The 63,909-nt window shown below is 36.7% G+C and overlaps 6 protein-coding genes, 1 long non-coding RNA gene and 1 pseudogene across 21 annotated transcripts in view; 4 read left to right on the forward strand and 4 right to left on the reverse strand.

The window, feature by feature from the left end:
- LOC137722622 (protein CANDIDATE G PROTEIN-COUPLED RECEPTOR 7) overlaps positions 1-501 on the reverse strand; it is a 1,793-nt gene extending 1,292 nt beyond the window's left edge. The window contains exon 1 of the mRNA XM_068461665.2: positions 1-501. This exon is cut by the window's left edge and continues 1,292 nt beyond it. Within this exon, the coding sequence (XP_068317766.1) occupies positions 1-356 (356 nt within the window). The 5' untranslated portion in view covers positions 357-501.
- Positions 502-8,006: 7,505 nt separating this feature from the next.
- On the forward strand, positions 8,007-14,415 carry LOC137722369 (phosphatidate phosphatase PAH1). Its single transcript, XM_068461355.2, has 11 exons — positions 8,007-8,503; positions 8,917-10,588; positions 10,674-11,254; positions 11,356-11,429; positions 11,698-11,782; positions 11,967-12,053; positions 12,230-12,302; positions 13,516-13,559; positions 13,668-13,796; positions 13,893-13,994; positions 14,102-14,415. Exons 2-11 carry the CDS (start codon positions 9,052-9,054, stop codon positions 14,153-14,155), a joined length of 2,766 nt encoding a protein of 921 aa, XP_068317456.2. The 5' UTR covers positions 8,007-8,503; positions 8,917-9,051; the 3' UTR covers positions 14,156-14,415.
- A 908-nt stretch (positions 14,416-15,323) lies between these two features.
- LOC137722017 (uncharacterized) lies at positions 15,324-23,621 on the forward strand. Its single transcript, XM_068461024.2, has 18 exons — positions 15,324-15,678; positions 16,192-16,413; positions 16,499-16,594; positions 17,113-17,165; positions 17,402-17,498; positions 18,099-18,172; positions 18,759-18,876; positions 19,140-19,250; positions 19,457-19,533; positions 20,037-20,103; positions 20,539-20,604; positions 20,898-21,005; positions 21,144-21,274; positions 21,466-21,532; positions 21,640-21,704; positions 21,790-21,880; positions 22,017-22,087; positions 22,193-23,621. The coding sequence occupies exons 1-18, from the start codon at positions 15,526-15,528 to the stop codon at positions 23,247-23,249; spliced, it is 2,724 nt and encodes a 907-aa protein (XP_068317125.2). The 5' UTR covers positions 15,324-15,525; the 3' UTR covers positions 23,250-23,621.
- Positions 23,622-28,036: 4,415 nt separating this feature from the next.
- LOC137722370 (putative membrane-associated kinase regulator 4 pseudogene) lies at positions 28,037-29,463 on the forward strand (annotated as a pseudogene). Its single transcript, XR_015961637.1, has one exon. The product of XR_015961637.1 is annotated as a putative membrane-associated kinase regulator 4 pseudogene (transcript).
- Positions 29,464-33,548: 4,085 nt separating this feature from the next.
- On the reverse strand, positions 33,549-41,999 carry LOC137722371 (uncharacterized). Of its 13 annotated transcripts, none has more exons than XR_015961648.1 (7): positions 41,395-41,827; positions 40,304-41,062; positions 36,282-36,360; positions 35,305-35,389; positions 34,949-35,062; positions 34,359-34,426; positions 33,549-33,753 (listed from the first exon to the last, which is right to left on the reverse strand). It is a non-coding gene; the product is annotated as an uncharacterized LOC137722371 (long non-coding RNA). The 13 variants fall into 13 exon arrangements; XR_015961649.1 differs by having other exon boundaries at positions 33,549-34,026; positions 34,949-35,068; XR_015961644.1 differs by having other exon boundaries at positions 34,949-35,068; positions 41,395-41,826.
- A 1,355-nt stretch (positions 42,000-43,354) lies between these two features.
- Positions 43,355-46,382, reverse strand: LOC137723518 (ankyrin repeat-containing protein At5g02620). 2 transcript variants are annotated; one of them, XM_068462718.2, is made up of 4 exons: positions 46,260-46,382; positions 45,426-45,923; positions 44,765-45,174; positions 43,355-44,551 (listed from the first exon to the last, which is right to left on the reverse strand). In XM_068462718.2, exons 2-4 carry the CDS (start codon positions 45,772-45,774, stop codon positions 43,640-43,642), a joined length of 1,671 nt encoding a protein of 556 aa, XP_068318819.2. In that variant the 5' UTR covers positions 45,775-45,923; positions 46,260-46,382; the 3' UTR covers positions 43,355-43,639. The 2 variants fall into 2 exon arrangements, with proteins under 2 accessions (XP_068318819.2, XP_068318822.2); XM_068462721.2 differs by lacking the exon at positions 46,260-46,382 and having other exon boundaries at positions 45,426-46,080.
- Positions 46,383-49,317: 2,935 nt separating this feature from the next.
- LOC137722018 (ankyrin repeat-containing protein ITN1) lies at positions 49,318-53,388 on the reverse strand. The gene is made up of 4 exons (XM_068461025.2): positions 52,623-53,388; positions 51,727-52,308; positions 50,920-51,329; positions 49,318-50,708 (listed from the first exon to the last, which is right to left on the reverse strand). Exons 1-4 carry the CDS (start codon positions 52,654-52,656, stop codon positions 49,881-49,883), a joined length of 1,854 nt encoding a protein of 617 aa, XP_068317126.2. The 5' UTR covers positions 52,657-53,388; the 3' UTR covers positions 49,318-49,880.
- A 4,809-nt stretch (positions 53,389-58,197) lies between these two features.
- On the forward strand, positions 58,198-61,205 carry LOC137723410 (putative pectate lyase 4). The gene is made up of 5 exons (XM_068462603.2): positions 58,198-58,664; positions 59,108-59,459; positions 59,543-59,753; positions 59,871-59,939; positions 60,772-61,205. The coding sequence occupies exons 1-5, from the start codon at positions 58,388-58,390 to the stop codon at positions 61,006-61,008; spliced, it is 1,146 nt and encodes a 381-aa protein (XP_068318704.2). The 5' UTR covers positions 58,198-58,387; the 3' UTR covers positions 61,009-61,205.
- Positions 61,206-63,909: the final 2,704 nt, after the last annotated feature.

A 63,909-nucleotide genomic window follows, 5' to 3' on the forward strand; every position in this document is an offset into this window, starting at 1 on the left:
GCTTGCGGCGGCGGCGAGAGCTCCTTGAAATTGAAGAGGTGGGTGATGTAGCGGGAGTCCAAGACGCAGAGCTGAGGGTTCTGCTGGATCTCGACGAGGACCTGGAGGAGGGACTCCTCGGAGAGGAGGAAGAAGCCGAAGCGGGAGGGATCGTTATCGGGGTGCTTGGAGGTGACGGACACGTGCGAGACCTGGATGCTCACGTGACCGGTGTGGGTGAACCCGAACTTCTCGAAGAGAATCATGGGGCGGTTGTCGGAGGAGATCGTGAGGGTCCTAATCTCCGCGGAGGACGGGGAAACCAGGGCCGCCACCAGGACGGCGATGACGAGAGGGACGAGGGGTAGATTCCTCATTTTGCTCTCGGCGAAGGTCAGGGTTTGGCCTCTGGTGGGGAATTGGGGGAGATCGGGGCAAAGCTTGGGATTTTGGGGACGAAGGATTTGAAGATGGAATGGCGTGGATTTTAAGATTTCTATCGGTTTGACCGTAATGCCCCTTTTTATGGGCCGAAATGAAGTCCAGTTGGCCGGCAGGCCCATTTCTTGTTCTTGTGTATCGGAGGAATATAGGAAACTATCGTTTTGGTTCTTGTATTTATAGCCTCGTGTCAAATTAGATCAAATTTTCCGTATACTAAAAAAACAGCGTTATATCAGTTTTACGGTCCAATGCTATTTTTTTTACTTAAAAATGAGAGCTCTTAAGTTCGAATCTCGTGAACGGCGAATTCGATATCAAATTAGGTTATCCATTATGTGCCTTAGCCAAACTCTCATCCTCTTAGTGTAATAAAAGTATATCAATGTACTCAAAAAAAAAAAAAAAATTAACAATGCCTCGTCATATTATAATTCAACTCAATTTATAATAAGTGTACTTATTTTTTTAATGGTGGTCAAAGAGAAGCTGAAATGCCTCTATGAGTCTTTCTGACTCCCAGAATGATGAACTGCAGTGATGAAATCTAGGGGTGGGTTCAAAAAATCGAAAACCGAACTGAAACTGAAAAAACCAAACCGAACCAAATTAATTAAATTAATGTTTTTTTTATTTAATTATCTGTTTTGGGTATTATTTTCTAAACCCAATTTGTAAGTCCAAATGTGTTGTGAGTTGTTAAGATACAAAGCTTCCAACAGGCGGAAATAGATGTATGGGACATTTACGATATAGTATGCATCCGTCTTCTCTGGATAGTTTAAGTCATCAATTGTAGAGATAACAATCAAAAGCTGCATCAACAGATCATACAAAGTGTCAATCTCTCGGGTCCTTACAAAAAGAATTAAAAAGAAAAACAAATGGCAAACAAATAAAGGCTCATGCTATAGCAAGAGATACCTTTTATCTGGTTAAATGCCAAGAGCCTTAAACCAGTCATATCCAAAACCTTCACACACGTTCCAATATATTGTCCATAATTCTTCGTTGCGGAAGGCTACAACAAAAGAGGGGGAGGGGGGGTGGGAAATTAGGCTCCTAAAAGAATTCCATGTTAGAAAGATAAAACTAAACATTCTCAAGTACTGACCAATACAACACAATCTTTGTACCAAGGTTCTAAAAGACGCTAGGCGCTAGTCGGGCAGCGAACTTGGGTCTAGCACCTAGGCGACTAGGCGGGGTCTAGGCGGGGGACTAGGTAGATTTAACTAAATCCATTATATTTCATGTAAATAAGTGTATGTTTATACTTAATATATATATAATTTCATCATAAACTACAAAATAGAATGACACATATATTATGAAGTATTGGAACATAATGAAAACATGGGGAACAAGCATATAATGTGTGCTCATTTAAGTATTCGACAAGTCTCTAACAATTTATTAAAAAAAAAATGCAAAATGAAAGTTATCTATTTTTTGTCTAAGTGAGTCCATGCCTAGACGGGTCTAGGCGGGCGCCTTAGTAGGTTTATGGGCCCTTTCTTAATTTTCAAACGCCTAAACATTAATTGGGGCGGTAACCAACTGCCTAGGGCCTAGGCGGCACTAGGCGGGGATTTTTAGAACAGTGCTCTATACTCATTCATTTGGATGTTAGACTGGACATAGTAATTTACCTACAATGACAACGAATCAAACAAGTAAGCATCATCACCACAAGAATAATAATATCGCATAATAGCATACAAAGATGCACCAAACTACAATTTAACAGAAACATAGGTACATAAAGCTCCTTATTTTAGAAAATTTACATATCTGCATGTTAATACATGACCAATGCTATAATATCTTGAAACTCCATGGTATACGTAATGACTCATTTTCTTAGCATTGGAAGTCTCAGTAACACCAAAATATAGAACATTATGCACATAAATTCTACTGCCTTCTCTCATATCAGATTTTTTTTTTTCATTTTTTGAAAAAATAAAAAATAAAAAACAGAAACCAAACAAAAAAAACCGAAAAAAAATTGAACCGAACTGAAATTTCGGTTCGGTTTTGGTTTTGGCAAAAAACCGAACCCTGCCCTAATGAAATCACCAGCTGATCCTCATTTTTTTTTTCTTTTTTTAATACAAGCACAATATAACAACTATGTTGCTCATACATATTATAGCACATAAAATATACATTGAGTAGCAAGTGTTTTAAATAAACACAACCTATTTGAGTCATATTAGGTCATAACCTTTCAATTTTCAACCAATTTGAGTTACAAAATTTTTAAAATAGGTCAAAATTAAGCATTCAATCCCAATGGACATCAAAATTGTCAAGTGTTAGGCACATGAATGCATTTTTTGGGCTATCCATTTTATGTGCAGTCTCTCTGTGATCTTTATTATTGATTGACACATGTTCATAAACTTATTCATATGTCTACAAACTTATTTATTTATTTAAGGGGATTAAGTTTATGGGCACATATCAATTATTGGTAGAAGCTATACACAAATGAATCCACGAAATTTTTACTCGCCAAGGCATCCACCAAGGTGATGAAGATGAGAGTAACAAGGAGCAATTTCATCATTTTTCTCTCGCCTCTCGATGAGGGTCGAGATAGATGGTTTGGGTTTTAGGGACAAATGAAGGGGGATGGGGATGGTGCGGATTTATTATTGGGAGCATTTGGGTCAGTTATATTCATTTACACTTATAGTGAGAGACCTCAAGTTCAACTATATTGATGACGAGTTCAATATTGTTGTAGACCTATTTAACTGAAGAATTATAGGGAGGAGAGAGGTGCAATGGCAAGGAGATAGAGAGAGTTTGGTGTAATAAGAGGTGTGTGTTAACTTACTCTATTATGCCTTTATTTATATTAGTAAGAAGGTAAGTTTCTTACCCTTTAGGTATTACAACTAAATTAGGACACTATCTAAAAGATATTGTAGAATTCTAGTAAGATTTACACAACCACATTCCTAACCTAACTAGGACTGCAGTAGATATTTAATTATTACAGTTTTACAATTATTTTCCACTCCATCGGGCTGAAATGAGGCCTAATGGTTTAGAGCACTTCCACCCCTTTCTAGTCTCTTAAGGGATAGTTGATTTAATCCCCCCTCCCCAACCAAAAAGAAAACAACTCCAACCCATTTCAATCGACTGGGCTCTGGGGTAGCCCAATTGCTCACCTAGTGAGTAATCGAATGGCCCAACCCCCAAGGGTAGTGATGCAAGGCTGACGTTACAGTGATGTCAGCCACTATTAAAAATTAAAAATTAAATATAATAAAAAAATAAATTAAAAATATAAAAAATTATAATTCTTTTCTATAAATATATAATTGTGTTCTTTCACCTTACACCACGTTTTAATATTTTCAAATACTTTTAACAAATCTTTCATTATTATCCAAAATTAAAATTAAAAATATTTTTATTATTTTATTAAAAGAAAATAATAATATTTTAATATGAAAGTCTTGCATTATTCAGTTCAGGGTGGCGATGCACTTGAATAATTACTATTTAGTGAAAGTAGTTACTATTTATTGAAGGATTATATTACTTATTGCCCAGGGAGCTTTTTAAAGGTGGAAGTGCTCTTATGGGTTTAGCCTTAGTTTGATACTGAGGTGATTTTGAAAAAAAATGGCTATTAAAAAAAGCTGGGAGTTTTTTTATGTTTGGTAAACATTCAACTTCAGTTTTTTTTCACAGTTTTGGGTGAAAAAAAAAAACCAAAAACACAAAGCTGCAAAACCCAGCTTTGAAAAACCAATTTTTTTTCACATCTGTTTTACATAAAAGTTTATCAAACACTATAATACTGTTTTTTTTTTCAAAAGCACTTTTACAAAAAAGTTTACCAAACACTCAATTGCTTTATTTCACAGCTGCTTATTCTCACAGCACAGCAAAAGTAATTTTTTTTCAAAACACAACAATACCAAACTAGTCCTTAATGTGCCTCAAACCTATTTATGGTCTTGTCTAGTGGACTTGTGGAGAAATATTGACTTGCGCATGTGCAACACGTGGACGCATATTCGGATGTCCCAACTCCAAGTCATACCTCATAAATCATTACGACGGACTGACCCTGTCCGGTCCAGCGTTCCCAACCGGCAGTTTTTTCATGTCTCGGAAATGCCCTTGTTCCACCATGAAACACCCACATTGCCATCGTGGACTTGCAATTTCATATTTTACTAAATTATTTTTCTTTTTCCAACAAAAAAAATATTGGCAACATGATTATTACTAATAGTATTTTCTTAATCAATGATGGATGTGATTATCGTAATTAATCGAATCTGGCCCCATCCCTTCAATGCAATTAAGATGGATGTTGACATGGTATTTAAACTATAAACTTGACTAGTGTTGTGTGAATTAATAGATAAAATGTTTCATATTTTTTTTTGAACTACATTATTGTTGATTCATTGTAAAACTTAGCATATCACTCCCCCTTAATGTAGATAATATTGTTTATTATAAAAAAAAAAGATGAATAATTGTCACATACTATTGACTATTGACCATTAAGCTAAAAATTTATAAATGACAGACTTAGGCCATCTGTAAAGAAGATGTCAAATTTTAAACATAAATATAAATTTGAAGGCTTCTGTGGCACTTTAATTTTTTTTTTTTTTTAAATTGTGTTCTACACCTAATATACTAAATTTAAACTATTATTTATTGCATTTTTTTTTTATAATTGTAATAAGTATTATTAGAACAAATAATAATAATAATAATGGTAAAAAGCATTTATTTATTTTTTTCTTTTTCTACGTTCTTGCTAGTTTTTCTCATCAAACATTTTGATGCTTTGATAAAATTCCATTTATGGGGTTACTTTATTAAGATCATTTCTCTAAAAAAAATCAACCAATTTGAAAATCGTATAGCATTGCCATTATATTGTCGTGATTGTTTGAGTGTTTAGCTAAAAAAAAAACAAATTTGAAAATGTTGTGATATTAATTACATGTGTTGATGTGTAAATTATTAGTAGATTGTATTTACAATACTTGAAGATCTTATTCCTTTGTGATTGTATTATTTGCAAGGGAAGGAATACTCATCAGTTTACTATAAATAAAGGCACAAATGATGGAAAATAAGCATCACATAAATTCCTCATCTCTCTCCTTCGGATGTCGCACCCTCTTTCTCATAGGCCACAACATGTTATCAAGCACGCTCCTGACGTTGTGTTAAGAAACTGAAGGTTATATGCTATAAACTCGTTCACAAGATACATCATCGCAATCTAAATTCTTCTAAAATACTGTCTAAATGTCGATATTTTTTCAGCCTAATTGCTTCAAGCATTCATGTAAGATCCCAAATCGCCCAGGGGTGAGGATCCTGCAAGCCTTATATGTATATTTTTATCTTTACTTAGCATGAAGTCTTTTGGGAGCTCATTGGCTTCGGAGTTTATCGGAACTCCAAAGTTAAGCGAGTTTGCGTGAGAGCAATCCTAAGATGGGTGACCCACTGGGAAGTTCTCGTATGAGTTCCCAGAAACAAAACCGTGAGGGCGTGGTCGGGGCCCAAAGCGGACAATATCGTGCTACGATGAAGTCGAGCCCGGTATGTGGTGGGGGCCAGGGCCGGGATGTGACAATTCACCATTGAACATGCACTCTAATTTCGTTTTAGAATTATATATTCTACTTAAATTATGGTTAGTAATTATATTATATTATGTTACTACTGTTTAATTGTAGTGAACTGAATCCAGTGTGAATAAGCAAAGAAAAAAAGAAGAAAAAATGGGATTTTTTTTAACTCTAAAATGATTAGTTGCAATGTCATACAATTGTTAAAAATATGTTAAGTTAGCCTTTAAATGGTGACATGACAAATATAAAGCCCACATTTTCTATGGCGTGGCAAATAAAAAAAATTAATTATTGAAGAAAAATAATTTAAAAAGGAAAAAGATGCGCCTACCTTCTTCTCTAGGGACCTTTAGAACCGGAACCGGATCCCTTCCGGGGCCAAAAAATCTAAACCTAAGGATAAAAAATCTGAGCCTAAGGATAAAAAATCTGAGCCTAAGGATCAAATGATCTGGGCCATTGAAATTTGATCCAATTGCTTCAAACAGAGGGCCCCTCTAAAAGTTATAATAATTGTAGCCATTGGATCAAATTTCAATGCCCCAAATCATTTGATCTCTGGGCTCAATTCCTTTGGATCCGGAGGGATCCAGTTCCTTTAGAACCTGTAGTGCTTCACCAATGCCACCTCCACTCACTATCTTTGACCATGACGTCACCTCCACCTACGATGTCAAGGCTGACTCCGACCACGTCCTCTCCAACGTCACCTCCACTAGTGACCTCGCCAACCAACGCCAAGGTCAGTAAGCCTAACCTTGCCCAATGTCTCAAGTCCACGCTTTATCGCCTTGACGCCATTGTCAAGTGCATCAACTGAATCGATGATGTCAAGTAGTTCCTCGAAGCCCAAGACTACAAGTCTGCCACTAATTACGTCTAGCGCTTCCTTATATCAACTCTTAATACATGAAGTCCAGCATCGACCAGATGAAGCATTCTAATGTGTTGAGATTCATCACCATGGTGTTCTTGCCTTTCGAACCAATTATCAAAACTAGTCGTTGATGTTGCCATTTGGCCTCTCATTTGGAAATATGAGAATTTATGACCAAAACCGGTTGGGAGAGTTGTTGGAAAACCAGACAACAACAAAGGGTGGAAGAGATGGTGCTTTGGACGGGGAAGATGAGTTTTTGGTTTATTTATTTTTTACTTAGGTTTATTTTTTAATTTAATTTAATTTTCATTTATTTGAAATAATCAAATATTTAAAATATAATTTATTTTTATCTACATGGCGCAATTGATTGCCACGTTAGCAAAAATATCGGCCTGCATTTGTCAGGTCATCATTTAGCTGTTAACTTAACAGATTTTCTAACTATTGTATGACATTGTACCTAAATCATAACTCTGTGTTTAAATTTAAAATGGTTTAAAATGACGATTGAGGTTGTTATTGCATTCAAACTTCAAAAGAGGCAAAATATAATTTATCAAGTAACACCTCAATGCAAACACGTTGTTATTGCTTTCAAACTTAAAAAGAGGCAAAATATAATTTATCAAGTAACACCTCAACCCAAACACAATAAGACATAAATTGAATAAAAAATTGAGGTTTAGAGGGCACGATAGACAATCTAATAAGAAACGTATTAAAATTTTGTTAACTTGGAGACAAAGACTTATATGACTCTAAGAAGGGATTTTTTTAGTGCATCGAAAATATGGAACGGTATATCAAGTTTGATAATACAATTGATTGAAAATTTGAAAAAGAAATTTCAACTAATTGTACTATGAATTTTTATATACCCCTAATTCCGACACAATGAAATATTTCTCTACCTTGAGGGAGTGGTTTGACCGAGATTAAATATTTTGCACTCAAAATGAGTTAAGCTTCTTTGTGACATGAATTATTGATCAACACATATTTAAAAATTTAATTTTATTAACTTTGTTATCCTATACTTAACGAGTGTCAAATAATAACGGGTCAAGCCACACCAAATATAAAGATTTGCTCTCGGTCCGACCCCCTCTTTCTCTCTCTCTCTCCCTGTTCAAACCTGGCGAGTGGCAAGTCTGGCGACACGACATCTGATCTCAGTGAAACCAAGCCAAAATTACCAAACTACCCTTATGCAAAGCCTGATATTTACACGTCACAGCCGGCAACTCCACACGAAATTTCCTTGACCACACAGGACTCGTTCGGTATTTTACTCCCAGGAGTACCTATTTAATGCTTCGCCGCGGAGATTTCTACCTCTGGCTTTTTTCTGTTCATCCAGACGAATCCTCCCGACGGAAATCCAGACTTCCAAGCCGATAAGTGTTCAAACTACAGAGGTTGGATTTCCCAATTCGCCGTCGGGACAGAAACCCAGAAGGAAAAATTCAAAATTGAAGGAGAACGGTGCCATAGAGAATTGTTTCGAGTGTTTGAGCTATCTGATTGCTCTAATTTTTCATGAATTTTGCAATACGAACCCGTAAGTTTGATTTAATCACAATGTTCTTGTTATTTTGCTGATTTTATACACTTTATGATTTTTCAATGTGGGTTTTTTAAGTTTCTCAATTTTGGGTATTTGATTGAATTGTTTAATTTTTGTATGCATTGGGGTATTGGTTTGTTTGGTTGCCGAGAAAATTAGAAATCGCAGGGAATCAAATTTGAGACTTATGAGCATCTTAGAGCTCAATTTGTACGGATTGTATCGAAAGGTTTCGAATTTTCTGATGGGGACTGTAGAATTAATTTTCCCACGGATTTTCTTGGCAACCAAACGGGGTGTTAGGGTTTCCAATGACTTTTAGATGACATTGGTTATTTCTTTTTATGTGGATTCTTCCAATTAGGAAACCACTTTGTTTGAGTTTCATTCCGTTGCATGTTATGCAGATACCGGACAAGGATCGGAATCGTGATCACGGAACCAGAGTTTTCGATGCATGTATTAAAGAATTTAGAGATTTGAGGTTAGATGATAATTAGGGTTTCACAAAAATTTGAGTGGTTGATAGTAGGTTTGAACCAATGAATGTGGTTGGCAAAGTTGGGAGCCTAATTTCCCAAGGTGTTTACTCTGTTGCCACCCCTTTTCATCCGTTTGGCGGGGCTGTTGATGTCATTGTGGTTCAGCAGCAGGATGGGACGTTTAGGAGCACGCCTTGGTATGTCCGGTTTGGTAAATTTCAGGGTGTTCTCAAAGGTGCGGAGAAGATGGTCCGCATCAATGTAAATGGCACAGATGCCAATTTCCATATGTATCTTGATAACTCGGGTGAGGCTTATTTTATAAAGGAGGTTGAATCGGGTAAAGTAAGTGAGATAAATGGGGTTGTCAAGGATTCTGAAAATTCAGAAGCTACACAAGGGGATAATACTTTCGATGGTGATGGCGAAAGTCATGAAATTCGTAGACTTGAGCACAGTTTCTCTGATTCTGTGGTGGTTGAAATGAGAGAGGAACACAATTCGTTTGGCGCAAAACGGATGGAGAAGGCTGAATCTGATGTTGATCGGAGGTTCTATGAATTTCAAGATGAGCAATCTTCTCTAGAGGGTTCTGTTGAGTTATCGGGGTATGGGTCTAGTCGATACGATAATCTAGACAGTGAGCGTATTGTGGAATCACAGAATTTAAACTCGGAAGTTATATTGGTGAGTGTAGATGGTCATGTATTGACAGCTCCCATCTCAGCATCAGAACAGACCGCAGAGAATGTGGAATTAGACACACCTCGATTCAATCTGGGTCCAGGTGAAGAGACGGACTTCTGTGAAGGCACTGAGGAGTTTAGTTCAGGTGAAACTGCTTGGGCTGCTGATTATATCAGTAAGCTGAATGCATCTACAGCTAGTGTTGCTTCTGGGAATGTCAGCAGCGTCCAGAAGGATAATAATGTTATTGGACATCAGTTGGAAGTTGATGAAAGAGAAGGGGAATGTGCATGTCAAGCTCAAGAAACACAAAAGACTTCAACACAGGAAAGAGATCTTCAGGTGCATAGCAATTCAGAAGACACATCTGCTAACAAGGAAGATGTTTTCAAGTGCTGTTTGGAGCTAGAAGAAAAGGCCAAACATGAAGTGAAAGATGTTGTTGAAAATATGGGGTCCTCATTGGAGGTTCAAAGTTCACCAGAAACATCTCATGAGACTCTTCCGGTGGTTGATAGAACTGAAGATGCTACTGTTGACTTGAGAAATAACGATGAGGTATCTGCATCTTCTGGTTCTGTTTCACCCGACAACAATATGCCTCCACATTTGGAAGTTGAAAATGAATCAAATGAGAAGATTGTGTGTTCTGCAGAACAAATGAGTATTGACAGCATTTCTGTACATTCTGTCAGTAATGATCCAGACTGGAAGGATGGACAGTGTGTTACATCAGCAGTGGTTGATGGGACAGAAATTAATCAACAAAGACCTGAAAGTGTAGATGAATGCAGTAAAAGTGAGCTAATAGAACCCCCAACAGAATCTTCAAGCGAAGAAACACAAAATGAGCTAATAGAACCCCCACCAGAATCGTCAAGTGAAGAAATACAAGTCCATTCAAGCATAAGTAAGCACCTCTTACCGGCTCCAATTGTTATTTAAATCTCCCTATTTTGCCATAGTCTAATTTCTGTTTATTGTACAATTTCCAGGGTTTGAGATTTCTCTCTGTGCGAATGAACTTCGTCCGGGTATGGGGGTGAAAGCTGCTGCTGAAACCTTTGCTGTGCATCGTGTATCTGCAGAGGATTTTATAACTTCTGCAACATCAATTTTGAAAAATGAAAATCTGATTGTCAGATATAGGGAAAGATACTTTTCGTGGGAAAAAGCAGCTCCTGCTGTTCTTGGAATGGCTGCTTTTAATCTCGATTTATCTGTTGAGCCCGAGGATGCAATTCCTGTTGAACAAGATGGCTCAGAAAAACCAAGGAATGAGGATCCTGGAACGCCCTCCACTCCTTCTGGACGCAGATGGAGGCTCTGGCCCATTCCATTTAGGAGGGTGAAAACACTTGAGCACACCGACAGTAATTCATCAAATGAGGATGAATTTGTTGATTCTGAATCTGGTCTGCAGAACTCACAAGTTGAAAAGGTTCCTGAGTCCCCTCAGAAGCAATTTGTAAGGACAAATGTTCCCACCACGGAGCAGATAGCATCTTTAAATCTCAAAGAAGGTCAAAATATGATAACTTTCAGTTTCTCTACAAGGGTTTGGGGGACACAACAGGTTTGCCAATCATCTGGTGTTTCAACTATATTTTGAGCTATAGCCGGATAGAGTTATATATTTCTACCATTTAGCTGCTAACCCATGTTTATCTTTACCAGGTTGATGCACATATATACTTGTGGAAATGGAATGCCAGAATTGTAATTTCTGATGTTGATGGAACTATTACCAAGTAAGGCTACTGTCATGTAATATGGTTTGGATTGCTAAATAGGATTGCTTCTGCAACTTTCCATTGCCATAGGAGATGTAGTTTAGTGCTGGACAATCATACAAATTAGTCCTTTGGACTATTGACAGCACATGAAATCTGCAAAGCTATAAAAAAAAAAAAAAAAAAAACATTTCAAAGATACAAAAAAGACAAGATATTTTACCATCATGATAATATTAATGCTTAGTTGAATGATAAAATTTTTCACCTTGATGCATTTTACCAGGTCGGATGTGTTAGGTCAGTTCATGCCATTAGTTGGAAAGGATTGGACGCATACTGGTGTGTCTAGACTTTTCTCTGCGATTAAGGTACATCTCTTGATTGCATAACTTATCAATTAAGGTTATCGGCCTGATTCTCAGTCAAGGTTCATTAAGGTCATTGTAGGAACATTGCAATTAATTTTTATAATTTTATTTTTACATTGTCATGGACTGATTTGCTTTTCTTTTGTGGACGGGTATCTAATATTGATTCCTGCTTTTAATACAGGAAAATGGATATCAGCTACTGTTTTTGAGTGCACGTGCAATCGTACAGGCATATCTAACGAGAAGCTTTTTACTCAACCTAAAACAGGTAATCTAATAATAGCCTGGTTTTTGGTCTCCCTTTCCTTCTAATCCAACACCAAAATTTTGTTCTTTACCTCCTTTATGTGATTAAAGGCAGATATTAGACTTGTAAGATTGAGATTGTCGAGGCTTTGTCGATAGAATTGCATAACCAATTTGGTTACTCTCCTGTACTTGCAGGATGGAAAAGCTTTACCCAATGGACCTGTTGTTATCTCACCTGATGGATTATTTCCTTCATTGTTTCGTGAAGGTGAGGTCATCTCTGTAATGTATGTTCTGCTTGCATAACTAACTTTGTTATAATGTTGTTTATGCCCACTCTGTAACTGTAGACGTTACTGCTTTTCTCATGAAGTAAATCTCTGTGAAAATTAAACCCAAATGGAAACTAACAATGCAGAAAGGCAAACACTGGAAGTTTTTGTAGTGTTTATGACAAAATAGATTTTTTAGATGGTGGTAGGTTGATTTGGATCAAATCAGCGTATTTTGGCCATGACATTGTTATGTGTGGTGCTGTTGTTAAACAAGCAACTATTCTTGCTTTCCAGTTCACTATTGATATCCGATGAGACCAATGTTTCAAATATCCTGGATATGCTCGATATTTCCACGGAAATATCCAAAAATTCAGGGAATGATATGGAAAGAGGGGGTGAAGTCTAAACTTCACCCCATATCCGCGATATTTCTGGAAATCAGTCAATTTCCTCGATATTTTCGATATTTTCAAGAAATATCCAGTGTTTGCAGACAATTTGCAAAAAGTTTGCAGGAAATATCCATGAGCCTATGTATTCTTTATTTTTTAAATTCTTTCTTTATGGTATTAGTTTACTTCAATAAAACTTGTACTGCTTTCATGACGAAAATTTCAACTAATTTATATGTAATTTATTCTTTCTAGCGAAATGCTTTATCTTATTACTTGTCATTAGAAGGAAGTTTTTCTTCTCACATATCACATACCTATTGTTTACACAATATCTAATCATTAATTCTTGATTCGTACTTGTGTTGTGGCTTCATATGACATTCCCTAAAAAAATAATTTTAAATTTCCACGTTTTTGAGCAAATTTCTATCATTTCCATCGAAGGCAATTGATATCAATATCGATATACGATCGATATTTCCACAAATTTGTCTATCGATATTTCCACCGATACCGATATTTTAAACACTGGATGAGACTCACATTCTCTATGGATTTGGATATGCAATCATGAGAACCTTTTGATGTGTCATTCACTTGGCTTTGACGGTACCGACTTCATCATTTGTTAGTTCATTGACCTTTGACAAATAAGATATTAGTTTGTCCCCGTTATACATCATACCACCACTACCATATACTAAATAGCTCATTTAGTTGCTTACGATTTTGAATTCTGCCTGCTTTAAGTTTTGAGATTATATAGTTGGTGCTGATCAGTTTGTTTTTTCCTATTTGCTGATGGCAGTTGTAAGAAGAGCACCACATGAATTCAAAATTGCCTGTTTAGAGGTAAGTAGCAGATAAAGATTAGCTCGAGTTCAAATTCGAACACTTTGGGTTGTATCCCTTTCTTCTAACAGTTGCGATGCGTGCTAATTGCTAAATCATATATTGCAGGACATTAAAAAACTCTTCCCCGCCGATTACAATCCATTCTATGCAGGATTTGGAAATAGAGACACGGATGAGCTCAGCTACAGGAAAATTGGGATTCCAAAGGGCAAAATATTCATAATCAATCCCAAGGTATATTTCATATTTATCTTCCGGTGATGGTTTTTACAAACGAAAGAGAGCAATGCATCTCTCTTGTGTGGCTAAACCGTGGTGATTAACTGGCAGGGTGAGGTGGCCATCAGCCATCATCCCGTTGATGTGAAGACGTACACATCTTTGCACACTCTTGTCAACGACATGTTTCCTCCAACTTCACTGGTTGAGCAGGTAAATACTCTTTTGCATCCTTTCCTCCGAACATAATCCATAGTATCTAACTCAATTTTGTCTTCATCGCTGATGATGGACGAACCTGGTTTTCGACATATGTGCAGGAAGACTTCAACTCGTGGAACTACTGGAAAGTGCCATTGCCGGAAATTGACTGATGGATGTCACTTGCAGAAAAGCAACTCCCCTTTGGCCAAACACGGCGGTGTTGGTGGCTTCGAGGACTAGCTATAGATGAAGTAGAGAGAACAATACTCCACATTGTTGCTGATCATCTCCATTCTATGCACATAATAGAACTGGTGATTACTCTTTTTTGGTCAGTTGTATTATCAGTGTAATATCCAAGCCATTGACATTGTACTAGAATTTCCGAATTTTGATAGGAAAGAAAATAAAGCTCTCTTAAAGAATAAAAGTTCTTGTCACACATGCCCCTCCCATTTTGCCCTTCTCCTTTTGTATTAGTGAATTACTTTTTCTTAGGCCACTAAGCTAGCATGGATTGTCCCTTCCTTGTACTTAAGTTGAAACCTCTCTTGCCTGCGGATCTTGCTAAAACCAAATTTGAAACAAATAATTATGGCTAATCTATTGTGAGGTTTAGTACATTTTTTTATCCTTTAGCGTAGATAATATCTAATGTATTAAAAAAAAAAAAAAAGAAGTTGAAACCTCTCTTTTTGTAGTTTAAAGTAATTTGGAATATTGTCTTGTCGGAAAAATCCTCACGGAACTCCCACAAATTGAAGCAAAGATAGGAAAGCCGCAAATCACTATTACTGGTAAAGCGAAAATTGGAGCATTGGTACTTTGGCTTTGGGATTTTGGTCCTTGGATTAGAAATCCCTGAATATTAATTCATCAACTAAAAAACATGAGAATTACAAGTGATGGATTTGCCCTAGTAATTTGAGTCTTCCTCTCGTCCGGGTTCATACCCTTCTATCCCTCCTCCCTCTCCCTAGACCGCTTGTATTAAAAAAAATATATATATTTGATCCCTAAACTAAATATCTGCATATAAATTTTGAATTTCTCGTAAGTATGTTTCTTATTATCAAGTACAAATTGAAATTATTAATGAATAAAAAGTGACTTAAAAAAGAAAGAATTAAAGTTTAAGCCTGGAACGACGTCGTGAAGGCTTAAAAAATTTACGCGTTTTCTTCCGAGAATTCCTCCAGGTCCCCCATGCAACAGGGAAGAAGGAGGGCAGTTTGGTAAATTCGTAGTCCAAAAAGGCCAAAAAGGAATCGGAACAAAAGGGAAAAGAAAACCGCGCAAACAAAGCAGTCCCAACTAAAACCAGAAAAAACCGTTGATTTCGTTTTGCAGTTGCACCCAAAAGAAATCGCTCGACTCGTTCCTCTTCGTCTTCCTCTTCCGGCGTTCATCAACCCAAAATCAGCCCAATTTCACCATTAAATCTGTAATTTATTCTTTTAATTTCTCAATATTTATTTCATTATTTGTTTGGAGGGCGGGAAATTGCGAGACAAAAAGGAGAGAGCGTGCGTCGGATGACATGTCGTGGATTAGAAATGCGGTGAACCTGGCAGTGGAAGCAGGGGCCGCCAACAGCCTCACCCGCACCGTACGAAACTACACCGACACCGTCGTCCTCCACGCTGGCAATGCCGTCGCCGGCGGAGCTAGACTCCTCCTCCCTGACCGCATTGTACTATTTTCCTCACTTGTTTTCCGTTTGACAAAAAAATCATATTTTGATTCAAGTCCCTTTATTAATGTCTTATTTTCTGTTTAATTGGATGGCCTGTTTGGAAGTTTTTCAGAATGGCCAAAACCATTTTTGGTTGTTACACATACACTTGTAATTGCTTTTTCAGAAAGCAATTGAATTTTGGCTGGGAAATTGATTGTTGCACTCCCCTTTACTCCTTTCCACTCGCCCCTCTTGTTTCTAATTGTAAAATTGAATAAATAAGGGGAGAATAAGGGACAAAATGAGAGTGCGAAAATCAGTTCAACAAGCTTCTATCGAAAGTGCTTTTAGTAAAAATGCTTTCGAAAAGAAGTGCATTTTAGAGAAACATGTCCAAACGGACCCAATTTATTTCGAGAAAAATGAATGCCCTTTTCATATTTGCTTTATTTATTTGTTTGGTTGGTGTTGGTTTGAGCTTTTGTATTTTAACTTTTAAGTTTTGTTTGCATGGTTTTTGCTTCTCAGCGTCCCAGGAATTTACAGAGTTTTAAGCAGACTGTGAAAAGATTGGAAGAAGTTTCTGTTTCTTGTAGAGGTGTAGAAAGGGTTCAGCTGCTGAGGAGGTGGCTGGTTTCACTCAAAGAAATCGAGAGATTGTCCACCCTTTACAACGCGAGAAACGGAAAGGGTTCTGAAGACCACCTTAAATCCGATGAGTCAGCAGACTCCCCGAGGAAACCTACCCTGGTGAGTAAGTCCTACACTTCGTGTTCGCTGCTGCTGTTGTTTTTTAGTTGCTCTTCTGTAATTCTTGCTTTGATGTTCGTGACAGGTTTATTACGTAGACTCTGATGCTGGAGATGAACCGAAAACTTTTCGTGATGTCTTTCTTCATAGCCAAGCTCTGGAGGGCATGACATTATCCACGGTAAGTTGAACAAGTACAAATGTTCGCTTTCGATAGGCTTGATAACATTCTCCTTGTAATATAATATATGATGAGTGAGATTTCTCTATTCATACTTGGTTGACATAGAATTAGAAGGAAGTGTTTATTTTCTGCTACCAACTACAAAGCTGATCCCTAGTGTATATATGACGAGTGAATAGAGCACCGGTAAAGCGAGATTTCTCTATTCATACTTTTTTCATAGCCAAGCTCTGGTGGGCATGACAGTATCCACGGTGTGCATAATAATTCCATTATAAGTAGAGAGAACCTTTTTTTGAATTATACACGGAAAATTTGAATGAAATGTTTCTGATGGATTAAGATTTCTTTCTTCTCCTTCTAACCTGTGTGAAAAGTTTTAGAAGTATGATATCTAGAATCTTCATCCTTTCGGCATTCCCTTGAGTTTTAGTGACTTCTGTATGCAATGGCTGGGCTTTGTATTTGCTGATCCATGGAGTTTAACCGCAGGTTAACTCTTTTGTATGACTCAGATTCTTGAAGAGCCAAATGAGGAAGAAGTTTCGCTACTTTTGGAGATATATGGGTGATTTTTCTCACTCTTCGAATCTTCTTATTATGGCCGATTGTTATCGTCATTACTTGTTTGGGACAACTTAGGTCCTTAAAATTACAGTTTGAGCAGGTGACAGTTAAAAAAAATTCTATTCGGTTGACTAAAAAATATATTTAAGATTTATCTAAACTCTAAAGATAGCTTTTGCATATAATATTTTTTGAATATTAAATATTACGTGAATTTTCTTGTATGGTTATATACAGGCTCTGTCTTACAGGAGGAAAGGAAGTACATAATGCAGTAATGAGCAGCGTACAGAATTTGGCAATTGCACTTTCGTACTATCAAGATGAAGTACTGGTAAGGACGGGGTATGCATGTCTTCAGCATGACAGCATGCGCATTTACATGGGGTTTAGATTGTATGCCTCTAAATAATATTGAGATCAGACACCTAAAAGGGTCCCTATATTCAGCTTTTGCAAGGGGCCATATAAATCTCAGAACCCGAGCCTGTACTCTAAATGGTACTAGGAAGCTCATTTAGCTGATGGAACCATTAAGTATGCTACAATTTGATGCAAGTTTCCCGTCCTTTGATTTATGATCTAACAAATTGATGTTGTGCTTGAGATTTTCAGTCTCAATCCAATCTAAATTTTAAAGATATAAGGTGTTTCTTTTTAGAATTGATATGTTATTGTCATCTGAAGGCTCAAGTTCCCAACAAATTGTTCCCTTTTTTCTCATGTTCTCAAACCGCCATCTTCTGTATGGCAGAGCATGGTTTTCTTGCTACATGATGCACCATGTTTTTAATTTTCCAGATTATACCATAGCTTAAGTAAAAAGCAGCAGCATTTTTAACATCACACAATCATGTTGCAAACTAAATTTTTTTATTTTAGCACCTGCATCCCTTCCTCTCTTCTCTGTTTTACTTTCTACTTCTCTTTACAGATAAAGCGAGAGGAATTGCTGCAATTTGCTCAAAGTGCAATTGCAGGGCTGAAAATAAATGCAGATCTTGCAAGGTGGTCGTTGAGGAACACAGTTTTTCCATTTTTATTGCTGCATGTTTGGGCATTGACATAAGCACTAAGAGATATTTGGAATGTAAATGATTGTTTTATTATTGGTCTTTGATGTATTGTGTTGTGCTGGTTTTTTCTTTGATATATCATAACTCCACTTCATGCCTTGAAATGTTAAGTTTGTTCTCTATATGCTGCAGTAGGCATTGCATATCAAAGTTACAATTACATGTTTGAATGTTGATAGTCAGTACGCTTTCTCAATATGTATAATGTATATGCACTATATATGTATATATATGATCTGTGTGTGTGCGAGGCTGCGAGCGCGTGTGTGTGTTCTTTGTGTGCATTTGATTTATGAAACGTCATACCAGTTAAGCATGATTATTTTTGTAACTCTGTTTCTATACCATTTCAGTATGAGCTCTTATAGTTTGGTTGTCTTTGGTAGTTGATTTTGTATAGGAAAGTAATAACAGTATTTATTTTTGGTTTGCTTACCCTCTATTGATTTCCTTTAATGAATGTTGATTTACCTAATCTTGTTCTCCACATCTTCCGGTGACTTGTTCCGTGCTCTCAGAATAGATGCTGAAGCCTGCAGTATAAGGGAAGAACTTGATAAATTGATGGCACACCAGAAGCCTCTTAGTGAAGGTTGTGAAAAATCATCTAAGAAGACAAGAGATGCAACAATAGAGGTAAGCTTGATGTTCTTATTTATTAGAGCTGTGCACTGCGCTTCAGTTAATTTAGTCCAAAGATTGTGCTCAACTAATTTTAGAAGAAGGATAAAAGAATGTGAATAGGGTCTTTTGGGTTCAGATTTAGTGCAGTTGTGCCGAGCATGGTTCAGGCAGCTAACTGGTCATTCATTTTTAGATGCAGTTGTATTTGCGATGATTTTTTATAAGGAGTTTTGGTAGTTAAGTGCAAATGACTGAAAGTTTTGATTTCCTTGCAGAATTTAAAAGACGCGCTTGTAGAAATTCAACTATGTTCCAGGTTGGAGGCTCTGTTACTAAAGAAGAAATCATTGAGCAATGGGGACTCACCCGAGATGCATTATGAAAAGGTCAAGGAAACCAATTGTCAAGTAGTCATCTTACAGAAGTTCTAAAATTCTTCTAGATTTCATTTTTTCTTTTGTTACTGAACAAGAAGCTTAACTGTGCCGCTAGAGGGGCACCGCACCTGTTCAGGATATTAGGCCCCATATTCTTAGTCTTGGGTCAAGACTTCTCTTATTAGTATTTAACTGCCGTGTTCTATGTCTTGCAGGTTGAGAAATTGAAAATATTATCAGAATCTCTTGCTAACTCCACCTCACAAGCTGAAAAGCGCATTTCAGACCACAGGTTTCAAATATTATCTTAAAAGATTTTTTCTTGTGTCTATGGGTGCGAGCGTATGCATGCAGGTTTCCATTCTCTATTTTTCTGTCCCTGTATCACTACATATGTGTCAAGAAAATAGATGCTTGACTTATCACATCCGTTGTGAAGATTTCTGTCATGACCAAGTATACCAATAATTTAAAGAGTTAGCATATATTTATTTCTTTCTTTTCCATTGTGAAGATAGTGTTCACCATGACTGCGTTTGACCGATGATTTGAGTTTAAAGAGTTATCACATCCTGTGTGAAGATAGTTTTGTGTGGAATTGTAAGGGGATAGTGCACTTTGTGATCAATTCTTGTTTGGTGCATGTCAGGGCATGCATCTCCAGTATGATATTTGATTAATCGCTATTTGACATGGAAAATGTGTAAATTTTGACCATATGCGTTTTCTTAATCTGGTTGGCTTTGATTTTGGTAAAATGCTTTTCTTTGTTTTGTCCTTCAATACTTCAAGCAGGTTTCAGGAAGAAGAAGCACTCAGCTTTCGTGTAGCTAAAGCTAACGAAGTAAGCCAAGTTGAGAAGGTATATTGCCTCAAAGGACTTATTTGCGTCCAACTATGTAACTCTTTTGCACAGATATGTCTTGATTCAATTAATAAGTTATATTTCTTGAAGCCTCTCTATTATGTTAATTTCTAAAATGAGTTTTAGTCACTCAGGATTTTTGGTATCCAACACAATGGTATGTGCCAATTTAGTTTGATGATTAAATAAAAACTGCAGAGTTCACCCTCAGTTTTCATACCCATGGCTAGTACGTGTAGAAACTGTTATGTTAGAAAGGCCTGTTATGATTTAGTCATCTGTAACAATATTTTACAGAACAGATAAATGACATCTTTTTATTGGTGCACCGTTAAATTTTAATTTGGATATAGTGGACTGTTTATTCGGGATAAATTTGTTTGGTTGTGATCATTTTGTTGTTGAGGTACAGAAATTTTAGTAAATTTTCAGGAACTGGTGGCAGAGATCGGAAAACTTGAGAGGCAAAGAGAAGAACTCCAAAATGAACTGAAAAAGGTTCCTCCTGTGTTTCTTATGTCACTCTTTTTATGCTTTCAAAGAAAATATGCACTTTAGGAGATCGCAGTCATTCCCAAATCTGTTTATTTGATTGTTAGTTCTAGGCATTTAGGTAACATGTAATCTGACGGTAAATCGTCCATGTGAATGGAGCCTATCAAATGTCAAATGTCACTCCTGCCAATTCTATAGTCTACAAAATGAATCCTGTTGAGTGTTTTTTTTTGTTTTTTTTTGTTTTCATAATCTTTGGCTGGAGAATGCATATACAACTAAACATTCTTTTATAGGTGATTATCGCGTTGAAGGCCGTTCGTGCACGCCTTCACAATGCAAGGGAAGAAAGAGAACAATTTGATGAAGCAAGCAATCAGATTCTTGTACACATAAAAGCAAAGGTACAATAGGTTTTTGATTATGCCCTGGTTCGTGTTCAGAATGCATACATTAAGTATGGTTTTTACTGCTCTAAATTGGATGAAAATTTGATAGCTCGCTACGGAGTATCTTTTTATATTTGTTTTCTTTAATGATAGGAAGATGAGCTATCAAAATCTATTGATTCATGTAAAGCAGAAGTTGATGTTGTAAATACGTGGGTTAGTTTTTTGGAAGATACCTGGGTTCTGCAGTCTTCGTACACAGAGCAAAAAGAGAAGCAGGTCAAGTATGTAGTTCTTATGTACACTGATCACCAAATTAATCTGATCCCAAAATTCCCAACGTACTATGTCGGATAAATTTATATTTAAAACTGGAAATGGAACAAGTACTTGATACGATATACTTAATGAAATGTGTACTTGCATTGTTGTGTCGTATTCAATGATTATGATATTTGGTTCTTTCATGTTTAAGTGGTGAACTGGAGAGATATGGAGACTATTTTGTGAATTTGGTAATCCAACTTCTCTCTACTTACAAGGTAATAATACTTTTCTTCATTGATGGTTGTTTTTAAATACTGCATCGTATTCGTCTGTTATCTATTACGTTGTGTTTTTTTCCACTTCATTCTCGTATCACAATTAGGCAAACTTGGGATCGTCAATCACTCGCATCAGGACTCTCGTGGAGTGCTTGAACTCAAGTAAAGGGTAATTCTCTGTCTCTTTTAGCAGTTTTTACACCGTTAGATCGAGCCTCTGATTATTCATTTACCTGATTATTCATTTACATCAGAGCAAATATACCGGGCATAGACGATGGAAGTTCAGAAGAAAGCAACCCGAGGAAAAATCTTGAAGAGGATTATGTGGACATGGAAGCCAAGGTATGCATAAATCTTCCGCCTCTTCTTCTGCAGATATTATTGTTTGTTAAGCAGTATGGAATGGAATTCATTGTTCTGTGTTTTTCGTTAATAAGGAAAATATTTGTTAATCTATACTTCTTTGGCCATTTTCCAGTTTCTGACCACCTTAAGTGTAGTGGATACCATGAAAAAGCAGTTCTATGTTCAAAGCGAAGGCATTTTCAGGTAGTCGAATGTGCTGTCATTTTCCCATCTGCCATTAGGTGCACTTTTATCCTCGTAACCTCACTCCTCTGATATCGATGGATACACGGTGTTTTCTTGAATCAGGAGAGATGATGAGAAGGTCAAAGAACTCTTTGATGCCATCAAAAATTTAAATGATGAATTTGAATCCATTGACAGACCAATATTGGAAACTGAAGCTTCACCGCGAAGACCAGAGACGCCCTCTAGTGATAGGGCCATTACAAGTCCATCTCCTACCGCTACCCCTCCTTTGACAACCGGGACTCCAGAACTCAAACATGATGCCAATTCTTCCTTGACTAAGGGAGAGAAGACACTGGACCCAAAGGAAGATACAAAACTAGGGCAGGAACTTGGTAAGACTGCCCCATTGTCCACCGGGACTCCAGAACTCAAACAGGATACCAATTCTTCCTTGACTAAGGGGGAGAAGGCACTGGACCCAAAGGAAGATACAAAACTAGGGCCGGAACTTGGTAAAACTGCCCCATTGACCACTGGGAGTCCAGAACTCAAGCAGGAGACCAATTCTTCCTTGACTAAGGGGGAGAAGACACTGGACCCTAAGGAAGATACAAAACTAGGACCGGAACTTGGTAAGACTGCCCCATTGACCACCGGGACTCCAGAGCTCAAACAGGGTACCAATGCTTCCTTGACTAAGGGGGAGAAGACACTGGACATAAAGGAAGACACAAAACTAGGGCCGCAACTTGGTAAGACTGCCCCATCGCCCACCAGGACTCCAGAACTCAAACAGGATACCAATTCTTCCTTGACTAAGGGGGAGAAGACATTGGACCCAAAGGAAATTACAAAACAAGGGCTGGAACTTGGTAAGGCTGCCCCGTTGACCACTGGGACTCCAGAACTCAAACAGGATGAAGTTTCCAATTCTTTCTTCATTAAGGGGTCAAATCCACTAGACCTGCAGGAAGAGTTGCCGAAACTAGACCCTGATCTTGGGAAGACCAGTCCAATGACCACTGAGACTCCAGAACTTAAAAAGCATGAAGCAAAGGAAGAACCGGCGAAACTACAGCCAGAACTTGGGAAGTTTGTCAAAGAAATCTCAGTGGATGAGATTTGCGATATGGTGTTTGATGAACTTGAAAAGGAAGTGAAAAGAGCTAGCTGACCGGCAAGAAATGCAGGCCAAATTCATATGGTGGAATATGCATTACGAGTGCATATTGATCTTATTAACATTGCAGGCTTATGACATGTCTTGTTGAAGAAGCAAATAAGTAGGTCTCTTTCGACGCAAGATGTAACGCTATGTACCTACAGTTGACACTCCTTATAGGTTGTAAAACAAAAGTTGACAAACACTGGAGTTGCTTAGGTCTATTGATGCTGTGTAAATTCTCTGATCCATTTGAAGATGTAGATAATACCTTGAAGAAAGTGGACTATATTCTCGTGTGGATACTGTAACTGTAAAATTATTCCAATATTGTGCTTTCAACAGTGTGGATGTAGTTTAGAAACTGATTTTCACCTTTTCAAAGACAACAGTTTTGACGGGCACGTATATTTATTTCACAATAACTGATCATGTGTCTGGCAAGCGATTACGATAAAACAACAAATTTCTAAAATGTAGTGTCAACTATTCCGAAAAATTGAAAATCGTACCATATACCCTTTTGCAAATTAGAAGGAACTTACACCAAGTGGTAGGTTCATTGGCTCAAAGAAGCTAACATATCACTGCGGTGATACTCGAAGCCAATAACATAAAATCACATTCTTTAAAAATTTTATTATGTAAAATGACAGTGCATCATTAGTTTGGAATACTACCACATCAAATTCTGAATGTAAGTAAGTCCTCGCTTATTGGAGTTAAACCTACTCTTCAGCACCCAAAGTATATGATACGACTTGAGCTTTGGCCTTGACTTGAAATGGAAAAAAATACATCACAACGCATCGAAATTATAAGAGCAAGTCCACCCGTTTTGTCATTACAAGGAGCCGGAGAAGGCTAAAGCAGTTACTATGGAGTTGCATAGTCTTGCAATCACATTAGCTACAAATGTGATTAATCATGTGCTCAGGAGCAGTAATCAAGCGTCACGTGACCTCTTAATCAAGTGTTAGTGAGATAATATGGTCTGTCTCTGGTGTAGGCACCGGGTGGCTACCATTACTGGCTGGCAGGGAGCCTTCACCTTTCCGTACCTTTCAATGGCCATGGCATGCGGAACCCCATCAGGGGAAGGTTATGGGAGGTTAGATTCGACTCTCCCATTGCATGTGTGTCAGGCGAAAACAACAAAACTAATACATGTGTGATTTAATCAACACAAATTCCTCAAGATGATTTATTGTTTCTAACGTAACCCAAATTCAAAAACTTAAAATCTAGGAGGAGCTAAGAGTATTAATCTCACATCGGAAAAATAAGAAACTTTGTATATGTGCTCATAAGAAATCCATTTACCTACAACTTTCGTTGTATGAAAAATGTTGCTTATTATTATCTAATAAGCGATTAAACCATTCAAGGCTACAAAACTCAATTCAAGTCTTAGCAATGATTATACACCATAAACGGTTATTTGTGACGTAAATAAGATCAAAGATAAAGAAAATTTAGGAAAAAAAAATATAATTTTCTCAACTAGATGAGCGCCGTGTTTTGAAAATAACTATTATTATCAACTCAGAAAATATTGTAATGCTAAAAAGTAGAGAGGTCAAGACCAAATAAAGAAGATAGGACAATCTGGCATCCATGCAAAGACGTGTTTGAAGAAGTTTTGTTCATCAAAAATTTCACTTAATTACGTGTTAGTTGATACTTACAAAGATGACGACGAGGTTAAAATCTCCAACATTTTGACTAGGTCAGATAACGACATACACGTATAATTATTAATGAAAAACTGGGTTTGTCCAGACACAAATAAAACGAATAAAATTAATGAAAAACCTGTTTTCAAATTCAAATATAGGTTTTGCAGAGGTGTTAATGGTTGTTGCAGAAAAATAACATAATTAATTGGCATATAAACATGAGATGCATTATTTATGAAACAAGTTTGTTCCTTAAAATCCAAACCAAAGCATGTTTCTCAATTAAAAAAAAAGGAAGAAAAACAATAGTTAGCAAACTAAATCAAATTAATGTTTAAAAAAGTTATTATTTTCCTTAGATCTCATATTCCACATGGTCATTGTCATAGAACATAAACATGTATAAAAAAAGGAAGCACAACTAATATGAGAAAAAGAAAGAACAAATTTAAGAGTTAAAGCATCTTCAACAGAATATATAAATATGACTATTTAAATACGTATCTGTTACTAAAAAGGTAATTTTCAAGCTACTTTTACGTTTCAACAGATTTTACAAATTTTAATTTTATTTCACTAAAAAAATAAAATTCAAATATTTTATTAATTCAATAGAGAGAGAGAGAGAGAGAGAGAGAGAGAGAGAGAGAGAGAGAGAGAGATTTTAATAATAAAGTAAAAATAACGTTTGAAGAGTATAGATTTAGAGAGTGAAATGAGGGTCCCCAAATTTGAAAACTAGGTTGGTTAACTCTGTTGGGCCAGTGAAATCCCACCTTAAAAATAATGTTTGTTGACTTTCTCGGATATCAATATCTCATGCTAATAGTTATTTGTTAGAGATTAGATTTTGGCATTAGAGCTTGTATTTTCATTTGAGAAATAGTGAGAAGATTTTCTCAAAAGTAGAATTATCTACCGTTTCATATTTTTAGCATAATGTTTTACAATATTGGTATGAGAATTGTATTAAATACATAACGTGAAGTAGAGTTTACAGAGAATTTCACTTTCGAAAAAATCTATTTCTCCTTTCATTTTCTTAACACTGTTTCAAAAGATGGGGGGATATTCCTTTCATTGAAACTGCCAAATGAAATCTCAATAAAAGCAGGAGGCTTTCTTGTGTTCTGATCTGTCAACATCTTCGTCTTGTACTACTTATGGTGGTGGGAAACTAGTCTAAGAAAACGTTTGAAGATCCAAATTCAAGGTATTTTCAAGGGTGGAGTGGATGTAGACCAAGAAAACGCACAGTCATGGGGTTTTGTTTGTATAAGCATTGTCATCCACCAATCACGCTCTACAGTCATTGCATTATATATGTCTTGATTGCAAGTCTTGGAGCGCATTATAAACAAGCTATCTAGGGCATGTTTGAGAGTGTTTAGCACTTCTTTAATCTAGAATCACTTTTAATTTTCGTTGTAAAATGTAATTAGAAGTGTTTTTAATTGTTAAAAAGCATTTAGCCGTTCGAGAAGCAATCTCGAACAAGCCCTGAAAGTCTTTTCATACACCCAATACTGCACCAAAATGAAAAGACAAAAAAAGACAACAAAATAAGTTATTGACACTGTTTGACAAAAAACCGTTTCTTACAAACTTGGTTCTAAAGGGGCTCTTGGGCATGTTCGGGATTGTATTTTTTATATAAATTTCAGTGTCATTTTTTGCTCACTCTCATTAATTACAGTTAGATTAGTTTAAATTAAAATTCGTACTTTAAATTAATTAAACCAAATTAATCTAAAGGCAAATAACCTGGGATGTGAGCATCAGCCCCACTTTAGAGGGGTGAGCAAAGTTGCACTCCTAAAAGAACTCCATCCTTTCAAAACAAATAGGCATTTGAAACTTATTGTATTACATAGAAAAACCACTACTTGGTATAACTTCCATGCATGTTTTATCTATTAAAATTGTACCGCAAAGTATAAACTCGGCGTGCATCTATATATTTTTTTTGGAAATCAACCGTGCACCTATATTATAATACATAAAAAAAAAAAAATATTAGACACAATGTTTCAAGTACCGATTTAGTCTTTTTTTTTTTTTTTTTTTTTTTTTTTTTTCCAGATAACTCCGTTAGAATTTTTTTCCCTTAAACCCTTTTGTTTAGACAACTTTGGACAAAATTCTAGTGGAGTTACCAAAAATACCATTGCTCCACGATGTGACAATTTTAGAAATCAACGCTCACAGATGTTTAGTTCATAAACCAAAGTTTTAATTCAACTAAAGTTCAAGAACCAATAGTCTAATTTTCTATTCATTATGTGTTAACGTTAAGCATAATGTGTGCGCACACACACGAGACACTCATAAAATTGTGATTAGAATCCATTGAAACTACAAACTCGAGCCCATATAACCTACAGTTAGATGTTCTGTAGCCCTAGATATACGAAGAATAATACATATTGGTCAGTTTGTGTGGCTACTCGGGCTAGGAAAAAAAGGTTAATAAGTTTTTAGGAGTTTTAACGAAATATTTCTGATACTGTTCATATTTAATGAAAAATCATATTTTTACTTTTTTTTTTCTGGTACTATTTATTATATTTTTATTTACCATTTTTTATTAAAACTAGAATTTTTTTAAACTCTTCGCTAGTTTTCTTTAAGTTTTTCCTTTACGCGTACTTGTTATTGGAAGCATTTCAAGATAGAAGTGCAAAGAAAAAGGAAATAGAATTTGCTATTTATTACAATTATTTATGCATTATTCAAACTTTTCAACTTTTTAAATTTTAAATGAACGTTAACGAAAATGTTTTGATATTGTTTAGTTTGGACTTGGATCCTCTCCTGAGCCCAAGGAGAGGATCCTCCTAACCAAATAACTTGGACCATTGAATTTTCATCCAACGGCTACAAACAGAGGAATCTCTTTAAAGTTATAATAATTATAGACGTTGAATTTTCATCCAACGGCCCAAGTTTTTTGGTCAGGAGGATCCTCTCCTTGGGCTCAAGAGAGGATCCAAATCCGTTTATTTTAACGAAAAATCATATTTTTATACTAAAAAATCAATTCTGATACTATTCACTTTATTCTTTATTTTGTCTTTATCGTTAAAACTCAAAGTTTCCAAACTTTTTGATTAGTTTTTCTTTCTTTTAAAAAGTGCCCTGTCACTTCCTTCGCCAAGCTCTCCTCCCCATAATTAAGCTTAACCATCTTCACACACAGAGAATCTACTATCTAGAGAGAGAAACTAGAGAGAGAGAGAAAAGGGTCAGATGCGATGGCCAGAAGCCAAGCTCCAGGTGATCATAGTTCAGATGAAGACTACATAGACATGGAAGTGAGCTCTTCCTCCAACTTCTTGTGCTATTCCATCAGCTCTCCACCACAAACCAGAGAGTTTGAGTTCCAGATGTCCTCACTTTGTCAAGACAAAGAAACCACAAATTCCCCAGCTGATGACCTCTTCTACAAAGGTAAGCTCCTCCCGCTCCACCTCCCACCTCGCCTGCAAATGGTCCAAAAGATCCTCCAAACCTCCAACAACAAAACACAGGAAGCCATTGACGAAAGCTTTACCAAAAAGGAAAGCTCCAGTATCCCATTGGACCAGTCCTACAATATCGCCCCCTCAGAGTCCTGCAGGGTCAGCAGTGAACTCAACTCAGATGAGTACATCTCCGAATGGACGGCTGACATGTGTGTGAATTTCATTGGTGGGCACAATGATCATCAAAAGAAATCTTGGTCTACAAAGCTGAAGCAGATCAAGCAGTCCTCATTGGGTCAAAAGCTCAAGGCTTCAAGGGCATATGTGAAGTCCCTGTTCAGAAAAACCACCTGTGCGGATGACTACAACTCATGTGCCGAAGCAGAAGCAGAAAGTGGCTCAAAAGTCAGAGACTTTTGCTCCAACAAGTACATGAAAGTGGCTGAGAAAACCCCATTTGGAAGAGTCGACGGTGGCAGATTCCAAATATCATCAACCACTCTCATGAAAAGCATTGGGAAAGAAATGGCCGAGGAAAACTCAAACACCCACAGAAAATCTTTCTGTGGGGCAATTCAACATACAACTGCCCTGCAATCTCTGTGTTCACCTACATCTTCCTCCGTTTCTTCGTCTTCCTCGTCTTCTTTCTCCTTCAGCTCAAGTGGGTTCTCAGATTTGCAGCTGCTGAAGCGAAGTGCGAGTGCAAATTCAGAGCTTGAGAGCTCAATCGAGGGGGCAATTGCTCATTGCAAACAGTCCCAGCAGCTGTTGAGTTCAAGAATGCAGTTTGTGGGGGTGAAGAGATCTCACCAAGGTTCATCCAATAATCCTATGAGAGACGCACAGATGAATAATTTGATTGCATTATATGATTGAGATTTTGAGAATTTGAGATGGGTTTTCTCTGTTAATCTCTCTTTTAAATTTTCGGGGTCCAATAAATATGCAGTATGCAGTGTGATTGATGTACAGGCATCTGCTTTTTGCACGTTTTTTCAGCAGTGTTAGAGCGGAGACCTCGTTCTTGGGGTTTTCATTCACTTGAGGATTTAACCGTTCAAATCAAAAAGTTTAAGCCAACTCTCTCTGGTTCCCCAACTTTTATGGTACTTGAGAAGTTTTTGTAGTCGTGATTGATTTCCACAATCCTTTGTTTGATTCTCGTTGTTACTTTTTGGATGATACATTATTGTTTTATTGAGTGCAAGTGTCCAGTGAGTCTGAGAAATAAAGTTGCAAAAAGCACTTGACGCTGTTCTGGCTGGATACTAGTGTTTAGGCGTGGATTTTTTTTTTAATTAGATTTATATAATATAGAAATAAATATCTACTTACATATAAAATAAATAATTGTATTATGATAAATAAATTGTATTATATAATAACATATAAATTATAAAGTATTATAATATATTAAAAACATAGGAAACAAGCATATACTGAGTGTTTATCTAAATATTCAACAAGTTTCTTACAATTTATTGAAAAACAAAATGCAAAATAAAAGTTATTTATTTTATGTTTAAGTGAGATTCGTGACTTAGGCGGGCTACGCGGGCCCTTAGATAGGTCTAGATGTCCTTTCTTAATTTTCAAACTTTTGGGAATTAATCGGGACAGTCGCCAGCTGCCTAACACCTAGGTGAGACCTAGGCAACGCTGGGCGGAAAATTTTTAGAACTTTTATTTATTATTTTATTATTTTTTATTTTTAAACTACTCTAATTTATGACACAAGAATTCAAATTTTAATGTAGGATGACGTGACACAATATGTTGACTAATTGCCATAATTCACATTGTATTTTATTTTTTTTTATTAAAATGCTTATATATCACTATTTAGATTTTTTTGGAAATTCTCTAAGTAGAACGTCTAATCTTTTGCTCAATGACAAATTTTGTGCCAATAATGTAATAACACATTAAAAGTTTACAACTGAAATGTTACGCACCAATGTTATCGACCCTTGTCAACATGTGCCACTTACTTGACACGGATTTACCATCATTGTAGCATTTTGTGTAAATAATAGGACATGTGAAAAATTTACACGAGTACTATTGATTCAAAATTTCAACAACCTGTTCTTTAACCAAAAAAAAGAAAAAAGAAAAAATTATATTCAAAGAAGACAATTGAAAACATTTGGAAGCATCTCCAAGAGATGCTGTAAAACAAACCCAAACTTTATTTTAAAGAGCCAAACTCAAAAAATTCATCTCCAAGAGATGGTGTAAAAGAGTTTCTATGATAGCAAAATGAACCGTCACTCTTTAAATTTGAAGTGCAACTATTTACTCGTTAAATATAAAAAATAATAAAACTCAATAGTGGACCCTTGAGCAAGGTGAAAAGAAAGAGAAAAAGTAGTTTAAAAAATGAGTGAGTTGATTTTGAATTGTTAATATTAAAATATCTTAAAGTTTGTTAAAAAAGAACGTTGATAGAGATGAAAAGTTAAACTGAGTAACTAAAATAGTTTTTTAATTATTCACTTGCTAGTTTAACAAAAATTTAAAGGGAATTTTAACGAAAAGCTCCCGGTATTGTTCATTTTAACGAAAAACCACATTATGACACTAAAAAGTCAATTATGGTACTATTCACTTTACTCTTTATTTAGTCATTATGGTTAAAACTCAAAGTTTTCAATTATTTTTCATTAGTTTTCAAAATTTTAAAACTTCTCTTTAAGCACAATTAGTTAAAAAAAAGGGGTAAATTACACAAAACTACCTCAACTATTGGGTCGTTACAGTTTCATACCTCATCTTTAAAAAGTTTCAATGTCATACCATATCTTCGAATTTGTTGCAATGTCATACCTTTTGTCAGTTGTCTGTCAATTCCTCTGTTAAATGATGAAGTGGCTTGTGATGTGACACACTTTCTATTAAAAAACTAATAAAATATTATTAAAAACTAAAAAAAAAACTTTAAATATTTTGTAATTATTAAAATAATAATTAATTAAAGAAAAGTTATTAAAAAAAAAAAAACCCACCCCATGTTCATCTTCCCCCGGCGCCTACTGCAACCCAGAAAGAAAGAAGAAGAAACAAAAAAAAAAAACCCATCTTCATCTTCCCCGACCCCCCCTTCCCTGCAACCCATCCATTTCTTCCTCCTCCCGTCTTCCCCTTCCCTCCTCCTCCGCACCCACCCTTGCACCCACTACCTACAACCCATAAAAAAAAAAAACCATCTTCATCTTCCCCAATCCCCCTTTCCCTACAACCCAGATCCCATCTTCCGCTGATTCCGCGGGTGGAGAAATTGGGCATGGAGAAAATGGGGGGAGGGGGGGGGGAATGGGTGTGGATTTGAGGAGTGGGGTGTGTAGAGGAGGGAAGAGGGTGGGTGCCGAGGAGGAGGGAAGGGGAAGATGGGAGGGGGAAGAAAGGGGTGGGTTGCAGGGAAGGGGTCGGGGAAGATGAAGATGGGTTTTCTTCTTCTTCTTCTTCTTTCTTTCTAGGGGGGGGGAAGACGAACATGAGTGGGTTTTTTTCTTTTCTTTTTTTAATATTTAAAAAATATTAAATGATTTTTTTTTTAATTTTTAATAATATTTTTTTAGTTTTTTTTAATAGAAAGTGTGTTAAACCACAAATCACGTCAACATTTAATAGAGGAATTAAGAAACAACTGACGGAATGTATGAAATTGTAATAAATTCGTAGATGATGTATGATATTGAAACTTTTAAATACGAGGTATGAAACTGTTCATGACTAATAGTTGAGGTAGTTCTGTGTAATTTACCCTAAAAAAAAAAAAAGATAGAAAGGAAACCAAATGGAAACCTTTTCTCTGTGAAGGTGACTCAAACTTCTCTAGTGGTTTAGGGCACGGGAAAGCTAGCCTAGGGACTTTGTGGAGACTAGTAGCTACCTAGCTTTTGTAATAAGCTGCTTTTCCCATGAACCAGATTCTCAATAACTGTTTGAGCTTTACTTTCACCCAAAAGCACTGTGGGCGACATTTGTCTGCGCTGTGCGGTGCATTAAAGTTAGTAGCACGTCATCCTTTTATCTTTCCTCTGTCAATTGTTGTTATTAAGGAGAATTTCCCAAACAATAGGTGGTCTCATTCTCTAGGGTTAAGGATTTTCTGGGGACTCGGTTTTTGTTGGAAGGTTTTGCATGTCGGTTGCTAAATTGCCAAAACTAGGAGAAAGATTAGCATGAAACGAGGATGACAAAATGATAAGTGTTTCAAACTAATTATACATGACATAAGAGAGTTAAAAAAACATGACGATGAGTGACAGGTTTGTGTCTGACACCATTACTTTGGTGTCCCCATTTTATACAAGTCTTTCTAAAAAAACTAAGGTGCCTCAAGTCGAGTTTTTCTACTATGCATTAATGTATACGTAGTACATAAAAATATTTTAGATGAAATCATCATAGCTGACGGCCTAAGTAATCCTGCAATGCATATTGCATGTTGACAAATGAGTCTTCATAGTTTATTAAGGAGCAAATAATAAAATAATCATAGTATGGGTTAGGGTTTAAAATTGTCAACAAAAAATTGAGTTCCAAAAAAAACCACTCTATTTAATTGATTACCTTCATGTTAACATCAAAATTAATTTTAGCAACAAAGATGTTCCCAGTTTTCCTCTGCAGAGCATCCACAGACGCATGCTACATGTATCAGAAATGTTTTATAGATTTAACCAAACAAAATTTAAAAGAATGCAACAGCAATGTCACACCAAAATTATTTTTAAAAGTCCAAAGAACTTAAAAAAGAATTGAATATGGCATTTTCTGGCTAAAAACATTTTAGTACAGTGGTGCTATCTACATACTCATTTTTTACCTTTTACACACAACTCTCAATTTTCGACTGTTGAATCAAATGAATTAAAAAAGATCAATGAACAAAAATTAACAAAAATATGTAAAAAAAAAAAAAAAAAAATTGTGAATAGCACTACTCTTTTAGCAATCCCATTTCTCTCTCTTTTGGTTTTGACTAAACATCCAGTTGAGAAACTGTCCGCTAGATTTTTCACATGACTGGGAAATACATACATTCATACAATCCAAGCACATATAATAGTTCCCCACGACAACATTGACATGTTTGTCTTTGAAAAAAAAGGAGATTTTAGCTATTACGTTGATTAGATCTCGTAACGAGAGAGATATACACAAGAAAATACAATCAATTTTCAAAATTCTTTCCAATACATGATTAGAAGAATAGGTCATAAGTTCTTTATACATATACTAGTTTATTAACATACCTTCTCTTTCTGTATGCATATATTACAAATTATCAACAATATGCAGAGCTCTTAATTAGTAACTAAATAGAAAGTATGACCCGCGTGTTGCTGCGGGAAATGTGACCTGCAAGTTGTTGCGGAATTGAAAATTTTATGACATATTCTGGTTAAAACATATAAAAGATCATGTATGCAATGATTGTGGACCTAATAATCATGAACTCAACACCGAACACCTAAATGTCATCAAACCAAAGTAAAATTTCATTTAACTAAGTTCTGAGCACTTTAGGTAAATATGAAGTTAAAAAAAGTAGTTCAATTTGACTAAAATTACACAGAGGAAGGGAGATAGAAAGAAGAAACAGTTGCAGAAAGGTGTGTAGTGACAATGATCCTGCAAGTCAAATATGAAAAATGTTCAAAAGAATGTAAAAGCTCAAATTATCCCTAGAATCAACAGATTAACAATGAAGAAACAAAATTCATAAGTTTATATTGCTTGTCGTTTCACAATTCAGCGTGGGAAAAAATGCAAAAAAAAAATTTTGTTAAATATCTGGCGAATAACAGTGAATATGCATACTATGGAGAAAAAAAACTGTACAAACCCAAATCAACTAAGTTACAAAACAACTACATGTGCAAACAACGAAAACGACTAATTAGACGTAAGCCAACTAACTTCGAACTTAACCAAATCATAAAAGCAATCACAATCAAACTAACCTCTTCTTCCCATATGAAGTAGAAGATGTCTCCTGTTTTGCCTCTGTGAACAACGCGCTTTTCACCCTCTACGCACAAAAAGAACACACTGAAAATGCTTAACAACATTACAAAAACTATACATACAGGATTATATATGTATTTGAACATAAAGTATAAAGATTTACTAACAGATTCAAGCTTAAATTTAACAAAATAAGTAATTATGAATTGAAATCAAACTATATCATAATTGTTAAAAAAAGCTTTTGACTAAATTTTACAAATAGAATGAAAACCTTGCTCTCTACCAACTAATCAATAGTTTGAACTGTGAAAAAAAAAAATTGATTTGAAAGCCTTCTTTACCAACTTAATGACGCATAAAATCATTAATTCCAAAATAAGCCAACTTTCAAAAACTCTAACACGATACCACATTGCCAAAAACCTTAAACCCTTTACTGCAACAAACCTCAAAATGCCCAATAACAGTTCCAGATGGCACACACCAATTTTTATCATGAGAAAAAAGCAACCCCAACCCAAATTAAGCATTTCATAAATCCTATTTACCAAAGTGATTTTTATTTTTTGAAAGGGAAGCTCACCAGTGCTATCATAGGCCTGAGCAGAGAGCGGTTCCAAAATTGCAAACAAAAGCCCCCAAAAGCACAAAAAAAAATAATAATAAAAAAAAACAAAAAAAAAAAACAAAAAGTCTCCTGCAACTAAAAACAAAACAAAATTAAACACCCGCATACACAATCGGAGGCTACAAATCAAACCCCCAAAATCACATACAGAAAATTTAAATAGAAAAACCATTTGTAAATCCAAAACCACAAAAAAGAAATTCAAACAAAAGAAAACTGCCAGATAATATCGATACTGTTGTAATAACATCAGAAAATACTAACAAAGATATTAATATTTTAATTTCATACCACTTGATACCATGACTCACCTTTCTTTTTGTATTTTAACAACCACCCTCTGCAGCTCATGCACACTGGTTTAGTGAGAATGTGCAGTGCAAAATATGCTCTCATCTATTTCAAGAAATCACAAAGTTTAAGCTTTACATTTAATATGAAAAACTTAAAATTAACCAAAGAAACCCTAACATGGCCACACATGAAGCATATATAAACCAAGGCTATGTCATTTTTCACTGAACAAAAAAGAAAGAAAAATATATGGCGGAGACAAATATTATAAATCACATACAGTAATAACAAACATTTCGACTTTTTTTTTTTAGTTTGAAACACACTATTTATAAAGATTGATGACACCCTACGAATAATAAAGATTGACATTTTTTTCGAAAACCATGGTTGGTTTGAAACCCCACATCTAAACAGATTGTGAGTTTTTGTTAACGGAGGCAGTAGATCCAATGGAGGCAAACCTCTTGCTTTCACTGCAGCTGCCAAAGCTAGGTTATCTTCAACCCTCAGCTCTCCCCTGAACTAAACCACACTGTGCAAGCACCAGCTGACATCTCCAAAATTATATTTTTTCACCAACCAGCAAAGCCCGGCACCAATTTTTTCCTATCTTAAACATATGTTATACCATATGGAGATATATTATCCTTCTCTTCTCTTTCTCTCTCTCTCTCTCTCTCTCTCTCTCTCTCTCTCTCTCTCTCTTTAGGAGCACATCACCACGTATAACCTGAACTAACTCAATTCCTGCTTTGAGTAAATCCAAAATCTCACTTGCATACAAAGTACAACAATCCAACAAAGAAAAAGGGTAAGAAAATCGTAAAACTCACCTAACTCAATACTTAGTTTGAGTAAATCCAAAATCTCACTTGCATACAAAGTACAACCATCCAAAAACAGAAAAGCTTCTTCTGACCATACACACACACACACACACACAAAATAAGGACACGAATGTCAGCACGGCGATTAAAGTAAGTTCTCTTACCAAATAACTGAAGCCAAATTGACACAGAAGCGTATCAATGTTGGATCGTCACAGGTACACAGTCAGCAACGTTTCTTTCCTGATCCAAACATAAACATGAATCAATTAAAAGTGTTAAAAATGAAATAACACTTCAATCTTAAAACTAAAAACCAAATGGTTATCAAACGGCCTCTAAAGGAATACACATTTTGGATTTATTAAATGAAGTTTTTCAAAACCTTCAATTAAGTGAAACTAATATACAAATAAAGTGCATATATAGGGACCAGAGATCACTGAAAGCTATATGCTTAACAATCTTTTAAGCACCACAGTAAGTTAACAGTGTTAGAAGAAAAATATTATTGGAATTATTGAATGAACACATAACCGAACCCATATTAGTCTTACATCGCCATTGTTTGCCCAAATAATTACCAGATTTCCAATTTCACGTCCCGATCTCGACATATGTCTAAGATCGATACGTGACGTCACCAAGTATCCGTATATCTAACATACCCCACCTCTGGGATACGTACAAGCATAGCTCAAAACTCGGATTTCATAGTAAATTTCGTATGCTTTATGGCTGCATCTAACCTCTTCGTTAGATTGCTTACGTACCCTAAATAGGGATCAAGCCATTTGTAGTTCACCATTTACTACACTCCGACGTTTATCATAGTACGTTCAAATCGGAAAGTATTGCATTCCTTAATAAATTATTAGAACTTAACAAGCATGAAATTACTAGGTTTAGGGTTACCAAACAAACCCACTTGACATTCAACGTTTCCATTCCATCCATCATATAAATCACTAAGTTTTCAACATGATACTTCCATCCACAACATGTAACATATCAAGCCAAATTGATAAACTAAAATAATCACAATAATAATCATATCCAACGTCATTCCACAATCATGTCAATTAATCAATTCATAAATCAAAGATGCATGATTTTAACATTTAACTACGTTAATCAATCAATGAGATAACATATTATTACACGAATTTAATTAGGGAACTCTATATAATTCCCTACTTGGATTATGAGTAATAACATGGTAAATCTAATTTATATTCACAAGGTCTATTGTGGGTAATTCCCATTCACTCGAATCTAGGGTTCTAGACTAACCTTATGGAAATAAGCAAGAGCAAGGATTCCTGACCACTCAACGGAACCAAAATATCAAGCGGTTTCTCGTAATCTACCATGACCTGTCACATGTATAATCAGTGCCTAAATCATAGGAATGGTGCACTGGGCAAATTAGAACTCAGATAAGTTGCGAAGCTTGGGTGAATGATAATAATACAAGTATGTGATATTCAATAAAAAGAAAGGCCATTGATCATAGTTTATAAATCTCAAATATAAGTTTATATTTATGAAATCATAGTCAAGTCACTAAAACTTTGAAGGAGTCACCTATACATCCAACGGCTTTTCTAATTAAAACAACAAAGATTCTCAAAAACTGTTGTTCATAAATACGTTAAAAACTAGGCTAGAGGGACGCAATCCGGCCGAAGCCTACATAAGTAACCAAACAAAAAGTGGCCCCACATAGAGAATTAACCAAGCAGAGCCACCCCTGAGAAACCATGCAGGTAGTGACCCCCAATCGCGGATTAACCAAGCAGAATCCATAATATAGTATGGTCTCCTATCGCGGATTAACCAAGTAGGACCACTAGTGACCCCCCGTCGCGGATGAACCAAGCAGGGTCATAAGCATTGATCACCCATCATGGATTAACCAAGCATGATCACTCCTAAGTATATATGGCCATAAGGATCGCCCATCGCAGATTAACCAAGCGTGATCTATAAATAGTATGGTCCCCTATCACGGATTAACCAAGCAGGACCATCCATGTACCACTACTACATGGTGTAGACTTGGTGTCACCTAACCCCGTGACACTAGGGTAACGACCCCCTACTAGCCCTCAAGTTTAACAAACTTTTCAATATGCACTTCAAATCACCTTTTCACAAATATTTCCAATCCATGAATCAAATTACATTTAATAAAAATAGATCGATGGCCAATTATAAAAATCACATTTTAATAGAAAACACATTTATAAACCAAGTCATATAAAGGATACTGATATAAGAAAACAGGGTAATAACCATATCACATATATTAAAGTCACTTACCGAGACAAGTCCGTAAAGCCTCACTGAGTCTTTAATAATACTAATTTTAGTAATTCAAATGGTTCATGACATGTTGATCAAAAGTCAACTCTCAGTCAACGATGGGGTCCACACCCTAACAATTTAATTTGCAGATCCACACATCATATTTCGGACCTATAACTTCCTAAGATCCACATTATGCTCATAGAACAACATACTAAAATCTCATCATGATCCGATGGTCAGATCTCCGCCAATCTCAAATTCAAGTGGGCCAAGTGACGGTCAACAATTGGTTTTACAAACTTAAAAATTCAATTTGGGAAGATCCCTATGTCGGATTCCCGATCTATCAGTTCCTACTATCCTCAAATATTATATAATATTACATATTTAAGTTTGGTGCCAATCCAACGGTCGGATTGTCAATTCATATAATGACCTCGTGGGGGCCAACTAGGTGGTCAATTACAAAACTATACTAAAACAATGGAATTTCACTAAATGGATGTCAAATATGGAATTGGGGCATCAAAATTAGCCTAGGATGGTTAGGTGGAGTCTCGGCCCATGCGCCACCGCAAGTGGCAAACGATCGCCCCGACCCGTCGGAAAATTCAACTATTTCTAAAAATTTCCAAATTTCACAGAAATGTAGATCTTGATGAGTGGAACAAGTTTCATACTTGTGACTAAGCCCACTTTGGTCGGGAAAAGCTTCAATTTCCCTCAAACCTGCTAAAAACCTTAAAAATGGTGTGCTTAAATTCGTCACTTCCGGTGCTCCACCGCCCTCAAACCTGCTTGAGCTTTGTTCCTGAGTTTGAGGGAAGCCTTTTGGTGGTGGTTGTTGATGGAGTTACCTTTGGATTTGATGGATCACCGCCCCGAAGCCCGTCGCACCCATTGGTACATTTCTCCACAATCTCGAACCCAATCTTCTTGAATTTGGTGTGGAAATGGTAGAGAAAGGGTTGAGATGATAATTGGGAATGGTAGATCGGCCCAATTCGTCCAAAAAAATGATGAATTTCGTCGAAGAAACACATGGATCACGACTGGGTTGTGGGTCAAAGGGGAATCGGTTTGGTTCCCCTCATTCTCCACTTTTCTCTTTTCCCTTTCTTTCCCTCTTTCTCATTGGCCGCTCCTTCCTCTCCCCTCTCCTAATGGGCCCTTCCGTTTCCCCTTATCTCTCATTTTCTCTTCTCTCATTTTCATTTCAACCGTCCCTTTTACTCCTTTCTCTTCTTTTCCTTTCATCTCAGCCACACACATGGCACATCTCATGGCGCCAGAAAATCTGGAGAATTCTAAATGAGGGTCAAAATTACAAAAATGTTCCTAAATTTAAATGTTAATAACTCTTTCGTTAAAGATCCGTTTCACGAACAGTTTGCGCCTACGTGTTCATGTGATCGAGCTCTATTCGAAAATATAAATTGTGACCTCGAAAGGTGTACGGTTTTTAGATAATGAATTTCCAAACTTCAAACTTTGTAACTAGTTTAATTAAAATCTAAATTCAAATAAATTAATATAAATTCTCGAAAAATAATATAAAATCTCAATAATGCAAATACGTAGATTATAACAGTGAAAACCAGGAATGGGATTTCACATCCAAGTGATAGATCAAATATATAACTATTACTGTAATGCACTACCATTTCAAATTATCATGCCAAGAGAAGGAAAAGGAACATTGTGAGGTGAAAAATATAAATGAGAGCATACTAGAATTAACCATTTTGATGTTCCTGTTAATTATGTCTAAAAGAATGTCAATGTCCAGTGCATTCTTTCTAATAATTGACACAAAAGAAATAAATATACATACAGCCATGTTCACGTAATTCGAAGAGGAACAACCATATACCTGAGTTTATTCAAATGATTGGTCACCCTTTCCCCAAATCCCCTGAACATAAAATTCTCATGCACTCGTTTGTTCCATGTTCTGCCTTGCTCCCATTCAGATCTTTCTCTTTCTTCTAGTTGGATACTCGAATTCAAGTAAAATAAAACATTCAAACAACTCAAATCAAACATTTAAACAACTCATCTCTCACTTGATTGATTGGTACCAAATGAAGGCCATTAATACTTATTTGTAATTTAATTAACAAAAAAAATTAAAAACGCTTGAATGAATTAACAAATCGGTGAGCAGCAGTATGTAGTTAATTAGTATTCTTGACAAATATATATTTGCTGCTTATCCAAGATATAATTCAATGTCGAATTGAAATCAACATTCATATGAACTAATTTAAACAATAAAAATAACGAACTGGATCATTTACCCAAGATATAAATCAACATCACCAACTGGCCTAAATTAAAAACTTACATTGGTGAAATATACAACCCAAAGGCAAAGTATTCCCTACAGTTAATTCAAACGACATTGACAAAAAATTCCCAACAAAATCAAGATTCTTACAGCCAATACTATCATATTTTATAAACACACAAAACTCATCAAACAAAAAGAGGGGTTAAGAAAAATACCCACTGATCTGATTTCTCCACAGCACACTAGTAGCAGCAAATGACTCCACATTGTGTGCTTCATGGCTTGAATTAGCAACCTTTGAACCCTTTTCAATTCAACAGAAATTACAGCAACAAAAACCTACAAAAGGGCTGTATAAGGCAATTAATAAAAAAAGAAGAAGAGAGAATCACCAAATCCAATTTTCAATCACTTAAAATTAGATCGATAGAAAGTATACTGTCGAGATAAGACTCACCAGGAAACCCTAGCTTTTGTGGTTAACATTTTATTCGAATTAAATTAAAAATTTGAAGAAGGTGAGAATCGTGACAGAGAACGAGAAAGAGAGAGGCGAAAGGAAAAGAAAAACAGAAAATAAGTGGAAGTAGGAGCTCCAATGACGATCAAAATTCGGTCTCGAATTGAAAAAAAAAAATACGTGAGAGAGAGAGAGAAAGCGAGAGACGAACTTGATTCGCTTGCGGAGGCTAGGGTTCCGGGCTTGAGAGAGAGCTCGAGAAATCTATGGAAGCAAATGGAAGAGCTTTGCTTTTCCACCTTACTTCCTTTCCCAGATGACTAACATGCGTAAATTAAGCTTCATTCCCTTACCACCACACATCTAGCATGGGCAAAATCAGCAATTTACTGCACGATCTAAAAGAATGCTAAAAATTGTGAAGAAAATAAGGGGCAAATTTGTCCAGATGGATATCCCTTTCCTTTTCTGATCATCTAACTTTCACTTTCAAGTCTATTGGGAACATGTTTCGCCTTTCTCATCGGGCCTTGGCTTTAGGAGGTTTTTTGGAATGTTCTTGGTGGGATACCTTTCAATTACCAGCATTAAGAGATTTAGGGGATCCCATTAAACCTGTGAAACATTCCACACTCTCACTTAAGTTGGCAAGCGCAAGCCCAAACAAAGCAAACCTACTTTTTCGTTTTGGCTGATTCGAGATTGAGTTGCCTTTCCTTTGCTACACCATTGATGGTAACCAAAAAATGGATTTTAGTATATATAATTTCATGCAGGAAACTCATTCTTGGTGTGTTTGAGAAAACTACGTAACGCAAACTTGGAATTTGGAGAGGTCAGAGCCCTAAGAATCGCACAAGGGATTTAGCAAGTACTAATTTATTTTCTTTTTGGTAAATTTAGTAAGTACTAATTGTTCTTTCAGTCATTCTCCTCATAAATAATCGAACAGTACTTGGGTCAATTTGCTCACCATCCTACGTGACCCATTAAATTTTAACGCCTGTCAAATAAAATTCTCTCTCAAACTCCTACTATCTTCATAACCAAACACTATCCATCTGCTATCTTCATAACCAAACACTATTGTCTTCTTTCTCCCTTCCTGTCTATGTACAGAAAACCCTCATCCCCCTCCATTCTCCACCTCGTCTTCTCCGGTGAGACCAACCCAATCCCTCACCTTGTCTTTTATCTTGTTTACCTCTTTTTACGAGAAAATAAGGGGAAATGGTTGGTACCTATTGTGTGTTCACAAAGGGGTTTTATTTATTTTTACTTTAGTGATTTCTGCAATCCTATTTTTTCCCTAAGCACTCCATTATTCTGTTGGGAATTTTCTTGGATACTTTGGGTATTTTAGATCTTGTTATAATATTTTTATTGAATATTAATAGATAGAGACATTGAGGCGAGGAGGCAGAAGGGAAGGATGGTAAATTTCATTAAAAGGCAACGAAAGCCATACGTTGCAAAATTAAACAAAAAAAAATCTCTCTCTTAGCATTCTTGCTTCACTCTTCTGTAACCCTTCATTTATCCGATGTACACCTCAATTATCTCCAACACAAATGAATATTAATAGATAGAGACATTGAGGGGGAATCGTGTGTTTTTTCAAAACTAGATCCATCCTGAGGTTTCCTTTCTTTCACCCTATTGAGATGTTGGAGTAATACTGAATGTGGGCGAAATACGCAACTTTGCCTAAAGCTTAGTTGAAGGGATAATGACATTCATACATCTATTTTTACATGTACATACTCTTGTTAATTTTTTTTCGTTAGTATTCTTCAATTCATTCGATTGACGGCCGAAATTGAGAGATGTGTGTTATAAGTAAAAATGGACGTGTGAATAGCACTACTTAGTTGAAAAAGGTTAGAATGAACAAAACTTTCTTACAAGGATGGTAGAGGGGAAATAGTGAGTGCGTGTTCTGTAACTGAAAACATTGCATATTGTGATGTTTTCCTTTCTAGTAAAGGGAGACTCGGCACAAAGTTGTCACAACTGCAGTTATACACCATTGTACATCGGCCCATGTACCACTGGCAGAGAAGTTATATACATAGTTGACATGGTGTGAGAGAGGCTATTCACTCCACATCCCAGTCATTTCAACACCAAGTTGTGTTCTAATTAAAACCTTTGTTAGATTGGAGCTTCCCTAGCCATGATAATAATCTTTATCCCATTCAATTCATGCGTCAATCTTGGCAATGAAACCTAGCAAGTGAATGAGACACCATATTACATGTTCTTGGTACATCCAATTCAAAAACCACATGACAGAACTCAAAAAAGTTATCACCCCATCTCATTTGGAAAACGACTCTAATGAATTCTGCCATTGTATGTTTGAAAATACTTTAGATTATGTTACATCGATATATATATAAGGCCCCAAAAATCATGTTAGGAGCCAGGCAGTTTATATGTAAGATATCTTCATCTCAAATTGCATAAACTTTCTTACTCTTAAACTCGGTGTTCAGAAGCTCCGAATCCGATATCACTGAGAAAGAGCAAGAGTGTGAGTTTGAGTTTGAGTGTGAGTGTGAGTGGATGCTCAGCGATGATCTCCGAATGTGACAACGATATTTAGATGCTTCAACGCGCTGCACAACCATCCAATAACACATTGTTCCTAGTGTCATTCCCATGATCACTGTCCCTATAGCTGTCACTCCAACAGCCAGCCATTTTTCTTCTTTTCCAACAATTACATATGATAGTGCAAGAAATGCAACTGAAACCATCACACAAGCCATCCACATTAGCTTGTTTATGACTGCCATTAGCCTCTCTTTTGCCTCCCTCTCTACGACAACAATAGAAGTTTGAACCACCACAACAGCCAATGATATGAAGAGAGCAAATGAGTCAAAGATGAAGAAGACTATGAACTCGGTTTTGGGGGCAATGTTTGCTTCTCCGGGAGAGAATCCATCAGGAAGAGGTTTTTTAGGGTCAGGGTATTGGCCCGGGACACTGAAGATTGCAGCAAAGGCAACAGTGGCAGTGAGTACAGCCACAACTGTGGTGGAGTTTATTGCGTTGTTAAGCCCTTCCGAATGCATTTTGCCGAGCCGCTTTACCATTTCATGCACTTTCTTTCTTGTTTGTCTCGTTTGCTTAAGCTGATCATGCACCTCATGTTTTATTTCACTTACAGTTTGTTTGAGTTCTCGATTTGGGTTCAAAGTCGGCAGCTTCATGGATTTGGCACTTTGAATCCCATGCTCTGCTAGAATGGTGGCAATCTTTGAGTGCCCAGATTTCTCAGCAGTGTCAAAAACAGATTCTCCAGATCTGTTAATGATGGTTTTTGCCACTCCCTTATAACTTAACAGCGTTCGAACAATCTGTAAAAGTCCAATCTCAGGGGCTTAAATATATGATTGATTCAAATAACCATTTTCATACCACGTTCCAAAGCCTAATTGAATAACATATTCATGATAATTCAACTTTAAGTGATGATCGAAAACTCAGTAACACGCATTGATCCATTTGATCTCTTAAAGAAGTTCGATTTTCATTTGCATATTATAAATCAAATTAACAAATTTCATTACCTGAGCTCGACCCTTCCCGGTTGCCACGTGCAAGGCAGTATTTCCCTTGTTATCTACCTCGTTTATCGATGAAGGATTTGCCTTCGCTAGCTCATCCACCAATTCGACATTCTGTCCCTTGACTGCCATATGGAGAGCTGTCTGGCCCTTCCTATCTTTTCTTATTGCAGTTCCGGTATCTTTGCTCAAGAGGGCCTGGACCACCTCCAAATGCCCCTTCCTTGCTGCAGAATGCAAGGCAGTTTTCCCATTGCTTCTTGCTATGGACATCAAGCTGCAACCAGTCTCCAAAAGAAAACTTACTACTTCAGTGTGTCCCTGTGCTGCAGCAATGTGCAATGCCGTGGTGTTTGCGCGATCAACGGTCATTGAAAGTTCTGGAATCGCCTCCATGAGGATCTTCAGTATCTCTGAAACATTAAAAGAACAATTTAAGATGATCCGCTTGATAAGTTATATGTTATCGATTTCAATCATGGTTTACAAAACCTTCCTAGTCTCCTACAAAATTCACAAATCAAATGAGGTACGAACTGTATACGCAAGAAGCCAGATTTTCTTTTGTGATTACAGCATGCAGTCTAAGCTTATGCATAGCAATTCACAAGGAACAATTACAGATTAGGGTTAACAAAAATTCGAAACATCGATAGAGACTAACCTAAGTGCCCTTGCTTGGAAGCAACGTGAAATGCATCACAGCCGTTCCCAGCTTTGATACTAGCTGCACCAACATCATAGTACTTCATCATTTCCTTAACCAAACCAACATATCCACAACCAGCCGCCAGATACAAGGCCGTTTCACCCGCATAATTCTGTTTCGACAACAGTTCATTCAAAACCTCCTCCCCACAATTAGACATGATTTCTACAACCAGTCCTAAATCTCCTGCTCTAGCTGCCAAATGCAAGGGACCGTTGTCGCGCTTTCCTGTCAACTGCTTAGTCATCTTCTTCCCAGCAAAGCTTTGCTGCCTCACTGGAGCTTCCCTTGTATACAATTCCATTTCTGTATGTCTAACATTTGAAGCTTTTTTTCTCTTTTCACCATGGAAGACAAGGCAACCTAGAAGATTAAATCTCCATGAGTTTGCACGTGGGAAATCTGTAAATTTGGTTCCTTGATAACCACAACACACACCCAGACATCTTTCTCCTGCACCCAGAATAATTCAAATAAATTAAACCCCAATTCTCAAACACACTCTCTCTCTCTCTCTCTCTCTAACTTTCTATACACATTTCTTTGCATGATCCAAACGTCATTACAAGAGGGCAAAAAACGAGAACGAAAGTTAAAATGAAGCAAAGTTGAAACTGTATCTGCAGTGGGAAATCAAATATATATACTGCCTAATTACATATCTATCTAGCCATCCAATAAAAGTTAAAAAGTACAGTTAGGCACTAAGTATATACCAAAAAGCTCACTCATTTAATACTAAATTAATTTTAACAAATTGAACTTTATGAAACAAAAGCATGGACTTACTAGTTTTGTGCAGTTGGGGGGTTGTTAGAACTCAGAGCAGAACTTCTTACTACTTTGAAGGACCCAGAAAGTATGAAAGTTTCAAGTGCGAATAGTGAGAGCCCAACAATTGGAGGGTTGAGCGAGCGGAGCTCCAGTTAAATCCAACTCTTTATAAAAAGGTGACGTTGACAGATTCACTAGAGGAAGAAATTCTTTTTGTGATCGGAATACAGGGGTGGGGGTGCGGTACATTAAATATTATAATGCAAGTGATTGAAATTTTTTTTTTTTTTAAGTATTCAACTACTTGTATTATAATACCTGATGTATTGGACTGTATTCTCAACATACTGAAAATCTCTTTGCCAAGGGATGGAAGAAGAAGAAGAAGAAGAAAGAGAGGGGGTTTTGTGTGCAGCCAAAGGAGAAGCCGGCTTCATTGCAAAGCAGGTGGCCTTCATTTTTACCCTCCCATTTCCACTTAGAATTTTACTGGTTTTGGAAAGTGACCAATCGTGTTTTTGGTATCAAGGTATGGAAATTTGACCATCCATGACCTCGAAGTCTATGGCTAGAGTAACTCTGATGCGCAAACTAATTATGAGTTAGTGAAGAAGTCGAGGTTTTATTATAAAATCAATTGACATTATAAAGTAGTTTTACATTTTCAATGCAAAGACTCAAACTTTAACCTATATTCTTATATTTGGGTCTCAAAAGATGTGGATTTATGTATTTTCGTTTTATTCTCCAATGCAAAGATTCGACTTTTAAAACTCAAAATGAGTTTTAAGATTTGAGTTTTTACATTGGAGGAGAAAACATTAGACTCAAAACTTTGTATTTGAGTTTTAAACAGTTTATGTGCAATGAAGATGGTTGGACTCAAAACTCAAATCTCATTTTTGTTGGTTGAATAACATTTTTTCCTAGTTGGCATGGGCTCCACCTTAGACTCAAATCTCATATTGAAATTCAAATTTGAGTCTCAGTTAAATATGAGTTTTAAGTCTTATGTGCATTTGAGATATTTTGCCTTATATTTAAATTCAAGTAGAAGATTTGAGTAATTGCTTGAGAAACGCTCTTATAAGCCCATGCAAAGCCAGCATAGATATTTTTGGCTTTTGGGATTTTAGCTTTTCTGGGAAGACGTTGAAACCAAAACCAACTTCCGAAATTTTAGCCTTTATCCTTTAAACCTCTTTTTTTTTTTTTTTTGGTACTCGCTAATACCTATACCACACAAAGAAAGTCATGCTTTGCTTTTGAGATGAAGTGATATGAAACCCTCACATCCTTTTGATCCATCAGGCTTCCCCATCAAAACAAACTTGCTCCATTAGTCTCTGCTTAATGGTGTTTTTGATAGCTGTTCAATTTGCTTCTACGTAACAGAAACCATTTTCTTTCTCAACGTTTTGTGGATATGGATTAGGGTTTTCCGAGTTACATAAATGCTTTATGGAGAAGTATATGTTCTGTTGAGTTTCTTGTGGAAACGACGTTAATTTCCTGATAAAATTTGAGACAATGCCATGTGAATCGCTAGAAACATGTAAAATGTAGAAGTGCTTTGCAGTATGTATTTTTGCTTATAAGCATTTTCGCTTGCAACGCTTTTGTTTACAAGCACAAAAAAAAAATTGTTGAAGCTTCAAAACTAAAGTGCTTTGCGAAAAAAAGCGCACAAAATTCTACTTTTTCTTTGTAAGTTCTTCTAGTTGAATCATTATGAAGCACTACATCCTAATGCATGCTAATGTATTCATGTCTTTCATTAAAAGCATTTGGAAGCACTTCCCGAGAAGCACTTCATAAGTTCTTCTAAAAATGTAGTGCTTCGATAATCTAAAATCACTTTTAACTTTTTCAATCAAACATCTCCTAAAAAAGTTGTGCTTTCATAATCCAAAATCACTTTTAACTTTTTCTGTCAAATGTTACTAAGAGCAGGCTTTTGATCTTCCCAAAAGGAAAATCTTAGACAAAAGGAACAGTTGCAGTGAACAGAGTGTGCAACCGAGTAGCTTCACTGTCTTTTAGAGGCCACAGTCACGCGGATTCAAGACTTTCTGCACCGCGTGATGCACCTGGTTCCTCTGATGGCTGATGAAAGACCGTACTTGGCCACTCAGAAAAGCAAAAGCCTGCAATAATTCAACCAAAAACAAAAGCAAAAGCACTTCTTGTTATCCCAACCAATCACAATCTTAATTAGCGGACAAGTAAATATACGTAACATAATGGATTATCTGTTCCATGAAGTGGATTGCTTGACATCGACATCAGAATATCTGCATTGTTTTTTCGTTCACTGAGATTATTCCCAACCTAAACATGTGTTTAATCAAATGGGGTCATCTCTAAGCGCAGTCCTAAAGCGCATTGACGATGATAGAGACGTCAATTAGAGGAAGAAAGCATGCCTTGGCCCTTGGCTACCAGCTTCGGCTAACGAACAAGTCAAGGATGTCAAAGTCTTCCATCATCCGCCAGATTCATTACACTGAAGCAAACGTTTTTTTTTTTTTTTATCCTGGTAACTCAGAAAGATGGAAGGGAGCAACAAACTTTAGAAAATGTACAAGCTTTTCAATAGGGTCGAGCTTGGGAGAAAGTAAAAATAGAATCGTACGTGAACTCTATGTAAAGAACATGATCCTACAAAGCCATTAGATCTTTGGTGTGTTCAACCAATCAACTCACAAATTTCCAAATGTCGAAAACTTGTTATTTTTGACTAATCTCACTACAATATGGTTGCATATCGATCAAATTGTGCAAATCACATACCCTTTGTTTCTATTTGATATTGAATCATCCAAAGGGTCAGTAGTTTGATGAGTTCTATCAAAATTGACCAGAAAATATGAAGAGAGATGAAGGAAAATGGTACCTTCTGCAGAAACATTGTCAAAATCTCGAATCCTCTAATTGGAGCACTGCTTCTCTCATCTGCATGGACAATAACTTGAACAGTCACGGCATTCGTAAGCAATCCCTCATCAGTAGTAGAAGGAAAGTCCCCAATACAATATAGCAACTTTTCAATTTAGAGTGGAAAAAACATGTGATGAGGGAAAAGTAGAAACGGAAACCTGTACCCCACAGGCATCCACAGCAAACTCTGTTTATACATAAGTTCAAGCAACATCGACCTAATACATTCTTTTCTCAACCATCTGATTGTATGCACATGTAATGCTTCAGGTTTTATTCATATATCAGATACATTGACAGCTATCAGACATTAATGTCGAGTAAAGTGTCGTTCAAAATTTTGAACAACTAATCAGTGACTACCTATTGCTAGAATTCGAATAGCAACTCACCACTGACAAAAACCTATACAAGTTACAAATGGACTGGTACCATGTATATGCCATATCATATACAGATGATATATCTCACTTGCTGCCTTTGAAGATTCAAGGACATCAACAGCTTTGCTGAAAAATTTCTTAATCCTTGAGACACCCAGAAAATCACTTTCAAACGAGTCCATTCACAGATGCTATTACAAGGTCCCTGAATTTTGTATCTATAGCTTAGAACCTTTTCGGAATCAGCTAATCCTGTGTTGATTTTCTTCTCCATGTGGCATAGAACCAGAGGCTAGTTCCAGCCAGACTATGATCACAGGGCATAAACACGGTTCACTTCTGAATCGGACTCTGAGTGACGCACGGAATAGTTGGTTCCAATCCTCGACATCTTCTCTCTCTTCCTCACTCTATGAATCCTTTTGGTCTTCACCACGTAATATGTCATGGTACCAATAACTCCCCCAATTATAAGTCCCCCTATAACTGTGACAAGGATCGCAGCCCACACATTATGCCGCCCAACCACTATATATGATGAAGAAATAAATGCTACTGTAGTGCAGACAGAGGCCAGCCACATCAACTTATTGATCACTTCCACAACCCTCCTCTCGGCCTTTGTCTCCCCCCTGACGAGGGTGATTTGTACCAAAACAACAGCCAATGATGCGAACAGTGAAACAGCATTGAAAAGGATGAAAATTTTAAATGACACTTGGATTGACATAACAGCTGCCCCGGAGTCAAGATCACCACCAGGAAGTGTAAATAGAGCTGCAAAAGCTACTGTTGCAAAGAGTGAAGCAACCACTGTGACTGAGTTAGTGGCATTATTGATTCCTTCCCTTTGTAGCTTCCGAAGCTCCGTGGCAATTCCAGTAACACTCTGGTTGGTTTTGCGGGCTTGTTCAAGCTGATTATGGACATTTTTTTTAATCTCTGTCACGGTGTTTCTAAGCTCATCCCGTGGCTGGTTAAGTTCATTTGCTCGGACAGCGCCATATTGTGTCAAGGTTTCCTTAATTGTTGTGATTTCTTCAGAGTATGGAAGCCCTTCGGCTATATCAAGGGGTGTTTTCTGGTCTCTTGTTAGAACATTCACATTTGTGTCATGAACAAGCAATAGCACATTGACTATCTGCAAGCGTAATGAGAAATTAAATTTCTAAAGATGTAAACCAAGCTCAAAATCAGTTAATAGTTAATTGCAGATCAATCAAAAAAACTTTCAGCAAAACAAGGAACTCGTATTAAGATAAAATGAATAAAGTCAATATTAACTATCCAATCATAGAACAAGATTATATTGACATGTCAAAACTTGAAGATCCAACAATGGAAATACATACATCAACTCGCTTTTTCCTGGTGGCCACATGCAATGCTGAATTGCCGAACTTGTCTGGAAGCATGACAATAGCTGGATCCGCATCGACAATCAACCTCACAACTTCACTGCTAACACCTTTTACTGCCATATGCAAAGCAGTTTGTCCTTTCTTATCAGTTCTTCTTGCTAGTTGTGGATCCCTTCCAAGCAAAGTTTTCACAATTTCTACATGCCCCTGCCGTGCAGCAAGATGCAATGCATTCTTCCCATTGGATTTTGCTACTTCCAGCAAACTCGAATCTTTGGATAGTAATTCTTTAACTACTGCTGTATGCCCTCTTGTAGCTGCAGACACAAGAGGGGTAGCATTTGCCTGCCCAACTGTTTTGCTAAGCCCCGGGTCATGGTCTAAGAGCACCTGGACAATGGCTGCATAAAGCTGGTTAGTAGTTATTGAACTGAGGTGATACGATATTGAAACTCGATTATCACCAATAACAGAGCAGAAAAAACTCACAGTGCCTGAACTAAAAGTTTAAAACAAAACAGAACACAAACTTCTCAAAAAGAACTGTACCTGTTATGGACATAACACAACACTATTCCAACTATGGACTCAAAAATTCGACAAGGGAATTAAAAACAACTGATCTTTCGTTCACCAATACTATAACATGTGGACTAATAACACCATGTGATAGTAATGACCGTCACAGTAAAAACTTCTCCATTTCAACATCCCATAAACACATAGATATCATACAACTGAAATAAGAACAAGAACGAAATTCAAATTCGGGCTCGAATTATCTAACTTTATGGCTACCTTGGTGCCCTTGATTTGCAGCAATATGCAATGCATCAAACGCAATTTGATTCTTCAACAAAATGCCCTCCTCCGTCATGTAAGGCAAAAGCTCCTCCACCATAGCAAGATGCCCCTGCTCCGCCGCTATGAAAAGCACCGTCTCTCCCAACTCATTCACCTCATTCACAATGGCAGACCTAATCTCCGCCACCTCTTCATCAAACTCGGATCCCACCATCTGAGCGTCAATCTCCGCTAGAAACTGCTGCAGCGCTGCCAAATCCCCGCGGCGCGCAGCCAGGTGAAGCTCCGTGTCATTGTTGCGCCCGGTCACCTGCTTCACATACTTCTTCCTCCCCAACTGATCAAGGCGCTTCCCGGAATTCGACACAACCAGAGACTTGCCGGAATTTGAAACCAGCAATGCCTTGCCGGAATTTGAAACCAGCAATGCCTTGCCGGAATTTGAAACCAGCAATGCCTTGCTGGAATTGGAAACCACCAGGGCCGGCCTCGACGGGTGCGGCGACGACGGCGGCTCCGACAGAGCTCCTGGGGTCGAGGGCTGCGCCAGCCCCTTCTCCAGGTCCCTTTCACCTCCTTACAAATCAAATAAACCACAATTCAACATGTATTCATTTAATTAACTTTTAAAATAATTAAAAAAACAAAAACCAACTCATTGGATCATATACTCTGTGGTTATATAATCGTAATTGAGAAATTAATACCAAAAAAAAAATTAACAAAATTAAAGTCTTCTTTTTTCTGTGTTTCCCGCAAAATTGATCAAATGAGAAAGGAAAATGATGTATCAGGGAAAATTCAATCCCTAATTGCATTTTCTTTCATTTTCCTGCAGATTCTCGGCAGTCAAACACACAGTAATGCAAAGAGAGACGGAGAGGGAGTACCTGAATCATGCCCCGGTTCCAAACGGATTCTCATTGTGAAAATCGAGCCTTTACCTGTTCATTTCTATATTATATAAAAATATATAATAAAAAAATGCGACCAATTGATCGTGGGGAACGAAGAATGTGTTCGATTAGGATTTTGAAGTCGAGGAAGAAGGCAGAGCTGATGGGGGCGGGGCGGGAGGAGGTGGCGGCGGGCGGCGGGTGGCGGGTGGCGGGTGGCCAAGAACAGGGGAGCTTTGGGTTTTTTGTCTTTTTATTTTCAAAATTAAAAAAAGGAGGTTGATATTAAAAAAATTAAAAAATAAATGAAATAAATGAGGTCGTTAATTTGGTGCCAGCAGTGCTGTACCAATTTTGACACCACGAGGCAACCGGATCGACACCAACCTCGTACCAAACTAGGTTACTTGTGTAACAAGAAAAAGAATCATTGTAACCCGCTTTCAGTTAATTTTCAACTGATAACTCTTGGGGAAAAAAGACACATAATTTGGGTAATGTCAGACCTTATAAGTCCATACAATCTTTTGTTCGGCTTAATTTTAGTTATGATACTTGTATTCTTCGCAATATCTTACTTTTATATCTATGATTTATATTCTTTCACTTTATCATCGGTATTCTTTCTTCATGTCGTATTTTATTCATATGTTCTATATTGTCTCACGTTAAAACATGTATTCTTCCTCAATGTCTTATTTCACCATATTTCGTCAAATAAGTTATAAGAGAGACATGAGTTGTGTTGATGTGACATGGACAATTTAAAATTTTCAACTAAGTTGGTTGTGTGGCATGTGACATGGTATGTTAGTAGAACCCAAGGATAATAACAGGTGGATTAAACTCAAACTAGGGTTTGATTTCCCATATCAAGAGAAAAATATAAGAAAGAAGGTTGAATATAAGAAATGAAGGTTGAAATATAAGAAGTGAAGGTTGAATTTCACTTTACGAATCAATTTCAATGTTCTTTTACAGAGATTCTTAAGGAGAATCTACCTCTATCGCTCTCCTCTTCTTTATTTTCTTTAGTATGGAGAAATCAAACCCTGGTTTGAGTTTAACTCACATTCTTTCACCAATGGGTCTTACTAACAAAGTTGAAAAAACTAAATTGTCCATGCCACGTTAGCACAATTAATGGCTCTTTTTAATTATTTGATGAAATATGGTAAAAGTGGGATATTGAGGAAGAATGCATGTGTTAAAGTGAGACAATACAAAGTGTAGGGGCTAAAGTGTGACACGAAGAAAAAGTGCAAGTGGTAAATTGAGTCAATTAGAGTGTGGGGGCTAAAGTGAGATTTGGTGAAGAGTACATGTGTTATGGCTAAAATAAGCCCTTTGTTATTATACCTTATGTAATGTCGATCCTAATGGAATTGAAAGCCCTAATAGTTTAAGATTGATAAATATGTTTGCAACGTTCTGTTTTTATAGGGGACCATACTTATTTCAGGGGTGATTATACTTGGTATATCTGCGATGGGTGATCACTGCCTGCGCGATTAAACTATGCCTATGGTTCCGCTTAGTATATTTGCAATGGGGGACCATACGCATGCTAGGGGTGATCATGCTTGGTAAATCCTTGATGGGTGATCACTACCTAGAGCTATAGGAGAAGGCCCTGGTTGGTATATCCGCGATGAAGGGGCTTACCAATTTTAGGGGTGATCATACTTGGTATACCCGCAATGGGTGCCTACACCATTAGACTAGGCCTATGGTTATTGATGAGTCAATTTCACATTATATATTTTATCCTATTCTTAGTATATTTTAGTTAATATTTTGGAAGAATTTTGATACTTTGAATTGTATTTTCAATATAGGACTTTCGACTTCTTCTGGAGCAAAACATGGTCAAATGGACGAATTTTGAAGTCATTCCAGTTGGAGGACGATTGTGAGTCATTTAGCTTGATTGTATCAAAATATTAGATTTTTCTACTGAGCGGTTATTTTCTGGCAATAAAATAAAGGAGTGATGCGCGGTGCTGGAATAGTGACGTTTTGGGCTTGACTTGCGTTTTTGGAGCCTAAGAGGACCTCGGATGGGTTCGTGGCCTTTTGGAGATGTGTTCAGAACGTCTTGATCTTCTAAACAAGCTGTTATGGGCCGGATTTTGAGGAGATTTGAGGTTAAAGCGTGGCTGGACAGTTTCTGTGCAGTTTCTCCTAGTTTAATTAGGACTTTATTTTCTAAGATATTTTGCTATTATTTAGTTTCCTAGTTGGAATAAAGGACCTATGTCTTAGGGTTTGTGCAATGGCTTAGCAAATATATTGCTTTGCCGTTCTTAGTCTTTTCTACGCTTTCTTTTAGGCAACTTTGGAGACAGAGAGAATTGCTAGGGTTCTTGGAGATTTTTTACTTTAAGGTGTTTTCAATCCTTTTCTTAATAATATTTTCTATGATTTCAATTATGAATATATGTAACTAATTCCTTTGGCTAGGGTGAAGCCTTGAGCCTTAGCATGAATATGTAATTTTTATTTAATTGCTTATGATTGATTGCATGCATACTTCGAATTATTCATCACCGTGATTAAAACTATATTATTGTCTTAATGTCTGATCACCATTAGGATCTTTAGAAAAGTAATTTAATGCAGTTTTGGTTGGAAGGTTCCCTGAAATTGACACTGGCTTCTTGTGATTAATAATTGTAATTTCACTTAAGATGAACACCACATCTTAAGAGTTGCATGGTTTTTCAAAGGCTTTTCATAAAGCATAATGAGTCTTTCATGTTCAGATTTGATCCGAACGTCCGGACGGGTTGCATGTTAGATATATGTTCTATGTTGGAGGTTTCAAGTAGAATATGAATTAGGAAAGCCTAACCTTCAAAGTGGCATGTGTAGATAAGTAATTGGTAAAAATGCATAGGATTGCTAGGTGATGGTGGAACCCTAGTGATTTTATAAATTGGTATTTAAAACTCTATTCTTTTATTCGATTTGTTTTTAATTAAAATTTGTTTTTAATATTACTCAAGTCTAAAATCTCTTTTCTCAATTTTTAACTCTAAGTATTTAATTAGGAATTGTTTCTATATAAATTATCCAAATAGTCTTTGAGGAGAACGAGCATCTATACTACAACTTCCTTGTATTCTTACAAGTATTTCATGTGTTTTTATCCCTACTTTTGTAGATGGTAAAAATCCTATCAGTTATGTTTAGCAATGCGCGATGGCGACGACTTCCTAGTTGGATTTCGTTTAATGGGTCAAGAATTTCATTTCATATTCGTTTCCGTTTAGTTAGTTGGAAACCAAGGTTCTTATGCATAGAAGTTACTCAGGTTTATAATTGTTGTTGTAACTTAGGGTTATAATGTTGGATGTTCGGATTTCAATAATGAAATACGTTAGACCTTATTGTGGTTGGTTCCATTAATCTTAGTAAAGTGATATTTGATATTAATGGATGATTAACATAGTTAATATGGTGCTTCTTTAATTCTTTGGATCAATCATTCTCTTGTGTTTGTTGACTTGTTGGAAAATAGTGTTATGTATGTGATGGATGAAATAGAATTCTTGGTTATTATATATGGTTTCGTTAGGTAGTTTGGAATCTAGTGAATTATGCTTGTGAGTTCCATTGAGTGATTCTGGAACTTTATGTTATTTTCCTGCTAAGGGATGCCATGAAAAATATCGGGGTTGATAATGGTGAACTACGAATGGCTTGATCCTTACTTAGGGTACATAGCAGTCTAACTTTATGTTATTTTCTTGCTAAGGGATGCCATGAAAATTGTCGAGGTTGATAATGGTGAACTACGAATAGCTTGATCTTTGCTTAGGGTACATAGGCAGTCTAACGCAATGTTAGATGCATCCATGATATAAAAGGAAAGTTGTTGCACTGTTAAAGTATTGGTTTGTGTTTTGGTCATGTCTCGGAGGAAAGGCATAAAAGATAAACATGTAGGTGATGACGTTACGTGTTGATCTTGTATGTTCCTCGGTATAAAGGCATGACAATTCACCGTAGTAATATCAAATAAAAAAATAAATACATATTTGCATAGCAAAATTAACATAATAAAATATTGGGTATGCATGAACAATACATATTCAAGCAATATATGTAGTATACAAAGCATAAATAAATTTGCGGTTCAGGCATCATGATAAATGTTTTCATGTTGTTGGGACTTATAAAATATCAATTTCATGTTCTAGAAGAATGTGGATTAGATAGAAGCGATGAAAGCCTTTGAATGTTAGTTGTAGAAGATCATTCTCCAAAATCCTTTAGGGTGTATTTGTTTACCCTCACTAACTCACACTAGACTGGACTGGACTAGTTATTAAAGTAGTCCCGTGTTTGTTGCGTCGAAGGAATCAATTTAATGGGACTAAAGATGACTCGCCTCGACTAAAACCTTCGCTAGAAGGTCTTGGCGGGAGCTCCCGAAAAGCACCGGACTAGCTAAGACCGTGCTTTGCTTCAACTTGGGATTTGTCTGCTTCGCTTCGACCTCGACTCATCTACTTCACTTCGACCTCGATTCATCTGCTTCGCATGATTGACAACGGACTGCATCACCGTCGTTGAAACCCAAATCTCCAAAAGACAGGATCTTTGTAAACCCAGTGGTTGGTGAGGAAGGAATATGGAGGCCGAGAACACCAACTGAGACGGTGGGACGCCGGCGATGAAAACAAGATCATTAGCTACACTCAAATGAAGAGGTTGCCTTGAGAGAGAGAGATGGGAGAGATTTGTGAAATTGGCTTTGATTTGATCTGCGTTTGGAATTGGAGATCTGCAATTGTGACTTTCGGAAAGAGAAAGAGAATTCTAGAATACCTTTTGGTTTGATCTGATCTGCAATTATTGGAATTGGGAGTTGGTTTGGATAATATCTCAAATTGTGGAATTGTTTCCGAGAAAGAAGAAGAGTTATAAGAAAAAATAAAAAAGAGAGAATGAATAATAAAATATTAATATATACAAATTAAATAATATAATATTAGAATTTGTTAATTATTTTGTTTCTTAGTCCGACATTGTACCAAACACTTCATTACGTTAGTCCAGCTTAGTCCCTAAAACTAGTCCAGTCAGAGATAGTCTGGTGCAACAAACCACCCTTAATTCCTTATAGCAGCAACATCAGCATGGCCTATTTTCCTGAGGGTAAAGAGAAGGAGAGGGTGGACGAGAGAGAGAGAGAGTGGAGAAGGGCTTGAGGAATTTGTCATATTCCTCATTCTTTGTGTTTTTATTCATATTAATAAGGAGAGAGAAGCTTACTTTCTAAGTAATATAAGTAGTACAAAAAACGTTCTTTTAGATTGCAGAGAATTCCTATACATAATTAGTATTGTAACAAATAATAATTTTTGTGAAAAATCAATCAAACTAGAAATCGTTAAACTCGGAACCACATTTCTCAAGTCAGATTTATCAAACACGAGAAATGAAGTATTTTTCATAAGTCGGAAAGGTAACTCGAAAGGTGAGTTAAACACAATAACGTACATAAATGTGTCGGTGTTTACCCCGGTTTTAATATAGTAAAACCCTACGAGACTCCGACAGAGGAAACACTTAATCATAACCGACGCAAGAATACGTAAATACTATCACATCAAACGCAAACAATCTTCATCTTCTACAATAAATGCGAGTCTGTTTTCACTTCACTGGTACAAACTCACAAAACTAATGTTTTTCCGTTTCAGTTTCCACCATAATCACAGCACAAACCGGCAACCTTTTTGCCATAAATGGGCAACTGCCACGGCCACCACCGTAAACGCCGTAACGGCCCCGTATCCGGTGAAACGGCCAGTTCTGGCTTTAAACATAGTCCGTCGGGTCAAGCAGCTCAAATCCCTTGCTCTAGCTCATCGTCAGCTAAAAAGACCAGCAGCATGGTGGTCGCCTTGCCGTACGCTCACGTCGACTCGAGCTTGCGCGCCCTCGCCGCCCAGGCCGAGGGCTTCGGCCGGCTCGCCGTCGGCGGTCTCAACGGGGCCGTTTACCACGTCACTACTCTAGCAGGTCAGTTTTGTTAGTCCAATTTGTTGACTAGATGCATGTTCTTGATAACTTTAGCTTCAATTCACTTTGTAAATGTGTTTGCTTTATGTTTTGAAGATTTGGGTTTTGTGTGTTTTGAAAGTTTAATTGGTGGTTAGTGTTTAATTTGCAACTAATTGAAGTAAAACTTGCTTATGGGGATTGGGGTAGTGGAAGTGCTTATGGGAAGTTGATTCGAATCCGTCTTTTGAGGGGTTTTTGTCAGTTTAAATGGTTGATTTTGTAGTTAATTTGGCATGCCAACTCCAAAGTATGAATCTTGCTGTTAAATTAGTTAATTTGATTATATCTCTTGCTGCTGTTTGATCTGTTGAGAACTTGAGATCGGCACTTGATGTCGTGAACTGTGTATAGTTGCGTGTGGAAGCTTAAATTTGATTGTTTGGGTTTATATTTGTTTGTAGATGATGGTCCGGGTTCACTTAGGGAAGGATGCCGAAAGAAAGAGCCGCTTTGGATTGTCTTTGAAATTTCAGGCACTATCCATCTCAAGTCTCACTTGAACGTATCATCGTACAAGACTATAGATGGGCGAGGTCAGAGGATTAAAATTACGGGGAAGGGGTTGAGGTTGAAGGAATGTGAACATGTGATTGTATGCAATTTAGAGTTTGAAGGTGGTAGAGGATCAGATGTTGATGGCATCCAAATAAAACCCAATTCTAAACACATATGGATAGATCAGTGCAGCCTTCGTGACTTTGAAGACGGACTAATTGATATCTCCAGAGGAAGCACGGATATTACAATTTCGAGGTGAGGTGAATCCTCACTCCATGTTGGAATTCACTTTTCTTATCCTTGCAAAGTTTAAGTTCGTGTGTTTAACCATTATGCAGGTGTCATTTTTCACAGCATGATAAGACAATACTGATTGGAGCAGATCCCTCGCATATTGATGACAGATGCATCCGGGTTACCATTCACCACTGTTTCTTTGATGGGACCAGACAGAGACATCCTCGTGTTAGATTTGCGAAAGTACATTTATATAACAATTATACCCGAAACTGGGGCATATATGCTGTTTGTGCGAGTGTAGAATCGCAGGTAATAATGCTACTACAGATAGATAGATACATATATATTGCTTAAATACTCTTTAGATTTTTCCAAGGATTTTATCCTATACGAGGTTAATATGATATTATTATTTTTCCGCTCCAGATATTCTCTGAATGCAATATATATGAAGCAGGAAAGAAAAAAGTGGCATTTAAGTACCTTACGGAGAAGGTATGTCCATTTTCATTTTTATCGGCCTTTAAGATTTCTTACTCGCATAATTCTGCAGTTTCAGCATTTGACATTTCAGAAGCTGATCTAAAGATATTGTATATCAGTATTCTGCAATAGTCCTTGTATGAGTGCAACATTATTGTATATTTTGAGTCTTTCCCTTTTGCTCATCCTACTCCATGATCTATAAATTCATATCTCTGACCACAATGCAAGGCCAGACGCTTTCATCGTCATATAATTTCATGATGTATATTAAGTTACTAACATTTTCCATACATTTCAATCCTGTTCTAGCTCTTAACCATTGGAATTTCCAAGGGGTTCAAAGATACGTCCAAATTTCCAACTGCTATATTACCACCCTCTTCGCAACCTATAGAATCTCAAACTGGAAGCATAGGACATGTTGATCCAGATTCAACCATACTAGACTAAATAAAAATGAAGATAGTGTAGTCGTAGTGGTTGGCCATTATGATAATCATGATATCCAAAAGCGATTTGAATTTGGATGAAAGTGGGTCAGAATGGTGCATAAGCTCGAGTAAGCGCATTCGTTCTTAGTTAGGAACTGAATGCTGAGTTGAGTTATTTCAAGAAGGATTTAACATGAATGCATATAATGCGATAATTTTTTTTTTTTTTCTTTTCCTATTAATCCAATTGAAGGCTTGATGAACGAGAATATGTTCCTCGCAGCCTTTGTTTGTTGAGAGTCAAAATATTGTTGTAGGCTTGTTTGTGCAATTAAAACTACTGTCAATTCATCCAATACATGGCTATTGAATTGTATGAGACTAATTTGATTACTTTGGCTTTTCTATAGGCAGCGGACAAGGAGACGGCAGTGACTGGCCACATTAGGTCCGAAGGGGACTTATTCGTGACCGGAACTCATGCAGGATTATCACCCGATGGCGGTGAACATTGCATGTTTCATCCTACCCAACACTATCAGACATGGACAAAAGGACCTCCAGCAGATGATCTTAAGCATGTTCTTCAACATTGCACAGGATGGCAGGGTGTTCCGCGGCCAGCTGATCAAGGAGTAGCTATGTAGGATGACAAGGTGGTCCGCAACCAGCTGATCAAGGAGTAGCTAAGTAGCCACGAGAAAACTAATATTCGCTTCAATTCCCAAGTTTTATTTAGTTTTCGAGTTTTTGATCTTTTTTTTGTTAAGTTTAGTCTACTTCATGTATTTCTTGTGTGTAAAATAACAATCAATAACAAATGAATGTGCGCATTGTTTGTGCAGTCCTACTATCAGCCGCAATGATAAATTGAACTGGTGCTTAAGGGAAAGTATTATAATCCACATGTTATAACGTGGGATGAGCGGATAATCTGTATTTTAGGATACATATGTAATAAATGTAACGCGTGTTATAGCTTAGTCAGGGATGAAGTCGAAGATCTACATGAATGGAGCATCTTTAAACAACAAAGTCACAAATTATAAATTTAAAAAAATTTACTAAACAAATCACTTATATATTAATCCATAAAGTGTTTCATACAACATCGCTTGTCGTGATTTCATGTTTTGAAAGCGTTGCATGACAACTTTATTACCATTACAAAACTCTCTCTCTCTCTCTCTCTCTCTCTCTCTCTCTCTCTCTCTCTCTCTCTCTCTCTCTCTATAGAAATAATCATCTTATTATTCATATATTGACCTCCTATCTAATTCCTCAATCCATCTTCAAAAATTTCATAATCAAAAATGTTTTTTCAACGATAACAGTGGCACATGGAAGAGTTAATACTAATATTATAAGCAACTAGAAAAGTACATTTTTTCCAACATAAAAACTGAGTGGGGGCATTCGTCCCCACTGGGCCCAAGGTGGCTCCGTCCATGAGAATAGTGGATCGGTCACGGGAATTTTGATAACTAGCCATTTTTTTTAGTGCATCGATATTTTTACACTAGGGGGAGGTGAAGTTCGACTAAGCCACACAATGGGCAACCTAATTTCGTATCGAATTCGCCATCCACAAGATTCAAACCTAAGACCTCTCACTTCCAAGTGAAGAGGAATACCACCAGATCATAGTATTGAGTGGCTAGCCAATTTTTACACCTCTAATGAATTTTAGCTTTCCTTTTACAATTCTTACAATTTAACCATATGTCCATGTGAAATTTCAAAAGTACCCTTAAATTAAAACCCTAATTACCCTCTCTCACTCGTCCCTTCCCTTTTCTTATGCTACAGACAACCATTGGCCGACCCATCATACCCCTTCCTTCATCGTCACCCCACCTTTTTTGGGGCTGGGAAAACTGACAAAGGCATTTCAGCCTCCTCCTAACCCCATCGTGCGATCTATTAGCACCAAGAATTGAATCGAGGACGTGGAGTGTGGAGTACGGGCCTAACTTCATCCCCAACCACTGGATCATTCTGTAATGGTTCCCATTTTGTACCTATTCATTCGAAAAAAAAAATTAGCATTACCAAATCAATATCAATGGTGTCATGAATTCCAGTATCGGAAGCAAGCTTAAGCTTCGTCCCAACACCATTTGTGCAAATATTACGTGGTTATGGTCGTTGGTGCCCTCCTCAGATACAAATGAACTTCATTAGTTTTTTAGAGTAAATTGTAGCTATGGTCCCTCAACTTTAACACAATTGGAGTAATGGTCCCTCAACTAAAAATTCATTACCAATGGTCCCTTCAACTCATCAAAATGTGCAACTATGGTCATTTTCGTCAACTCCGTTAGAAGTTCAGTCAAAATGAGTACATGTCATACACTTGAGGCTAGATCAAGGGGCAAATATAGTAAATAAAAAAGAAAAATTGTATCATTGGTCCCTCAACTTTACTTCAACTGGAGAAATGGTCCCTTAACTTTAACTCAATTAGAGTAATGGTCCCTCAACTTTAACCCTATTGTACCAATTGTCCTTCTAACATAACTCATTCAGACAAAATTCTGATGCAGTTGACGAAAATGACTATAGCTACACGTTTTGATGAGTTGATGGACTAATGGTAATAGATTTTTAGTCGAGGGGACCATTGCTCGAATTTGATTAAAATTGAGGGACAATTGTTACAATTTACTCTTAGTTTTATCCAACCGACCACCACCGTCACTGACGTACCTACTTCCTGCCATGGATGTATCAATTAAGTAAAAAAAATTATGTAGAAATGTGTGTGTATATTTAGGTGAACAAATATGCAATTCTGGGATGGAGGATTGAGTTTGAGGGACTTGGGGGCTAGGGATTGGATCTGGAATTCAAATCGAAATTGTTCAAGGAATTCGTAATCGAAGCGATGGCTCTTCCTTTTTCCATCAAAATCAAAATTCAAAAGTCAAAAATAAAAATCATAATCTACAAAAATTGGAAAAATAACCAGGTTAATAGAAAATGAGGAAGTTTATAGTCATTAACGGTAGATTAGTACTTTTATATTAAATTTTAGTTACAATTATCATAAATCTAAAAAAATAGCTATAATTTTATATGCAATGTTAAATTTTGATTATTTTTTCAAATTGTCCGAGGGTGACATCGTTGGTACTTATTTTATAAAATGTTGGGTCATAGGCTCTTGAAAATTGGTAACTGACTTTAAGGAAATACTGATGCATGACCGCAACATAAAGGTCAATTGATGATGCCAAGGAATCTTCTTATGCGGGCGGTGTGCAAACCCAATATTATTGTCTTGCTATTCTTTAACAAACCTCTATCTACATATGACGAGTCCGATTTTACTTTTATCAACAGCAGTTGTAAGTTGACTTGGTACCTCTGTTTGGAGAACACAGAAAAGTCTTGCCCTTCTTTTAAAATTTTCATAGTTTTCAAATCCCAATTTCTTTTTTGTCAAACAAATAGCTATAGCCCGCCAAGAAGAGTAATTTTTCGATGTACTTGGAGTACGGTCTTATAACGTAATTATTTTTAGGGGGTTTTTTGATATGGATCCA

Source organism: Pyrus communis, chromosome 4 (genome assembly GCF_041283825.1).
Source record: "Pyrus communis isolate YQ-2024b chromosome 4, ASM4128382v1, whole genome shotgun sequence".
Taxonomy (NCBI): Eukaryota; Viridiplantae; Streptophyta; class Magnoliopsida; order Rosales; family Rosaceae; genus Pyrus; species Pyrus communis.

Excerpts from the sequence above, each read along its gene's own strand:
- LOC137722369 (XM_068461355.2), top strand. The coding sequence starts at position 9,052 with ATGAATGTGGTTGGCAAAGTTGGGAGCCTAATTTCCCAAGGTGTTTAC. Across the intron at positions 12,054-12,229 it reads TTTTACTCAACCTAAAACAG|GATGGAAAAGCTTTACCCAA; the intron begins GTAATCTAATAA and ends CTGTACTTGCAG. Across the intron at positions 12,303-13,515 it reads TCCTTCATTGTTTCGTGAAG|TTGTAAGAAGAGCACCACAT; the intron begins GTGAGGTCATCT and ends TGCTGATGGCAG.
- LOC137722017 (XM_068461024.2), top strand. The coding sequence starts at position 15,526 with ATGTCGTGGATTAGAAATGCGGTGAACCTGGCAGTGGAAGCAGGGGCC. Across the intron at positions 16,595-17,112 it reads AGGGCATGACATTATCCACG|ATTCTTGAAGAGCCAAATGA; the intron begins GTAAGTTGAACA and ends TGTATGACTCAG. Across the intron at positions 21,705-21,789 it reads TGCTTGAACTCAAGTAAAGG|AGCAAATATACCGGGCATAG; the intron begins GTAATTCTCTGT and ends CATTTACATCAG.
- LOC137723518 (XM_068462718.2), bottom strand. The coding sequence starts at position 45,774 with ATGGAATTGTATACAAGGGAAGCTCCAGTGAGGCAGCAAAGCTTTGCT. Across the intron at positions 45,175-45,425 it reads TTCCAAGCAAGGGCACTTAG|AGATACTGAAGATCCTCATG; the intron begins GTTAGTCTCTAT and ends TTAATGTTTCAG. Across the intron at positions 44,552-44,764 it reads CCGGGAAGGGTCGAGCTCAG|ATTGTTCGAACGCTGTTAAG; the intron begins GTAATGAAATTT and ends GGACTTTTACAG.
- LOC137722018 (XM_068461025.2), bottom strand. The coding sequence starts at position 52,656 with ATGAGAATCCGTTTGGAACCGGGGCATGATTCAG. Across the intron at positions 52,309-52,622 it reads GGAACCGGGGCATGATTCAG|GAGGTGAAAGGGACCTGGAG; the intron begins GTACTCCCTCTC and ends TTGATTTGTAAG. Across the intron at positions 50,709-50,919 it reads CCAGGAAAAAGCGAGTTGAT|ATAGTCAATGTGCTATTGCT; the intron begins GTATGTATTTCC and ends TTACGCTTGCAG.
- LOC137723410 (XM_068462603.2), top strand. The coding sequence starts at position 58,388 with ATGGGCAACTGCCACGGCCACCACCGTAAACGCCGTAACGGCCCCGTA. Across the intron at positions 59,460-59,542 it reads ACGGATATTACAATTTCGAG|GTGTCATTTTTCACAGCATG; the intron begins GTGAGGTGAATC and ends ACCATTATGCAG. Across the intron at positions 59,754-59,870 it reads GTGCGAGTGTAGAATCGCAG|ATATTCTCTGAATGCAATAT; the intron begins GTAATAATGCTA and ends TTTCCGCTCCAG.